This window comes from Fundulus heteroclitus, unplaced genomic scaffold (assembly GCF_011125445.2).
Source record: "Fundulus heteroclitus isolate FHET01 unplaced genomic scaffold, MU-UCD_Fhet_4.1 scaffold_39, whole genome shotgun sequence".
In the NCBI taxonomy this organism is placed as follows: Eukaryota; Metazoa; Chordata; class Actinopteri; order Cyprinodontiformes; family Fundulidae; genus Fundulus; species Fundulus heteroclitus.
Genome location: NW_023396803.1, coordinates 667,327 through 739,415, shown reverse-complemented (window position 1 = coordinate 739,415; position 72,089 = coordinate 667,327). Strand labels below are relative to the sequence as shown.

General features: G+C 42.5%; 1 protein-coding gene across 1 annotated transcript; it reads left to right on the top strand.

Annotated features, from left to right (window-relative positions):
• Positions 1–33,310: 33,310 nt before the first annotated feature.
• Positions 33,311–59,866, top strand: si:dkey-234i14.3 (fibulin-7-like). The gene is made up of 7 exons (XM_012857767.3): positions 33,311–33,497; positions 34,895–35,054; positions 51,272–51,442; positions 51,529–51,759; positions 51,873–52,010; positions 52,513–52,648; positions 57,929–59,866. The coding sequence occupies exons 1-7, from the start codon at positions 33,402–33,404 to the stop codon at positions 58,287–58,289; spliced, it is 1,293 nt and encodes a 430-aa protein (XP_012713221.3). The 5' UTR covers positions 33,311–33,401; the 3' UTR covers positions 58,290–59,866.
• The last annotated feature ends 12,223 nt before the right edge of the window (positions 59,867–72,089 follow it).

Sequence of the window (72,089 nt, the reverse complement as noted above, 5' to 3'; positions counted from 1 at the left end):
TTCATGTTGATTAGTTCAGAGGGGTAACATAGCGACCGCTTACAGCAAAACATGACACTTCCTGTTGTCAGGGGGCGTGGCCTAAGTTATGTCATCATTTGACCATTGGATATTAAAGAAGACCCGATGATGATCAATCACAGAAAGTTTGGTGCCTCTGTGTGTTTCTGTGTAGGAGATATAACAATTTTATTTTTTGTGGCGAGTAGGTGAACTTTGACCCCTGCTAATGCCCCTTCAGCATGCTCAAAAACTCACCGTTTTGATAACTTTTAATTGTCCATGCCTTATGATCAGACTGACAGAGTTTCAGGCCGCTCGCTCAAAATCTCTAGGAGGAGTTCGATCAAATACCAATGCTGTAAACGTCAAAAATGGGGTCAAAATCAGACCTTCAATCTAAAATGGCCGACTTCCTGTGATATTTGCACTATGACATTAATTGTAAATTCTGAGCGTCTTGGTAAGCTCTACCACTGTACCAAATCTCATGTCTCTACGATGAAGTAAGTGAATAGCAAAGGGTCCTTTGAAAATTGCTAGGTGGCGCCGTTGAGGCATTTTTCTTTTGATTTTTGTGACGACCTTAAAATACAAAATTTTTAAACAGTCTTCATGCATCCGCCAAGTTTGGTGAGTTTTTGAATATGATAAAGCCCTCAAAAAGGCCCCTCTTTGGGGTGGCAGATTAATAATAATAATAATTAAACACTACAGATACAATAGGCCTTCGCAGCGCTTAGCTGCTCGGGCCTAATAATAATAATAAGAAACAACACAACAAACAACACAGAAACAATAGGCCTTCGCAGCGCTTCGCTGCTCGGGCCTAACAAGCGGTGATGAGCGGCCCTCGCAGCAAAGCGCCGCTCCGGCCTTGGCCACCGCTGGGATTTGCGCACCGCCGGCCGCCCGCCACCGCAGATGCTGTCACGCATTTTGCCCGCCCGTCCACTGGGCGATTTACACGAACGTGTTCGGCAGCGCTCCCCCACGACTCACAAAAAATCTGGTGCAGATTCACCACAACGGACCGGTATAGCGCCCGCTTCACAGCAGACGCCGCACCAATCCGCCTGTCGATCTCCCGCTCCATCTTCCCCTCATTCGTGAACAAGACCCCAAGATACTTGAACTTCTCCACTAGAAGCTGGACTTTCCTTTTTTAAAAAGCTTATAGTTAGAGTGGCTCATGTTACCCTGAGCTACCTCTATAGTTATGCTGCTATAGGTTTAGGCTACTGCAGGACATCAGGGTCTATTGTTCTTCAATTTTGAATGACTGTTGTAATTTCAGCTTTTAACTTTTTGATTTTTCTTTTTTCTTCATAGTAGGCACACCTGGTCTGGCGTTCTGTTAGCTGTGGCTTCATCCAGGGAAGACAGATCACCCGCTACTACCATCTAATGTAGAACTTCTGTGCTTTTTTTGTCTCTCTTGTTGTGTCTCTGCTCTGTCTTCTGTAACCCCCAGTCTGTCGAGGCAGATGACCGTTCATACTGAGCCCGGTTCTGCTGGAGGTTTTTCCTTCCCGTTAATGGGGAGTTTTTTTTCCTGCTGTCGCTTCATGCTTGCTCAGTAGGTAGGATTGCTGCAAAGCCATGGACAATGCAGACGACTCTCCCTGTGGCTCTACGCTTCTTCAAGAGAGAATGCTACTTGTCAAGACTTTGATGCAATGAACTGGTTCCCTTATATAGGAATTTTTGTGTATAATCTGACCCAATCTGTATAATCTGATTGATTTTGACGTTGTAAAGTGCCTTGAGATGACATATTTCATGAATTGTCGCTATATAAATAACATTGAATTGCATCATCTCTTCAGACCAAATAAACTATCACATTTTTTGAGACAGTTATCTCATTTTAAAGATATAATCATCTAACAGTATTACTCTTAGCAAGTTAAAGCTCCATAATAATTTTAGACCAGGTTTTAGTTCCACTCTTTTATTATGCACATCTAGGCTACCTATAAATATAAAGTATTGTATGCCAAAAAACATTTTCAACAAAAGGCAATTTTAGTAATGGCCTTGCGATTTTATATCTAAGCATTAAAAATGATAATATTTCACCAATTTTCACAGCAAGATGGAAATTACAAATATCCAACATTTTAAGATTTTGTAAAAACTTTTTTCCTTTTTTACCTACCTTTTGAAATTAATACTTGTTTCTACTTCTCCAAAATTAAACTTCAAGAAAACTATTGTGCTGTCCTGGGGCCATATGCAGCTAGACAGCTAGGACAAAAGTTCCCCACAAAAGCTTCCTTTTCTTGCATTCTCTGAATAACCTTTGTTCCCAAATCTGGCTTTAAACATTCTTTTTGTAAAAAGACGAATATTTTTCCAAGGCAGAAGCGTGTAGAACAAATTCAACTTCAACATTAGCAGTTTCCCTAGCTTCATCGCTGAAAAGCAGCTTTTAACCGGAGCAAAATACGTCAAAGATCTGCAGTTACAATAGGCCTTCGCAGCGCTTAGCTGCTCGGGCCTAATAATAATAATAATAATAATAAAATCTGCAGTTACAATAGGCCTTCGCAGCGCTTAGCTGCTCGGGCCTAATAATAATTAAAGCCGCAAGCGGCGATGAGCGGCCCTCGCAGCCAACAACGCTGGGGTACGCGCACCGCCTCCCTCCAGCCACCGCAGAAGCTGTCACGCATTTTCCCTGCCCGTCCACCGGGCAATTTACACGAACCCGTACGGCAGCGCTCCCCCCCCCCCCCCCCCCCCCCCCCACCCGACTCACAAAAAATCAGGTGCAGATCGGTCGATGCAGCGAGGAGATACAATTGTTCGGCGGGCCGTACGTTTGACACCCCTGGTTTAAACATTATTTTACTGGATGAAATGCAGTTAAAAGTCTTCAGCTGAAAGGTTGTACACAAAAAAGGTTTTGCACACAAATAAAACTTGTTTTGCACACAAAAAGATATGTTTCACACAAAAAAAAATTGTTTTGCAAACTGTCCGCCTACCTTGCGCTCAAAATATCATTTATAAGTTTTCCTCCAGTACAAAATGGTCTCTGCTCGCACAAAACAGCCTCTGCTCGACTACGATACAATCCCACCCACGCTGCGGTAAATTTGTGCCAAAAGTCACGTGATGCATTAAGAGTTGTTGTTGTTCAGACTTCCCGACATTGAGAAGAATTCAGTTATCTCTAAACTATTGGGCTAATTTACAGGGTCATAGTGAAGATCATCCAGCACAGAGCACTTTAACATCTTGTTGGGAAATGGAGAACAGGGAGAGAAGAAGCTTTGGGTAGACAGTTCGCAGCGCTTAGCTGCTCGGGCCTAATAATAATAATAATAATAATAATAAAATCTGCAGTTACAATAGGCCTTCGCAGCGCTTAGCTGCTCGGGCCTAATAATAATAAAATCTGCAGTTACAATAGGCCTTCGCAGCGCTTAGCTGCTCGGGCCTAATAATAATAATAATAATAATAAAATCTGCAGTTACAATAGGCCTTCGCAGCGCTTAGCTGCTCGGGCCTAATAATAATTAAAGCCGCAAGCGGCGATGAGCGGCCCTCGCAGCCAACAACGCTGGGGTACGCGCACCGCCTCCCTCCAGCCACCGCAGAAGCTGTCACGCATTTTCCCTGCCCGTCCACCGGGCAATTTACACGAACCCGTACGGCAGCGCTCCCCCACCCGACTCACAAAAAATCAGGTGCAGATCGGTCGATGCAGCGAGGAGATACAATTGTTCGGCGGGCCGTACGTTTGACACCCCTGGTTTAAACATTATTTTACTGGATGAAATGCAGTTAAAAGTCTTCAGCTGAAAGGTTGTACACAAAAAAGGTTTTGCACACAAATAAAACTTGTTTTGCACACAAAAAGATATGTTTCACACAAAAAAAAATTGTTTTGCAAACTGTCCGCCTACCTTGCGCTCAAAATATCATTTATAAGTTTTCCTCCAGTACAAAATGGTCTCTGCTCGCACAAAACAGCCTCTGCTCGACTACGATACAATCCCACCCACGCTGCGGTAAATTTGTGCCAAAAGTCACGTGATGCATTAAGAGTTGTTGTTGTTCAGACTTCCCGACATTGAGAAGAATTCAGTTATCTCTAAACTATTGGGCTAATTTACAGGGTCATAGTGAAGATCATCCAGCACAGAGCACTTTAACATCTTGTTGGGAAATGGAGAACAGGGAGAGAAGAAGCTTTGGGTAGACAGTTAGACAAAAAGCAATGGAATTAGAATTAACTGATTTAATGTTCAGTTCAACAGTACCACTGACAGCAGTACAACCTTGGATACTACCTGAAGCTAAAGTAGATCTAACACTATTACGAAAGGGAAATAAGGTCAGGGTTTTTTTTTTTATTCAAATACAATACAGGAATATATTAATATTTACTAGTTTCATTCAGATCTACACAGATGCATCAAAAAAGTTTAGATAACAAGATAGGAGTATCTTTTATTGTTCCAGAGATTCATATTACAGTAGGAAAGAGGACAAGTAATAATATATCAGTATACACAAGAGAAATGTTAGCAATTTTGTTTGCAATGCAATGGGTAGAAGAAATAAGACCTCTGAGAGTGATTATTTGTTCAGATTCACCTTCATCACTAATCAGTTTACCGATAAAACACTCAGACAGTAGACCAGATATTTTGATAGAAATCCAGCAAACATTATACAGAATTCAAATGATGGACATTACAGTCATATTTTTGTGGGTACCAGCACACATGGGGGTTAAAGGAAATGAAATGGCAGATAAGGCTGCAAAGGAGGCTACAACAAGAAAAGACATTGATGTGTCAGTTAAAATTAGTAAGATGGAAATAAAGAGCATAATTAAACAGAAGATGAAGGAAAGGTGGCAAAAGCAATGGGAGGAAGAGAGGAACAGAAGATGGTTTTACATGATCCAGAGGAGAGTGGGAAAAATGAGATGGGCAGGGAAGAACATAGGAGAAGAAACAATTATATCAGGACTTAGATTTGGGCACACAGGATTAAATAATACATTATTCTAAATAGGTAAACATAACAATGGCAGATGTGAATATTGTGAGCAACAAGAGACAGTTGAACACGTTATGGTATACTGTAGGAAGTATGAAAGAGAAAGGAGAGAAATGGTCCAAAATCTAAAAAGGAAAAGAATACAATTTGATTTAATAGAAATACTTAGAAAAAACTCAAGAGATAATTGTTATGTGATTATTTTTCATTATCTTAGATTAATAAATGTAATTGAGAGGATTTGAAATCTTATTTAGGTTTTGTTTATATTGTTTTGTTAATTTGATTGTGACTTGTTTTGTTTAGTATAAATAAGAAGTGGCCATTCTGATCCACACTCCATACCAGTTGGTGGCGGTAATGCACCATTTGGTTGCGTGCCAACCGGCAAAAAAATTCTATAAAGAAGAAGTTTTTTTTATTATTATTATTACAAAAATTAGAAAGTTACAGTTCATGTTTGCATGAAGGAAAAACAAAAACAGTAAAAATAAAATACATAAAAGACACTTTTCAACAACAACAATTAAAGTACATAGCCAGAGTAACAAAAAATAAATATCAGTTAAATTAATTATAAAGTTAAAGTAGATAAATGTTGTAAACATTTTGGTGCTGATTTACCCTTAAGTTTGTGAGGCTGCGCCGCTGCCATGCCAAACGGTGGCAAAAAACACTTATTTTTAGGAGTCCCTGACTAAGGCCTCATTAAGGTCAAAAAACAGCTGCTGGGAGACAAAAGAAAGAACTAAATGGGCTCGAGTGGGCTTGTTTCGATCGTCTCAATTTACTCTTTCCTTTGGTACCAAGTTTGTGAGGCTGCGCCGCTGCCATGCCAAACGGTGGCAAAAAACACTTATTTTTAGGAGTCCCTGATTAAGGCCTCATTAAGGTCAAAAACCAGCTGCTGGCAGACAAAAGAAAGAGCTAGATGGGCTCGAGAGGGCTTGTTTCGATCGTCTCGATTTACTCTTTCGTTTGGTACCAAGTTTGTGAGGCTACGTTGCTCCTATGCCGAACAGTGGCACAAAACACTGCTTTCTAGGAGTCCCTGATTAAGGCCTCATTAAGGTCAAAAACCAGCTGCTGGGAGACAAAAGAAAGAGCTATATGGGCTCGAGTGGGCTTGTTTTGATCGTCTCAATTTACTCTTTGCTTCTTAGAAGCAGTGTGTTTTGTGCATCTCTTTTTCATATTTCAAACGTGTGCCATTCTTAGATGCAAGCGCCCAGAGGCACAAAAATCACAGACGGCGGTTGAGGGGTGAGCTAGAACTCATATCTGAATTTTGGCATCGCTGCGCATAAATAAACCTTTCTGCCTCAGCTTTTGAGACTCAAATACTGTCTTGAGCCCTAAGGAAGTTGGCTGATTTTTTTGGGGCAATCAGCTTTTGTTGTTTTTTTCACAGGAGGCTGATTTTAACATATTTTGTAGGTGACCTTATGAGGAGCAGAACCTGTGATTTTGAACTCCCTGGGTGGTTCCACGTGGACACAGTAGGGGTCAAAAGGTGAAAATGTGCAACCTTTGATGGCACACATCTCACACACGGTTTGTGTGTTCCAGCTCCAACTCGGCATACAGGAGCCCCTTTTGAGGCATTTACCAACAGGGCAAAGCTCATACCTGTATCCCCTTCCTATAGCTACTTCCTTTTAGCAATAAGATAAGAAGATGTGGTTAGTGGCATGTTGTAGAGCACTTCGAGGAAATGAGCATTTATAAGGTTGGTCCAAATGCATGAGCTGCAAAGGCCTCAATAATCACAAATCAAATATTGCTTGGCTGGTGGCATAGCTCCAGAAACAAAACGGGCCCAGATATCCACTCTTGGCCATATGCTGCAGTACCATTTCCCACCACCATTGGTGCTATTGATATTTGGACAGGCCTGTACACCATCCCTCCTTCTGTATACCTTGGCCCCTCCTAAACGCGCATAATTAAATAAGCCACGGTCTCGGCCAATAGCAAAAGCTTGCCCACTTTTCCCCTCCCGCCTGTAGTTGCGTTCGTGCAGTGTACTTTCCGAAACGTTGGTGGCGCTACCCTGGGTGATAAGCCATTGTAACCAGGCCCGTACAACTATCCTTCCTTTCGTACCCCCCCTCCCCCGATTTGCCAAATCGAGAAGAGAGCGCCATCACATGGTGCACGGAAGGCAGCACGCCCGTACGAAAGGTCGACTTGGACCAAGTGGGCGAATCGTAGGAGTTTGTATTGCGTACACTACCGAGTAACGGACACACGCAACCAGTTTGTATGTGTCGATCAGTACGTACACTATTCAAAAGCATTGCAGCTGTACAGCCGAAGGCAAAGTTTTGTACGATTTTCCCTGAACCTTACTAATTTACAAGAGCAGCTTTGTCAGCAACCCACTCTTCTCAGCCACCTTATCTATCACTGTATCTGTGCCCAGTGCCATGAGGATGTATTTTTCAGTGGCCATCAACATAAATGCCTCCTGCTTGCTTGCAGACAGTCCTTGCTCCTAAGTCTGGACTTGATGAACTTGAGCGTGGAGAAGGTTCTTTCACAGGCCACTTGGGTAAAGGAAAGGGTCAGCAAGAAATTATAAGCAAGCCCAGGAGATGATAAGCATCTGAGAACATGTTAAGCCGCTGTAGAATCTGGTAGCAGAACAGTGGGCAATTTTTCAACCTAATCCCAATTTTTTGGGGGGGTTATGTTATTTTATCATATTCATCAAGGGGTTGGTTGGTTTATCCTACCATCATTACATAGTTTGGGGCTCTGAAAACTGTCTGGCTTACCGGAGGTTCTGATACTGCAGCAGCCGCACTGACATGTTCACTGTTCCGTTTGCCGTCGCCTCCACTACAACCACCACCACCACCACCACCACCACCACCATAGTTTACATCAGACACCGGAGCAGATGAAGAGCATGCTGTTGGGAACATGTCAGTTAGTTTGACACATTTCCCAGCGTCCGTTTGAAGAACTTGTTCCTTTTTTTGTGCAGTTTCTCTGCGCCTCCCTTGAGTTTCTTATCCATTACTACGGTGAACACCGCTGCACAAACTTCCACATGGAGCGTGAAGGTGTTTTTCTACTTTATGATTGGCCTAGCCCTTTAGACTGTCAGGGATGATAACCAATGGGATGCAGTAGCCTGTGGTAAGGGCCGGATGATCGGAACAGACTCTTGCGCTGCTGATTTTATTTTTCTTCATGTATTATGCAAATATAACGAGGCCGATATATAATAATAATAATAATAATAATAATAATAATAATAATAATAATAATAATAATAATAATAATACATATTATTAATATACATGTCGGCCCACCGGGCAAATGCCCGGTATGCCCGATTACCAGTCCATGCCTGGACTCGATCGTTATGCAAGATGGTCCAAATTTGGGGATGAACAAGAGAGCAGCTTTCACCTCTAATTCCAGAGAGTTACACCTGATGGGACCGCTTCACGCAGATATTTTCTTCTGCGAAACACTCCTCTTGAATTCTGTTGACATGAAGGTTAAACTAACCAGAGCCAGCGACGCCTTCTCTCTCACAGGACCTCGTGAATCAACCTTCCGACTCAAAATTCTGGGGGCTTCGCTTTTTGTGAAAAAAGTTTCAGTCTCCCCGGCTATCCGACTCGGGCACGCCTCAGCATTAATGAGAGGAAATGCCCTCAATCCTCTTTTGCACGTGAATGTGAAAACATATTATATCCCTGAAAATTCCAGGATATGTACTCAGGAGAATCTCTTTTTGGGGACCATGCCGAAATATGTTGTTTTAGGTAAACCATGAGGTATTCACTGGAAGGAGAAGCATGTCGCCATTCAACTTTAAGCATATGGATGTGGAATATTTAGTGCTCCGCAAAGACGGCAGACAGGTCCCCGCCAAGGCGTTTCAACCCCAATTCAACAACGATATTTTAGTCAGGGAATATTACAACATGTTCACCACTACAGGTCGTCATTTAATAGACCTTCCTTTAAATATCGCTCGTAAGGAATTTAACGACGGTTATTCCCTGTTTGTCTTTAATCTCAATCCGAGCGAGGACTCAGATGCTTTGTCACCGGTGTGTAATGGAAATTTGAGAATGGGAATGAGATTCAGAGTTCCGTTGCCTCACACGACCACCCTGATTGTGTACGCGTGTTACGACTCAATTTTGGAAATCGTCTCAAAAAGTCTTGGTGGATTTTTATTAAAACATGAATAAGCACGAGATCGAGAGTCTGATGCATCACCTACTGGGGGACCTATTTTTCAGTGTTTGGGCGTGTGATCAGCTTCCGTTACTTAAACGCACATACAGAGGCCCCGCCTATTTTATTGTCAACACTCATCCTTCACACATGCCTGGAGAACACTAGCTAGCTCTGACTTTGGAAGAGAATGATCGAGCCACCTTTTTTGACTCTTTCCTCCGGATTTCCAATTTTATCCCTCAAGCCTAGTATCATTTTTGAAAGACAGATCATCGAAAATATTGTACCATGATCGTCAACTTCAAGACACTCTACCCATCGTGTGCGTTCATCATTCTGTTTATTATCTTTGTCATAAAGCCTGCGGGCTATCGATGCATGAAATATTGGCTACCTACGACGACGATGTTTATAAAAATGATGTCATGGTATTTGATTTTCTGAAAAAATATCAGCAATGTATCAAAAAGTGGGCCTCATGTTCATTTAATCATGGAACATGCTATTTACAAATGTTTAAAGATTGTTACAAACTGTAATTAGTCTAGAAGAAAAACACTGTACGCATGAATATTGAAACAATAAAAGTATCTTTATAACAAATTCTTTTTTTCGAGTTTTCATTTCACAAAATTTTAAGGAGAAAATTTCAACCATGCTGGGTTCTTGACTCTTTTGCTCCTGACTCGTTCGTTGTCGGGGGTTGGATGATCAAACTCTAATCCCGAGAATTTAGGGGACAACACGATCTTCCCTTTACTTTTCGCAACAGGTTTAGCTCCCTTCTTCAGTCCCTCCAATACAGCCGTTTCCGTTAAGTGTCTGTATTGCTCCCGGGCCTGCGGATTACTGACTGACGACACAGGGATGTTTAGTTCCTTCAGGGCGGTCATGAAATGGTTCCATCCTACAGGTTCCTGGGTCTGTGTTTTCCTCTTAAATGGCAGCAGAAGATTTTTCAGCAAATCGACCAAATGTGAGGCTCCCATCACACGATCCCGATAAACAAATTTGCCCTTGGAGGTCCAACTGCCGCCACGTTCGGATTACTTTTTCAAAATATATTTTGCGTTTTTGTTATCTCTGTCAGGCAGGGCTTTTAGAACTTTGTTCACGGTTTCGTCCAATTCAACAGGAGAGGGCGTAGAAGCAAAAGAATCAGAGCCAGAGTCCGCCTCACTGTCATTATTTTCCGGAGTAGGGTTACGCTGCGAAGTTAAAGTCTCTCGGGGTTCCTCCAGCTGACCTTGTTTCATTAGAGTCAGATGATGCAGCAGAGCGTTGTACCTTTTAATTTTTTCACAAGAACTCAGTCCCGGTTCATTCAGTATCTCCCTCATTTTAGAATCCAAATCCTCTTCAGCCGTCTGTCTGATAGAAGGCTCTGACGGAGTCAAATGTTTGAACTGATGAGGTGAAACGAGATACATCTTTTGCGCCGTCCTAAGAGACATTTTCATATCTCCTGATGAGATCCCCCGCCACAACACTCAGCAACGGAAGAATAAAGCCACCCATTTTATTTTTCAGAACCAACTGCTTGCGTTTTAAACCCATTCTTTTATCAGCAAGCAGTCTGATAATCTTTTTCTGCTTCTCCAGTTTTTTATGTTGAGCAGGAGATACTTTAACGTTACCTTTTAAGATATTCAGAGGTATTTCACACAAGTGAGTGAGAATGTCTTTCCGTTTCTGCGGGGTAGCGTGATACAGAGCTATGAATGAGGGTGCGTTCCTTTTTATGCATGCCGACATTGTGAATTAATTTAGCTTGGGTACATACACAGCGGCCCACTGACCGGGGAGCATTCCCGTTCTCAGTCTGAAATGATCAGGGCCATTTGGAGTCAGATTGACGATTAAATAGCCGTTAGGTTCTCTGGTGGCGTCTTGAAAACTGTCAGGATATTTTTCTGGGATGAACCCGGACACAGCACGCACACACAGAGTCAGTTCTTATGGGTGAGTTTATTGAAGGGTGTAGCAGGTGAATGACGTGGAACCAGAGTCTTACAGCTGACGAGGGTGTAGAGCACAGAAGCTGGCCGGCAGGAGGCGCGTAACGTAACTGGCCGGGAGGAACTCGGGAGCCGAAGACTTGCAGCCAGAGCTTCAGAGACGTGGACTTGAGAACAGGATATCAGAGGCGTGAGCTTGAGATCAGAACATCGAAGGCGTTGAGCTTGAGACCAGAACTTGAGCGGCGTGGACTTGAAAGCAGATCATCGGCGGCGTGGAACTGAGACCAGAACATCAGTGGCGTGGAACTGAGACCAGAACGTCAGCGGCGTGGGCTTGAGACCAGAACCACAGCGGCGTGGGCTTGAAAGCAGAACATCAGCGGCGTGGAACTGAGACCAGAACATCAGCGGCGTGGAACTGAGACCAGAACCGCAGCGGTGTGGGCTTGAAAGCAGAACATCAGCGGCGTGGAACTGAGACCAGAACCGCAGTGGCGTGAACTTGAGATCAGAACTTCAGAGGCGCGGACTTGAGAGCTGAGCTGGAGCTGGGCAGTGACTGAAACAAAACACAGTTGGAAAGAAAAACCTCTGACAGGAACTGAACGGGAGTGAACGCTATGGACCGGCGACGGGAACAGAAAGAGGTGAGTCTTATAAAGCGGTGGAACCAGGTGGAAGCAATTGTGGGTTAATTGCAGCCTGTCAGGTGGAACCGATCAGGCTGCGCAGGAACGAGAGAGAAGGAGAGAGGCTCAGCATGCAGCTTTCAAGCTGCATCCTGACAGTACCCCCCCCCCCCCCCAAGGCCGGACACCGGATGGCCCAGAATCTCCACGCTGGGTGGGTGGAGGGGGCCTAGGAAGGCGGGCAAGAGTCAAAACTGAGAGACCAAAGAGCCAGCAAACACCAAAGGGGCTAGAGAACACAGGGAACCGAAGGGACCAGAGAACACGGGGAACCAAAGGGGCTAGAGAACACTAGGGGACCTAGGAGCTAGAGAACACTAGGGGACCTAGGAGCTAGAGAACACTGGGGGACCTAGGAGCTAGAGAACACTGGGGAACCAAGGAACTAGAGAACATGGGGAACCAAGGAACTAGAGAACATGGGGGAACCAAGGAGCTAAAGAACACTGACGTGCCAGAGCACAACCAGGGCGCGGCACGTCAGGGAAAGGTACGAGCGCTTGACAGCGCTGGGGGAAAGAGCGAGCGATTGACAGCACCAAAGGGAAGGAACGGGCGCAACACAGCGCCAAAGGGAAGGAACGGGCGCAACACAGCGCCAAAAGGGAAGGAACGAGCGTACGGAAACGCCAAAAGGGAAGGATCGGGCGTACGGAAACGCCAAAAGGGAAGGATCGGGCGTACGGAAACGCCAAAAGGGAAGGAACGGGCGTACGGAAACGCCAAGGGGAAGGAACGGGCGTACGAAAACGCCAAGGGGAAGGAACGGGCGTACGAAAACGCCAAGGGGAAGGAACGGGCGTACGGAAACGCCAAGGGGAAGGAACGGGCGTACGGAAACGCCAAAAGGGAAGGAACGGGCGTACGGAAACGCCAAGGGGAAGGAACGGGCGTAAGGAAACGCCAAAAGGGAAGGAACGGGCGTACGGAAACGCCAAAAGGGAAGGAACGGGCGTACGGAAACGCCAAAAGGGAAGGAACGGGCGTACGGAAACGCCAAAAGGGAATACAACGCCGGAGCGTGAGGGAAGCGCCGGGGCCCAAGGGACGAGATCGCTGGGGCGTGAGGGTACCGCCAGGGCGCAAGGGAAAGATCGCCAGGGCGTGAGGGAAACGCCGGGGCGCAAGGGAAGTAACTCGCCGGGGCGTGAGGGAAACGCCCGGGCGCAAAGGAGAGACTCGCCGGGGCGTGAGGGAAACGCCGGGGCGCTAGGGAAAGATCGCCGGGGCGTGAGGGAAACGCCGGGGCATGAGGAAAGGATAGGCGTGCGACAACGCCAGGGGAAAGCACTAGCGTTCTGACAACACCAGGGTTCTACAGCACCCGCTGGAACACACCTGGCATGCAGAAGCGCCAGGAATCTGCCGGGGCATGAGGGAAGGGAACGCTGGGGCGCGCAGGAGAACGGGGACATTAAAACTCGGGGAACTAGAAGGCGTCCTACCACGCCAGGGAACCGAACGGAGGGCGTCCCAACACGCCAGAGAACCGAGGAAAACGTAAACGCCAGGAACCAGAGGGTGAGCTAGACAGCAACCGGCCAGGCGTGCCAGAGAGCTCTGGCAGTAACCTGCGGCACCAGCAACGACACACAGACACTCAAGGGTAAAGCAACAAAACTTAATTTAACAAATACAGAACTAAGACTAGAGCGGCAGGGCCAGACAGAGACTACGGGGTCAAGACAGGGACTACAGGGACGAGACAGGGACGAGACAGGGACGAGACAGGGACTACAGGGACGAGACAGGGACTACAGGGTCTAAACCTGAAAAACTAGAAGACCCTGAAGGGAACAAAACACTAAAATAAAACTATAAGACTAGCAAAGAGGGAGATGAGGGCAAGTACAGCTAAACTAGAGAAAAAAAAATAGATAACTAAAGCTAGAAATAAGAGCGCAGGGAAATTCCAGAAGTCTAAGGTAAGAACTGAAAGCAAAACTCGGAAGATTTAAAGCCAACACTACGACCAAGCTGGAAAAACCAGGCTAAAAAAAACCTCAAAACTCAAAACCCCAAAAAATCCTAAGTAACCTAAACCAAGGTTAAACCCAAACAAAGATAAGGCAGAAACCATTCTTCTAAAACTGTAAAATATACAGGGCTAGAGAGGAAATTAAGCCGAACCAGAACACAACAATACAAACCTAAAAAACTCTAAGAAATCAAAAAAAGAACACTGAAGTATTCTACAACTAAGGAACCTTACGTAACTCAAAACCGAAACCGAAACTAGAAGGCGCTGGGCAGCAACGTCTGTATATGCTGGGCAGCGTCAGAGGCGGGTCTCACGGAGAGCGTAACGTGGAACAGAGTCATTGGCCGGGCGTCGCAGCACGGCGACCCAAGCGAGACAACCAGAGGCCGGGCGTCGCAACACAGCGACCCAAGCGAGACAACCAGAGGCCGGGCGTCGCAACACAGCGACCCCGGCGAGACAACCAGAGGCCGGGCGTCACAGCCCCTGCCAACTTCTGTGTATGGCTCTGTGCGTGCTCGGGTCCATCCCTTGGCCGGTCCATAAAGTCAGGATATTTTTCTGGGATGAACCCGGACACAGCACGCACACACAGAGTCAGTTCTTATGGGTGAGTTTATTGAAGGGTGTAGCAGGTGAATGACGTGGAACCAGAGTCTTACAGCTGACGAGGGTGTAGAGCACAGAAGCTGGCCGGCAGGAGGCGCGTAACGTAACTGGCCGGGAGGAACTCGGGAGCCGAAGACTTGCAGCCAGAGCTTCAGAGACGTGGACTTGAGAACAGGACATCAGAGGCGTGAGCTTGAGATCAGAACATCGGAGGCGTTGAGCTTGAGACCAGAACTTGAGCGGCGTGGACTTGAAAGCAGATCATCGGCGGCGTGGAACTGAGACCAGAACATCAGTGGCGTGGAACTGAGACCAGAACGTCAGCGGCGTGGGCTTGAGACCAGAACCGCAGCGGCGTGGGCTTGAGACCAGAACCGCAGCGGCGTGGGCTTGAAAGCAGAACATCAGCGGCGTGGAACTGAGACAAGAACATCAGCGGCGTGGAACTGAGACCAGAACCGCAGCGGCGTGGGCTTGAAAGCAGAACATCAGCGGCGTGGAACTGAGACCAGAACCGCAGTGGTGTGAACTTGAGATCAGAACTTCAGAGGCGCGGACTTGAGAGCTGAGCTGGAGCTGGGCAGTGACTGAAACAAAACACAGTTGGAAAGAAAAACCTCTGACAGGAACTGAACGGGAGTGAACGCTATGGACCGGCGACGGGAACAGAAAGAGGTGAGTCTTATAAAGCGGTGGAACCAGGTGGAAGCAATTGTGGGTTAATTGCAGCCTGTCAGGTGGAACCGATCAGGCTGCGCAGGAACGAGAGAGAAGGAGAGAGGCTCAGCATGCAGCCTTCAAGCTGCATCCTGACAAAAACTGTCCATAAAGAATGTTTTCTCTCACGGGCTAGTATATTCAGCTGCAGTTTATCTTTGGGGTTCTTAAACAACACCATATAATTAGTGTTTAGGCTGATGGTGCGGCTGTACTTGCCTTGATGAAACACATTCTGAGTCAGCATCATCACGCTCATATTTCTGTGATGTCTGTATTGCGTAAAAATCTTGACCACTTCTGGATGCTCCGAAGCGTGGAAAATTACATTGTCCAATATAACCAAATGATTCTGATCAGGAGGAAACAAATTTTTATCATCAAAAGAATGAGGTAGTCCTTCGATTAATTTAATCTTTTTATTCATTCTCTGCAATTCAGCATACATGGCTTGAAAATCCACACAATATTTAAAGGTACAGCATCCATAACATGGTTACAATTCAGCAAAACACTTTTAACAAAAAAATTATTTTCCACACCCGCTCGGACCAACTATCAGACATGAGAAAGGGGTATTGAATCTAGGGTCAGATTCAATCTCCTGTGTTTCACTGGAGAGCGACATTGTTCTCGGTTAACCTTTTTAGTAGCCAAAAGGGAGAGATGTTCCGTCAGGAAAAGGCCTTATCTTGTCATACACCACGCAGAACATTTTCTAAAATGTGGCACTTTGAAGCTGGAAGCTTCTTTTATCCCTCCTGATGGTATGCTGTGGAGCTTCTAACACGTCCCCTGTAGAACCTTGCAAATAACCTTCTACCAGGTCTTTCACACTGTCAAAATTCACCCTCTCACTGCATTCCTGAGTTTGAGTGATGCCTTTACACCGCATCATAATTTTTTTTTTCTGGTTTCTTGTCTGGTAAGCATAGCTTTTGGGGCCTGTTGAAACAACTTCCTGAATGGTATCACCTCCCAGCTCATCCGTTAAATCCCCCAAATAGACAACCTCGTCTACCTGCTCCCCCACTACATTCCATTGGTGAGGAGACAAACGGCACAGAAGAAGTCAGTGAAAGTTTGGTCAGGCGAAGCCAGTGAGAAGCTAAGGGATTGTTTCAGAACCACAGACTGGAGCATGTTCCAAAGCTCTCATGGAGACGACATCAACAGCCTGACTGAATGCATCACTGACTACATGAACTTCTGTGTGGAGAGCATCGTGCCATCACGACGGCTACGATGCTTTCCAAACAACCTCCGCTGGGTGACCCCTGAGCTGAAAGTCCTCCTGAACCAGAAGAAGAGGGCTTTCTACTCAGGGGACAGAGACTACTCAGGGGACAGGGAGGAGCAGTGTAGAGTCCAGCGGGAACTCCAGTAGAGGATCAGGGCGGCAAAGAAGGACTATGGGAAGAAGATGGAGGAGCAGCTGGCGCAGAACAACGTCAGAGATGTGTGGAGAGGTCTAAAGAACATCTCCGGCTTCGGGCAGAGGACCAGCAGGGCTGCAGACGGTGACACCAAGTCTGCAAATGAGTTGAACACATTCTTCACCCGGTTTGACTCCCCCCACACTGGCCCCCTTCCTGCCGTCAACTCTCCACACGTCTCTAACCACCACCCATCCAGAGACCTACCATCCCCCCACCGCTACTCCTATCAACGACCGAAACATCCACACCTTCGGTCCTGCCTTCCTCCCCCCTCACAGTCACACCAATGCAGGTGAGAGGTCAGCTGACGAGGCTGAAACCGAAGAAAGCCCCTGGTCCGGACGGCATCCCCCCCAGGCTGCTGAGGACCTGTGCAGATGAGCTCTGTGAGGTCCTCAGCCACACATACAACCTGAGCCTCAGCCTGGGGGTGGTGCCCACCCTGTGAAAGACCTCTTGTGTGGTACCGGTTCCCAAAACACCGCACGCCAGGGAACCGGCCCACTTCAGACCAGTTACTCTGACCTCCCACCTGATGAAGACCATGGAGCACCTCATCCTAACTCACCTGCGCACCGTGGTGAGCCCCACTCTGGACCCGCTGCAGTTTGCCTACCGGCCCAACATCGGAGTAGAGGATGCCATCATCTACCTGCTGCAGCGGGCGCTCACCCACCTGGAGAATACCGGGAGCGCTGTGAGAGTCATGTTCTTTGACTTTTCCAGCGCTTTCAGCACCGGGGCCCCCCAGGGCACCGTTCTATCGCCGTTTCTTTTCACCCTTTACACCTCGGACTTCACCTACAACACGGACAGCTGGCACCTTCAGAAGTTCTCAGATGACTCGGCCATTGTGGGCTGTGTGTCTGAGGGGAACAAGCTGGAGTACCAGTCGGTCATCATGGACTTTGTGGACTGGTGTGAGAGAAACCATCTGTGCTTAAACACCAGTAAAACCAAGGAGATGGTGATCGACTTTGGGAGAGGACCCCCACCTCACTCACCTGTGAACATCCAGGGGCAGGACATAGAAACTGTGGAGAGTTTCAAATACCTGGGTGTTCACGTCAACAATAAACTGGAGTGGACTCACAACACCGACGCCCTGTATAAGAAGGGCCAGAGCCGCCTCCACCTCCTGAGGAGGCTGAGGTCCTTTGGAGTGAGCAGGCCTCTGCTTAAGACTTTTTATGACTCTGTGGTGGCCTCAGCCCTCCTCTACGCGGTCGTCTGCTGGGCTCCAGGCAGTGCAGAGTGGGACAGAACGAGGCTGAATAAGCTGGTGAGGAAGGCCTCTTCTGTCCTAGGCTGCACTCTGGACTCAGTGGAGGAAGTGGCTGAGAGGAGGGTGTTGTCCAAGCTCACATCCATCATGGACAACACCTTCCACCCGCTGCAGCAGACTGTAGAGAAGCTGAGCAGCTCCTTTAGTGCCAGACTTAGACATCCTGTCTGTAAAAAGGAGCGCTACCGCAGGTCATTCATTCCTGCTGCTATCAGACTTTACAATGCTGCACTGTAACTGTGACCATAACTGTAATAAGTAATGTGCAATAACTGATGTGCAATTATCTATTTAATACACTGTCCTACAACCCGTGCAATAATCCTGATGTAGTGACTTCTGCCGCTATCAACACCTGAACATAAGTCAGTACACATGTATGTATGTATGTACAAATGCATACACAAATGTATATGCACAGATATACGTGTAGGTACATATGTATGTAGGCGTATAGATATATGTGTATATATATATAAGTATATATATATGTTTATTTATATATAGACCACTATGAATGTAAATAAGACATCATATGCCCATTCCTATTTCTTTTAGTATTTTTTTGGTATTCTTTTTGATCCATTGTATATATGAAGATTTACTGTATATAACTGAATGCACCTTCCCTACTCTGCACCTTCTTGTATGAGCCGATGTGACGAGTGAATTTCTCCATTGTGAGATCAATAAAGACTAGCTCAAGGGAGCTCTCGCCCGTCTTAACCACATAGATCAAGCTGTCCGTGTCAATATACAAAATGCACTCTGGAAGTTGTTTGAGACAGGTGAACAGTTTCAACCGCGCGTGTGAATACAGAGATAAACACATTATTCACCTTGCTGGGCAGAAAGATGCATCGCTTGTTGTATTTTCACTGAATCATGTCATCGTTCAGAAAGTGAAAGTAGCTCACAGCCTGTTTACCTGAAAACAGGGAGTTAAAAAACTCATCGGACTTTCACACAATGGTAGTTTGAGCCAGATCATTTCTCTGTGCAAATTTGCCCCAAAAACTGTTCAAACACAGTTTAGCCACTTGCCTTTTAGCAGGATTCACTTCGATTTTCTCCATATCCAGCTGGATGCCTTGGTTTAGTTTGTAGTCTGCCACATATTTTAACCTGCTCTCCCCACCCGTCGCTTCAGCCGGGAAACCTGAGGCTTCCTGCCTACCCTCGAAAAAAAGTGTGGATATACGGTTTAAAGATTGAACTGCTTTGTTTTTCAAAATGCCAAACCTCGGTGATTTCAGCGACCCAAACACCCGTCAACGCTCTCTCTTGATCAGAGTGGGTACAGGGGCCTGCATGGTAGTTAACGGCAGAGAGTAAACACCAGTTTACCGGCAAATGTCCTGTACGGCAAAACAGGGAAAAAGGGACCGCGGCGTGGAAACACTGTCACCTTGATGAAGCCGAAATAGTTACGCGGATTGTCAAAATCTTTGCAAATGATTTTGGGGTGGCCAAGAGGATAGGGACAGTTTGCATTCACGTACGGGTACAGCAAGGTGAAATCAACATACCGCACCGATTCTTCCTCCCTCACCGTGTAGAGGAGTCTGAGAGCACATGTTCTGCCCCCGAACAGAGCTTCTCACGGAGAGAGAGGCTCCAGTGCCTTGAAACGCTCCAGAAACCTTTGGAGACCCGAGTGCGATGCCTCCATCAGAATCCAATCGTGTTCCCACATAACTTCTAATTGCAGGCAGTAAACAGATTGCAATAACCTGGCTCTCTCCATGGTAGCAGAGTGAAACGCTTCAAAGTAAATGACCCTGAGAGGACAGGTCTGGTCGGGTGAAAAGCAAGTTGGGTAACCATAGTAGAAACATCCGTTAAACTAAAACGCGATTTTCAATGTCCTACACTGTCGTTGGTAATCCACCGGTGAGGGGATCGCGAGCGTGTTAGCGTGATTTGGTTTAAAGCATTTGTAACTGGCTGTTGAAACTGTAATGAATCATTTCCAGGGGAGAGTGGTTGAGAGAGAATCATTTAATCGTTCGACGGCTCGTTCTACAGTAAACGTTCAAGATCCCAATCCGGACCCGTCTGAGTTCTGACGGGGGAATTTGGGGCTAGATTGTGAAATTCGGTTACAGGCTGTACAGGGAGATTACGGAGTTCATTCACAGCTTCAACAATTTCATTCAAAGCATCTCTCATTTGCTGACTATCCTTTTTTTTATTTTTTTACAAAGGTCACACCTTAAAAGGTTAACTCTACTGTAACGTTGAGGCTTTGGAAACTTCATCCAGGAGAAACTTGCAGGTTCTCAGAAGCTCATCAGATTTCCAGCGGTAGTAGGTTGCATTGCGACCATAGTGTGGAATTTGTTGAATAATTGATGCGGATTCTGTAATAGAAGAGAACAACTGTAATCTAATTTAACTTATTATATTACAAGCTAATTGTAGAAAAAGGTAGTTTCATCTATAAGAACAGGTGAAAATACAATGTTTATTATGTCATAAACTAATTGTAAATACAGATATTTAATATAGTATGAAAGGGTATTTATTATACGACAGCCTAATTGTAGAAAAAAGGCAATTTCATATATAGAAATAGGTGAAATACATTGATTCATTATGATATAATAAAGAAAAGAAGGACGCAGGGGTTTATTCATTTTATTATACGGCAACCTAATTGTAGAAAAGGGTGGTTTCATATATAAGAAGAGGTGAAAATACAATGATTCATTATGATATCATAAAGTAATTGTGAATACAGACATTTAATAAAGAAGGACACAGGGATTTATTCATTTTATTATTTATTGTACGGCAAATTAAAAAAATTAAGATTTACGCCTTCGAAGCCTGACCACTTTCGTGACGATGCTCAGAATTACTCGTTGGAATCTCTCAAGTGTAGAACGTAGTATAATGAGAGAGAGAGAGAGAGAGAGAGAGAGAGAGAGAGAGAGAGAGAGAGAGAGAGATAGAGAGAGATTGATTGATTTAAAACGGAGCCTGTACCAACCTTGTAGTGGGGTCTGGCTTAACTCCCTCTTCGCTGACAACGTCTCCCTTAAATGTACAGGGGTTGGACAATGAAACTGAAACACCTGGTTTTAGACCACAATCATTTATTAGTATGGTGTAGGGCCTCCTTTTGCGGCCAATACAGCGTCAATTCGTCTTGGGAATGACATATACAAGTCCTGCACAGTGGTCAGAGGGATTTTAAGCCATTCTTCTTCAGGATAGTGGCCAGGTCACGACGTGATGCTGGTGGAGGAAAATGTTTCCTGACTCGCTCCTCCAAAACACCCCAAAGTGGCTCAATAATATTTAGATCTGGTGACTGTGCAGGCCATGGGAGATGTTCAACTTCACTTTCATGTTCATCAAACCAATCTTTCACCAGTCTTGCTGTGTGTATTGGTGCATTGTCATTCTGATACACGGCACCTCCTTCAGGATACAATGTTTGAACCATTGGATGCACATGGTCCTCCAGAATGGTTCGGTAGTCATTGGCAGTGACGTGCCCATCTAGCACAAGTATGGGGCCAAGGGAATGCCATGATATGGCAGCCCAAACCATCACTGATCCACCCCCATGCTTCACTCTGGGCATGCAACAGTCTGGGTGGTACGCTTCTTTGGGGCTTCTCCACACCGTAACTCTCCCGGATGTGGGAAAAACAGTAAAGGTGGACTCATCAGAGAACAATACATGTTTCAAATTGTCCACAGCCCAAGATTTGCGCTCCTTGCACCATTGAAACCGATGTTTGGCATTGGCACGAGTGACCAAAGGTTTGGCTATAGCAGCCCGGCCGTGGATATTGACCCTGTGGAGCTCCTGACGGACAGTTTTGGTGGAAACAGGAGAGTTGAGGTGCACATTTAATTCTGCCGTGATTTGGGGAGCCGTTGTTTTATGTTTTTTGGATACAATCCGTGTTAGCACCCGAACATCCCTTTCAGACAGCTTCCTCTTGCGTCCACAGGTAATCCTGTTGGATGTGATTCGTCCTTCTTGGTGTTATGCTGACATTACCCTGGATACCGTGGCTCTTGATACATCACAAAGACTTGCTGTCTTGGTCATAGATGCGCCAGCAAGACGTGCACCAACAATTTGTCCTCTTTTGAACTCTGGTATGTCACCCATAATGTTGTGTGCATTGCAATATTTTGAGCAAAACTGTGCACTTACCCTGCTAATTGGACCTTCACACTCTGCTCTTATTGGTTCAATGTGCAATTAATGAAGATTGGCCACCAGGCGGGTCCACTTTAGCCATGAAACCTCCCACACTAAAATGACAGGTGTTTCAGGTTCATTGTCCAACCCCTGTAAGTGATTTCACTCCAAACTCACATTTGTCTTTGTTTAGCTTCAGATTCACTTCCCTTGTCTTGTCTAGTACTTGTCTCAGTCTTTCATCGTGTTCTGCTCGAGTAGACCCCCATACTATGTCATCCATCATTGTCTCTACCCCTGGCCTGGTATGTGCTCTAAAATGATGTGAATAGTCTTGTGGTAGACTTCAGGTCCTGACAAGATACCATCAGAGGCGCACCTTGTCAACAAGCAAACCAAGCAACTGCTTGGAGCCCCGAGCCACTGGGGGGCCCCCAAGAGCCAGCTACTGTACACCCGGTGGATAAACAGCAACAGGCGAGCATGAAGTGGCAACGCTATAGTGACTGAGGAGATGCACAACTGCATATGAAAATTCCGATTGGATGGAATGTTGATTGACATTGGCTTTGCCCAGTCAAAATCCAGCCCAGCCCAGCCCAGGTGGATAACTTCCCTTAATGAAAATGAACGTAGCCTAGCGAATGGGTGACATTGTAGGCCTATCGTTCAGTAAATTGGAAAGCAATTAAGTAACTAAGCTGAAGGAAAATGAAAAGGAGCTATCCATCTGGTAGCGAGAAGAAGAAGAAGAAAAAAGAAGAAGAAGCAAAAGAAAAGAAAGAAAGACAGTGGTAAGTGGAGCAGATAATGATTTAAGCATAACATTAACAGTAAATGACTGCTGTCATTGAAATGATGCTACTTTGTCTTCTAACGGGGAGACAGCAGCTATAGCATTAAGTGAATGCTATGATAGCAATGAATATTGAAAGCTATGGCCAAGGAGAACAATTAAACATTTTTAACAAAATCTTTCATATCTCTCCTCAGGATCATTGCTTAAATTTATAACAAAACAGACAGATAAAGTGTCCCTACCAAATGCTGATGATGAAAACCGTAAGTCCAGTGTTCCACTTGAATTGTTAACTGTGGCTTCTGTCTCTGTCTCTCTCCGAGGTCGGTCGTGTCTTTGCTCTCTCTGCAGCTTTTACCCCCCCCCCTCTCCTGCTTTGCTATGTCTTGTCTTCTGAGCGCTTTCTTCATATCAACCGAACTCTGAAAAACATGGATCTGGTAAGCTGGTCTCTCAATACTATTGATACATTTTTTTCGACGGGTATGCAACGAAAGGGGGACCCGTCTGGTCCTGATTTGACTTATGTTGTGAGATACACCCTAAATTCCTGGAGGAAAACGGTGTGTCTTTCGACCTTGTCATTCCTGGACGTTTGAAATTTTCACATTTGGATTAAGGATACTGGGATCTCTACTTATTGGTTTTTGTGGATTTTTGAAGTATCGGCAAATACAGCGGATGTCGGAGCCATTTGGCCTTGATCAGGCTGCCGGCTGCATGACGCGCTCACTATGGCTGTGAACGGACAAACCTGACACCTGTGGACGCTTCTCTGAACTGTGGGCCGGCTGATAACATCAAGGACAATGGCCTCTGGAGAGTGTTCACGGAGATAAAACACTTTCGCCCATACACACACGCATAACTGATACTCATAAAACTGATGAATTACGCACACGCGACAGGTCTCAAATGTTTACCTTCTGCATACATGTTGTATTGTGTTATTTGTGCTTTTGTGCTATGAGGTTTTTTTGTGTCGGTTGTTTGTCTCTTTATTGGTGAGAGCATAAATAGGCAAACATCTTTCTCTTCCTCTCCCCCCCCCCCCTTTCCCCCATGTTGTTGCTCTTCCTTCGACAGTTTCAAGGGCAGTGCCTCGTGAACTCCGTGTAGGCAGGGTTCGGGGCTGTTTGGAGGAATGCGGCCTTGACGGCTGCGCTATCTGCTAGCAGCGGCTGACTGGCTGCGTTCCTTGGCAACGCAAGGCCTCAGTCAATCGTTCCCCCAAATGTTTGTTTAAGTGTATGTGATGGACGGTTGTACTGGAACTGATTTTTCAATTGCAATGCAAATTGTAATTGACAATAAAATTTGATTGATTGATTGAACTGTTTAATTGCTAATTGTAAAGATTATTTATGGCACAATTTTTTTTGTCATATTATAGTTCCAGCAACATCCACCTGCAGTGGGATAGTGGCCACTCACCCTGTTGGTTGTCATGAGCAGGAACAGACACCAGAGGCACATCGAGCACCCATCCATGTTATGACACTGATAACTGTGAATTTAATAATTCAATACATTTTACTTTAATTGATAACAGATAGCATGCCCTGTAAATTCTTTATGACAATGTATACCCTGTTTTTGTTTTTGTTATCAGTTCCGGCAATGTCCACCACCAACAGGACAGGAATTCCTACCCCTCATCATGTCACGTCAGTTGCTACTACAACAGGTTTGACTACATCAGAAGACCCTGCAGAATGGCCAAGTGTTCTTAGCCATACTGAAGTGTGTGCATTAGTCACAATAGGGCCTATACAGATCAAAGATGTAGTATTTCCACAGAATCCTGAGAAAAATCCACGTAGATTCAAAAAGGAAAACTACCAAATAGTAATGAAAAATGGGGAGACGATACATCGAACATGGCTTCTTTATTTAGTTAGCAAAGACTCTGTATTCTGTTTTGCGTGCAAACTTTTTGGTAAACAAGACAAAGCACTTACAGTAGGAGGTTTTAGAAATTGGAGGAATCTGGCTGGACATCTAAAGGAACATGAATATTCCAAAACACACATTACCTGTATGACAACTTGGCATGAACTCCAGATGAGGCTCAAAACTAAAACAGCCATTGATCAGATTAACCAGGATTTAATGCACCTTGAGATGCATCACTGGAGAGGAGTCATACTCGGAGTGATTGCAATAATATGCCACCTAGCTGAAAGGAACCTCGCTTTGAGAGGGCATACAAATGTGCTATATGACCCACATAATGGGAATTTCTTGTCACAGGTGGAATTAATGGCACAATTCGATCCAATCATGAGTGAACACTTGAGGAGGATCCAAAACAAGGAAACAATGGTACACTACCTTAGCAGTCAAATCCAAAATGAAATCATAGCACTAATTGGTGACAAAGTAGTTGAGGAGACAGTCAAAAGGGTGAAAAAAGCAAAGTACTTTTCTGTCATAATGGACTGTACGCCTGATATTAGTCATACTGAGCAACTTTCTGTTTTGAGAGTGGTGAACTGTGAGCCATCAGTTGGTGCATCTATCTCTGAACATTTCGTAGGATTTGTTAATGTTCAAGACATCACTGGCAAAGGTCTGTGTGACACACTACTTGAGAAGCTGGACAAGTTCAGCTTGAGCATTGCAGATTGTCGTGGACAATCCTACGATAATGGTAGCAACATGATGGGACATCAACAAGGGGTTCAAGCAAGAATATTGCAAATGAATGAGAAGGCACTGTGTGTCCCATGCAGTAGTCACACTCTTAATCTGGTTGTAGCAGATGCTCCAAAATCTTCAGTAGTCTCCATCACCTTCTTTGGTGTTCTCCAGAGTTTGTACAATCTTTTTAGCTCCTCTGTGCAACGCTGGGCACTTTTAGAGGAGCATGTCAAACAGTTAACCATAAAATCTTTGTCAGTGACCAGATGGGAGGCTAGGATTGAAAGTGTGAAAGTGGTGCGTTACCACCTGCCAGAGATCATACAAGCTTTGTCTGCTCTCGAAACTCTTTCAGTGCAGAAGAAGGACTCAGAGACATTGTCCAAGGCAACCAGCATTAAGAATGAACTCATGAAATGGAGTTTTGTAATGTGCACTGTAATCTGGTACAACATATTGTACCAGATCAACCGAGTCAGCAAAATTATCCAGAGCCCCACTGTTTCTCTTGAAACACTTGAAAGAGAAACAAGCACAGTGAGAGTGTATCTGGAGAATTGTAGGGAAATGGACTTGCTGCCCCTCAGATTGGTGCTAGGGAGATAGGAGAAAACCTTGAGATTGATTTGACATTTCCTGAAAAAAGAAATCGGAAAACAACCAGGCAGTTCCTGTATGAGGGTAGAGAAGAAACACAGTCCACTCCAGAGCAACACTTTAACAGAGAGTTTTTTCTGCCCCTAGTGGACACAGCCCTCACAAGTTTGAATGAAAGATTTTCAAAAATGAAGGATTTTTATGCCATTTATGGTTTTATCTTCTCCAAAGAAAATATGTCAAAGACCATTCAGAGTGGCAAACTTGAAGACAGCTGCAAAAAAGTGGAAAAGACACTACATGACATTGATTCTGAGGATTTGGTTTTGGAAATCAGGGCTGCTGTCCATGCCTTTCCTGATCATGTATCTGCCTCTCCAAGAGAGATGCTTGATTACATTTACAAGGAACGGATTCTGGATCTTTATGGAAATCTCAGCATTGCCCTCCGTCTACTGTTAACTCTCCCGGTCACTGTTGCCTCTGGAGAGAGAAGTTTCTCCTCTTTAAAGCTGATAAAAACCTATCTGAGGTCAACCATGTCTCAAGAGAGACTTTCAGGACTGGCGCTTATTTCCATAGAGTATAGTGTGCGAAAGTCTTTGGATCTGGAGGACTTGGTGTCTGCATTTGCACAAGCCAAGGCCCGTAAGCAGCAATTCTGAAAGCAGTATAGGACCCCGATAATTGCACCACACTTACTATACTTTATATTTTGTACAAAGTTTATATTGGGTTTTTAAAGTAATTTACAGATTTTTATTTTTATACTGTTTACTATTTTTTTTTATTTTATTATATATTTATTTTAATGTATTAATTTATTCTTTACTTTTATTCTTTTATGTCTTCCAAAATAACAAGGTTGTTCATGTTTAGAACATTTGGAATAGAAAAAAATTTTCTTTAATAAATTTTTTGTTGGTGTCAGATTATTTATAGCCTAACATAATGGTGATGAACACTGGTCGGTAGGGCCCCCTAGGATTTTTTGCTTGGGGCCCCCACAGACTCTAAAATCGCCTCTGGATACCATATGGCAGACGAAGAAACCTGTATCTGCCCTCAGGTGTATTGAACGTGCACAGCTTTGAACGCTCCTCATCTAGCCGAAGCTGCCAGAAACCTGATGAAGCGTCTAGTTTACTGAACCATTTAGCTCCAGCAAACTGTGCCATGATTTCTTCTTTGGATGGTAACTTAAAATGTTCTCTTTTGATTGCTTTTTTCAAGTCTCTTGGGTCCAAGCAAGTTCTCAGAGCACCTGTTTTCTTTTGCACAACAACCAGTGAGCTTACCCATTCAGTTGTCTCATCTATTTTCTTGATGACTCTTAGCTTTTCCATGCGCACCAGTTCCTCTTTCAGTTTATTCCACAGTGCGAATGGGATCTTCCTGCAAGGATGTACAACACAAGACACGTTTGTTATCCACACATATTTTGTGTTCTCCAGGTAAACATCCACATCCTTCAAAACAGTCTTTATACTCCTCCATGGGTGAGTCATCATCATTTGCAGTGTCTGGCGACTTCACTACAAACACTCTTTTAACAAGGTTGAGCTTTGTACATGCCTTAAGTCCCAGGATTTGTCATGATTTGGGTTTGGTTATAGTTTTTGTTTGTATTGGATCAATTACTTCACTCTCCTGCCTTAAGTTCAGTTTCTATTTTTGGTTCTGTCTTAGTGTTTGTTTTTGCCATGTCCATGGGTGAGTTTTGCCAGCATTCCCTGCCTTCTCTGATTGCCTGTTTTTTTTTTGCCTTGGACTGTTTTTTACCACAAGCTTTGTTTTAATTCAATTCAATTTTATTTATATAGCGCCAAATCATGAAACATGTCATCTCAAGGCACTTTACAAAATCAAGTTCAATCATATTATACAGATTTGGTCAGATTATACAGATTGGTCAAAAATGTCCTATATAAGGAAACCAGTTGATTGCATCAAAGTCCCGACAAGCAGCATTCACTCCTGGGGAAGCGTAGAGCCACAAGGAGAGTCGTCTGCATTGTACATGGCTTTGCTGCAATCCCTCATACTGAGCAAGCATGAAGCGACAGTGGGAAGAAAAACTCCCCATTAACGGGAAGGAAAACCTCCGGCAGAACCGGGCTCAGTATGAACGGTCATCTGCCTCGACCGACTGGGGTTACGGAAGACAGAGCAGAGACACAACAAGAGAGACAAAAAAGCACAGAAGCACACATTGATCTAGTAATCTGTTCTACATTTGATGGTAGTAGCGGGTGAGTCGTCTTCTCTGGATGATGTCACAGTTAACAGAACGCCAGACCAGGTGTACGAAAAAGAGAGAGAGCAAAAAGTTAAAAGCTGAAATGACGACAGTCATTTCAATGTAATACAATGCAAAACTGGAGAACAGTAGACTGAAGAACAGTAGAAATCAGTAGAGTGAGAAAATTAGACCCTGATGTCCTCCAGCAGCCTAGGCCTATCACAGCACAACTATAGAGATAGCTCAGGGTATGAGCCACTCTAACTATAAGCTTTGTCAAAAAGGAAAGTTTTAACATTAGTCTTAAAAATAGATAGGGTGTCTGCCTCATGGACCAAAACTGGGAGTTGGTTCCACAGGAGAGGAGCCTGATAGCTAAAGGATCTGCCTCCCATTCTACTTTTAGAGACTCTAGGAACCACCAGCAGACCTGCAGTCTGAGAGAGAAGTGCTCTGTTAGGAACATACGGGGTAATCAGAGCTCTAATATATGATGGAGCTTGATTATTAAGGGCTTTATACGTTAGAAGGAGAATTTTAAATTCTATTCTTGATTTAACAGGAAGCCAATGAAGGGAAGCTAAAATTGGAGAAATATGATCCCTGTTGTTGATTTTCATCAGAACTCTTGCCGCAGCATTTTGAATCAGCTGAAGACTTCGAACTGCATTTTGTGGACTTCCTGATAGTAAAGAATTACAATAGTCCAGCCTTGAAGTAACAAATGCATGGACTAGTTTTTCAGCATCACTCCTGGACAGAATGTTTCTAATTTTGGCGATATTCCGGAGGTGAAAAAAGGAAACTCTGGAAACCTGTTTAATATGGGATTTAAATGACATGTCTTGGTCGAAAACAACACCAAGATTTTTAACTTTATTACCAGAGGCCAAGTTAATGCCATCCAGATTAAGTGATTGATTAAGAACTTTATTTTTTGAAGACTCTGGCCCAAAGATTACAACTTCTGTCTTGTCAGAATTTAAATGCAGGAAATTTAAAGTCATCCAGCTTTTGATGTCATCAAGACATGACTGCAGTCGAAGTAACTGATTGGATTCATCAGGATTTATGGATAAATATAGCTGAGTGTCATCAGCATAACAGTGGAAATTAATCCCATGCTGTCTGATAATTTTGCCAATCGGAAGCATATATATAGTAAATAGAATTGGTCCAAGGACTGAACCCTGTGGTACTCCACAAGTGACCCTAGAGTTTGAGGAAGATTTATTATTAACATGAACAAACTGGAATCTGTCCGACAGATAAGATTTAAACCAGCCTAATGCTTTCCCCTTAATCCCTACAGTATGCTCAAGTCTTTGTAGGAGAATATTGTGATCAACTGTATCAAATGCAGCACTGAGATCTAACAGGACAAGTATAGACACAAGTCCATTATCTGAGGCCATGAGAATATCATTGGCGACCTTCACCAGAGCTGTTTCAGTGCTATGATGAGCTCTGAAGCCTGACTGAAACTCCTCAAGTAGGTCATTACTTTGTAAATGTTCACATAGTTGATTAGCAACTACTTTCTCAAGAATTTTAGATAAGAAAAGAAGATTAGATATAGGTCTGTAATTTACTAACTCATCTTGATCAAGAGATGCTTTCTTAAGTAAAGGTTTAATAACAGCTACTTTAAAAGCCTGTGGTACATATCCATTTACCAAGGATAGATTAATCATGTCTAAAATAGGACCACTGATCAGAGGGAATACCTCCTTAAACAACTTGGTTGGGATTGGGTCTAACATACAGGTAGAAGGTTTAGATGAAGCTAAAATTTTAGATAGCTCAGAAAGCTCTACTGCTTTAAAACAGTTCAGACACTGCGCAGGTTCTAAGGATTCCTCCAATGCAGCCTCACTTACTGAGGACAAGGTAATCATGTTTGGGAGGATGCCAATTATTTTATTTTTAATGGAATCAATTTTATTTATGAAGAATCCCATAAAATCATTACTGCTAAGAACTAAGGGAATGGATGGATCAACAGAGCTGTGGCTCTGGGTAAGTTTGGCAACTGTACTGAAGAGAAATCTAGGATTATTCTTATTCTCCTCAATTAATGATGAAAAATATGCTGCTCTAACTCTGCGAAGGGTCTTGTTATACAACAATAGACTGTTCTTCCAGATTAGGTAGGATTCCTCTTGGTGTGTAGAGCGCCATATTCTCTCCAATTTCCTAACACTGTGCTTCAAGGAACGCAGCTCTGAATTAAACCAAGGAGCCAGCTTCCTGTGAATAATCACCTTCTTTTTCAAGGGAGCTACATTGTCTAATGCAGAACGCAATGACGAAGTCATACCGTTTACAAAGACATCTATTTGTGAATTGGAAGAAACAACATTGCTGCCGTCTACAGGGCATTTCTGCAATACGGAGGATATTAAAAAGGGGACAGACTCTTTAAGTTTTGATACAGCATTATCCGATAAAGATCTACTATAATGGAACCCTCTTTTGGGGGTGGAGAACTCAGTTAGATTAAACTCAAATGTTATTAAAAAATGATCAGATAGGACAGGGTTGTGAGGAAATACTGTTAATTCTTCACAATCAATGCCATATGTCAGCACAAGGTCTAAAGTATGGAGCCAAGAGTGCGTCGGTTTATGCACATTTTGAGCAAAACCAATTGAATCTAGGATAGTTTTAAAGGCTACACTAAGGTTATCACATTCTGTGTCAACATGGATGTTAAAATCACCCACTATAATAGCCTTATCAGTATTTAACACCAAATCAGATAAGAAATCTGACAACTCATCCAAAAACTGAGTGTAAGGGCCTGGTGGACGATACAAAACAACAAACAGAAGAGGTTTTATTGCTTTGCAGTTTGGATGAGGGAAACTGAGGGTTAAATGTTCAAAAGAACTGTAGTTATTAATTAGCCTAGGACTAATTAATAAATCAGACTGAAAGATGGTTGCCACTCCTCCTCCTCTTCCCACAGATCTGGGAATGTGGAAATTTGAATAATTGGAGGGAGTTGACTCATTTATACTAACGTAGTCCTCTTGTAGCCAGGTTTCTGTGAGACAAAACAAATCAATCTGTTTATCAGAAATCAATTTGTTAACTAACAAAGTCTTTGGAGGGAGAGACCTTATATTTAATAGACCACATTTAATTGTTTTATTTTTAGGTTCAAGGTGAACCGTATTGATTTTTATTAGGTTTTTATGATTTGTTCCTTTTAGATAAGTTTTTGATCTGTTAAGTTTTGGCCGTGGGAAAGACACCGTCTCAATAGGATAATGGATGGGTAACAGTACAGAAGCTGCAGAGAGGTGTGTTAAACTACGGCTCTGCTTCCTGGTCTGGACCCTGGGTTGTCAGCATTTAGGAGGACTAATAAATCCGGCCAGTTTTTGTCCTGCCCTTCATTTTTGCCTGCCTGTCTTGGTTTCAGCTCACATCTGTTTTTGAAAAATAAACCTTCTTAAAACGTACCTCTGCTTGTCTGGTTTAATACTGGGTCCATCTGTCTCTGGTTCATGACAGGATTGGTTGTGCACTTGCATCTACAATCAGTAGCTGAGCTTGTATCTGCTGACCTTTGTGTTTGAAGGTTGCGATGCACCCACCTTTAACAGGGAACTTGGTGTTAGCTGTCCTCCAATTCGGGCACCAGATCCTCTTCTACTCGTTCGATCTGTTCCTTGTCCCCTGATTCACTTCCATCACCGCTTGCAGCGACCACATGCCCTCGTAAACTCCGGTAGCCTGTTGCGTCGCTAGCTCGCTTTATACTCCCACCACCGGAGACTTTTTTTCTGTTGTAAAAAAAGTCTCCGAAAAAAAGAGTTTGTTTGGGTTTGTTTGGCCAGAGTGTTCTTCTGTCATGTTTGGCTTGATGTGTTTCGCCCACATGCAGAATACACTCCGGGAACAGGTAGATTTGAAAAAGGTTTATTTGAACTCAAAACTCGGGGGGAGATCTGTTTCAGCAGAACTGAGCTCGGACAGGAACCAGGAGGATGGGAGACCGGGTTGATCAGTTACTTCAGTTACTTCTGTTGTAATAAAAAGACTGTTGAAAGATAAACTATACTTTGACATATTTAGTCTAACAAGGCAGAGCGTGTCAAAAACTTGGTTACGTCAGTTCATATAGAGCAGCGAAGACATGCTCAGAATTGGTTGATGCTCCCCATGTTGTTTTCCGATACACACGTCACCATAAGACTGAAAGAGGTTCGCTCATGGGATATCCACATGTCCATTCTTCTTCGAGATAACTGTTCATTTGTTTATGCATGCAAGTCCTTGGCATCGTGAGTTATCTGCTATTTCCCTCCTGACTGCTTTTGCAGCTCCAGGCTCTGTTTTCTCATAATCCTAAACATTAGGCTATGTTTGATGTGGTACATTCTGGTCTCATGCTTTAGTGGTTAGTTCTTGCTGTTGTGCCCTGAATCATTATTATTATATTCAGTCTAGCCTTCTTCAGCCACTAGCAGGACTTCTGAAATACAGCCCTTTTTGTGTGTGCAAAATCTGTAAAACTACATTTCTGTGACTGCATCCTAACTTTGGCACAACTCTCAAACTTGGGCAATAGGGTTGTTTGGGGGCAGTAACTTCTGCCTGACATTTGCTGTTAATGGCCTGTCATTAGAAAGGCAGAATTTGAAAGTGAAGCTTTATAGCCACTGTGATTAAAGCATAAAACAAGTTCCTGAGCTGGACAGTGAAACTGAAATAGTATGCTAAATGTAACTGCTTTGTTTGACTGGTGGTGAATAAACGGCACAACAAGCACACAACTTTCCCCCCTAACTTAGGCGTCTAATTGTGGGAACAATGCTGGTTCAAAAATAGCAGCCAAGATGTTGGTGTCTCAATCCTCTTTTTCTCCTCCCAGCTTAGAAACGCCTGACACAGAGGAGGGTGGAGGGTTGTGAGACAAGGGAAAATAAATTTGCCATGATGACTAGAACAAAGATCAGCAGTTGGAGAGAAGCAGTGCAGGAGCTGGACACGACGAGCAGATTTCTGAGTTCATCTAGAGCTGGTATATGAATGTGATGATGGAGCTTTTGTTCACTTTGAAAACCATTTGGATTATGGTTATAACGATGAGTCTTCAACAGTTTGTGCTAGTTTCCGTCCAGGTGAGTTAATACTTCCCAGCATGCAATAGTTTATTTGTTTTCTCATTTAACCTATTCAGAGATCTATTAACCACATAACATCTTTGAAGAGGTGTGTAAATGAAAAAAACAAAAACAAAAAAACAAAGGATAAAACTAGTTATCTTAACTGAAAGTGTTTTGATTCTAGTTTCCTGTTCCTGTTGATGTGCCCTAAACAGATCTGCGTGTCAGTATATGTATGTGTTGATGTTCATAAGTGCATTTTGGGGGTATGTGTGCTTTGAGTGATCTAGTATGACTAGAAAATTGCAATATCAATTCAGTCCATTGACCAATAAGCTATTTTAAGATCAGACTATTCTTTTTTTGAGAAAGTTTTTACTTAAAACACATTCAGAGAGATAAAACATCACATTCTCAAAAATCTAATGGGATTACCATTTTACTTTTATGCAGAGAAACATGAGTAAAGTATATTTGTTTTAATGAACCTCTGTCATTTATGTAGTGAAAAGTAAAAGCAATAGGAAGTCATTTGAATTTAGAGCAGACCACCAAGCTTGAATTTTAAATGTATAATTAACAGGCACTTTTAAAATTATATATTTTTAGGATTTTTTTGGTGGCACAGGTGGAAGAAGACATGGAGCAAAGGACCACAGGCCGGAATTGAACCTGGGTCAACAAAGCCAAGGAGTGGACTGAGGTTTCCATGCAGAGGCTGTGTGCTACCCTTGCACCACCAGCAGGCCCTAATTGTTCATATTAAAAACATTTATTATGAGTATGACTAGTGCCATAACTATACTTTTTGAAATTATAAGTTATGTATTTAAAAGTAACAGTGCAGGGGTAGCACACTTGCCCTAATGTTTGGAACCCTCAGTCCACGGCTGACCAAGGTTCAACTCTGGCCTGCAGTCCTTTGCTACAGTTCGTTACCCTTCCCGTCAGCCTACTTTCAATAAAAAGGGTCACTTGTGCCACAGAAATATAATTTTAAAAAGTAGCAGTTAAATATACATGTAAAGATAAGAAGCAGTCCACAGTTGTATGATGTACAATATACTGGTGGTTATGTAAACTGGTTTAAATTTTCACTGTAAAATATACAGGTGGTTTAGGAAAGTGGTTTACATTTTGTGCTTTTCCTGAAGACTTCTGGTAACCACAGCGGCCAAATCTTTTCAGTAAAACAGAATTTCTTTTTACAGTGTCATACTGACTCAAGACAGAGCTAGAACTACAATCGTCCAGCATCATTCACAAATGTGCACATAGACAGGCAGCTTGGCGATAGGTTGTGCCAGAATCACATCAACATGTGCCAAAGATTTCTCTTGTGGAACCCCATGAGACTATGAGTGCAGAAGCAGTATAATTTGTCCTCTAAAGTGTCTTCATCCTGCTCACAGGAGTGTCCATCCACTCATGATCTACTGAACTCACTGCGGCAGGTAGAGAAGATGTTAGCACTGCATGAGACATCATACCAACAAGGCGTACGGTCCCTCAGAAAGAAGATAAGTGCCCTCCACAACAGCACCATGGTCATCTTTAAAATGGGTAAAAATGGTGAGGAGAGATGCTTGTTGATGCAGAAAAGAAAGGAAACAGTCTCTTTTAGTATCTGTTGATATTGTCCTTACCACAAAACCTAGTATTAGAAAAATGTGAATGTAATCATTTTATTTTTATCAAGTTACAGGCATTTGGTTTGTTTTAAGAGTTTGCTTTCAGGAAGGTTCTGTTGTTTTTAACGTTAGATAAGGGAGAGCAAATGGTTTTCCCAGATAAGGAATGTCTCCCTTATCCAACTATGCATGGGGCTGGTGACTAATCATCACCCGCAATGAAACTTGCTCCCTTCTTTGTTTTTCAAACCCCATGTTGTGGACTCCTAAATCCTCCTTACCCTTCTTTGATGTGTGATAATAAAGACAAGGGGATAGAGGCAGCCCAGGGCAGACAAACTCAAGACTGTGATTAAACAGGTCTCTCGCTCCTAGCTCTTCCGCCCTTTTCCTGTTGGAAGAGTCAAAACTTGTGTCTGTTTGGTGTTCATTCCAGGATAAAAGGGTTATTAAACTTAACTCTATCACCTAGACAGTAACACAAAATCCCCGACAGCCTCCAACAGTATGAAACTGTTAAAATATTACATTTTTGCAGTTAAAATATTAATTTTTTGCAGTTAATTGTGTCATTTATTTTAAAAAGAATCGTACTTGCGGTTTAACTCTCATCACCCACTGGAGCACAAGTTGAGAGTCATCAGGACTCTATCACAGACCAGACAATGTCTCCACATTCCCATGAGCCAGAGAGAAGGTGTCAGGTATGCTTGTCTGTGCTTAGGCTGTTGGTGGTTGTGTGTTGCATTTCTACCTTTCTCCAGCACAGAGTGACAGGTGGACAGCCGTGCATAGGGCTGTGCATGAAAATGTATACAAAGACTAATATTGATTTAAAAAAAAAAAATCATATTCTGGCTTTCAATGTCGATACACCCCCAACCCTTAGGGGTGTTATTACAGCACACCATTCCTGTCCACAGCGAGAAACTGCAAATGACTTATTTGGCTTTGGTTTTAAAGCCAATGAAAAAAGCCAAGGAATGGACAAAACGAATGCAATATTCAGATATTGTAATGGTGCAATATGCTATTCTGGAAACATAACCAACTTGCGGGTTTACCTACAAAGGCACCACGGTGACAAGCAAGAAGCACCAAAGACACAACTGAAACCTGTAGACCCGAAGCAAACTACTGTGTATAACACCACGTGTAAAGTATCTATCCACCTCACCCTGTGCAATCAAGATTACTGACTCACTGGTGCATTTTATCTGCTTGAATTTGCGTTCTTACTGCATGGTTGAAAATAGAGGCTTTCACTACATGATAAATACGCTGGAGCCACATTATGTTATCCCAACCTGTTGTTATATTACTGAGATAGCTGTGCCCAAGAAGTATCTTCAGAATGAGACCACACGTTTCCGCACATTTGTAGCAAACAGAGTTTCTGCTATTTTGAAGAACTCTGATGTGGAGCAGTGGAGACATGTCAGCACTGACATGAATCAAGCCGACTGCGCCTCTAGAGGGCAATGAGTGAATCAATTCCTGAGAAACACCACTTGGGTGTATGGACCTGAGTTTCTGCATGGTCCTGATAACAGTTGGCCCAACACTCCATTGAGCCACACACAACTTACGTCAGACAATCCAGAGATCAAAAAGGTCACAGTGAATCGAGTGGAAGTGGAAAAGAATGTCACTCCATTAAAAAGACTACTCAACCACTTCTCATCCTGGATCAAATTGAAAAGAACAATACCGTGGTTACTGCGAAGCCTCTTTCAAAAACGCAAAGAGCTGTGTGCAGCTGACACCGGGAACAGTGCAGTTCATAGTGAACAGCTGATCGAAACACAGATTGACAGCTTCAAGGTGAGTATTAGACCTTCTCAACTTTGAGTAAAAGACCTGGAGCAAGCAGAACTCGACATAATCAAATTCTGTCAGAAAGAGAAATACTCAGAGGAGATTGCGGCTTTGCACAAGGCACAGAGTGTGAAGCGTAGTAGTCACTTGTACAAGCTAAACCCAGTACAAAGCTCCAACCTATGACGGATTTAACTGAGACTTTTGAAATACCCTACAGCGGTTTTCCATTCATCTCCTTCGCGGATCCTGACTAGGTGGTAGGCGTTACGGAGATCCAGTTTAGTGAAAACTGTGGCTCCCCAAACCGTGTCAAAGGCTGATGCCAGGAGGAGAAGGGAGTATTTATTTTTGACAGTTATCTGGTTTAACCCCTAGTAATCTATGCAAGGGCGTAATGTTTTATCCATTTTTCTCTATGTAGCGACACTGGGTGAAAATTTTGGAATAGTATATAAAATAAATGTTCAACAACGCCACCCTGGGAATTTCACCCACAGAATATTACTTTCCTTTTTAAAAGGCACACAGGTTTAGTTTATGTGTGATTTGAAACATCTGAGACAGCTTCAAGGTTTACCACAATAACTATTTATTACATGCAGTTAAAACACTTTAAAACCGTTAAAACACTCTTTAAAACCAATTCTTTATAATGAGCAAACAAAAGTAGAAGAAAAACAAAAGAAACTACAGCTGAGGTCACTATCAGAAGAGCCATTATAAGGACAGCGTCACAGCAAACAAAAACCCTTTAAAACACCAAACAGTGAGACAACCCAAACTCAGAAATCACAGCACACGAAAAAAAGAAGATGCCGTGGCCACACCAGCACCACCGCCGGACCTCAGCACTGCCAACAAAACAAACAAAACAATTAATCAATACAACATGAAAGTTTACTGATCACTGAAACAAACTACAGCAACTGGAGCTTAGAATGAATGTTACTTCTTTACCTGCCAATCCACACAAACCCGCACAGACACACACTCGTAGCACGAGGGAGAGGAGGAGGGCAGCACAGTGGCGTTTCAGCACCAAGGAATAAAAGTAACGTGCACCACGCCACACTCAGTTTGTTGACATTCACTGCTAGAATCCACGAGACGCAGCCAGACAATCGGCGCACCAGGAAGTCATGTCTCCAGCTGGGCGCAGCTTCGTCTTATATGCCCTGACCCCTTTGATCCACCGGTACTTCTCAGCTGAAAACTATTTGTTTAGAAATATCTAGATATTTCTAAACAATTCATTAATTAAAGTTTCCATAGCCCCCTGCTCGGACTGAGACAATTTATAAGGGCGAGCAGACGGCAAAGGAGCTCCAGGGAGAAGATCTATGTGACAGTCGTATGGAAAAGGGGAAGGGTAAGGGTAAGGCTAAGGGCCAGATTTTTACTAAAAACCCGCTGGAGGTCGTGATACTCGGGTGGAACGTGGGACAAATCTGGGGTAACCTTGGAGGTGACCGGACCAGCAGAGGAAGGTGGAAGAGCTTAGTGTAGTGTAGACAACTGGAGCTCCAGGATTCAATGCGGGAATTTCTCCAATTAATATGAGGATTGTGGGCAGTTAACCGAGGGTAACCTAAAACAACGAGTAAATGTTTGGTGAGAAAAACAAAAAAACAAATGGATTTGTGATGATTACCGGAAACAATCAACTGAAAAGGATGGGTCTGATGAGTAATTGTAGCAAGTGGACTCCCATCTAAGGCAATAACAGAAACTGGGGATGGCAAAGTTCGAACTGGGACCTGAAAACGATCAATAAGAACGGGATCAATGAGGTTCTGCTCAGAGCTAGAACCTAACAAGGCTAAAACAGAGTGCTGAGATTCCTGTAGGCAAATAACATCCTGTAATAGGAGTCTGGGTCTGGGGTTCTCAGTGCACGCGCCCGCCAGTATCCCATGAGTTACTGGTGGGCCGGATCTTTTGGGCGAAGAGGGAAAAATAAACGGAAATGCCCGGTGGCTCCGCAATAAAGACACAGCCGATCCTTCATACGTTTATCTCTTTCTTCTACTGACAGGCGGGCTCTACCTATTTGCATTGGTTCTTCGGCGGAATGGTTACTGGCTGGAGCTGAACGGGATTGGTGTGCTACTACTGAAGCAGAAGGAGCCGAAGGGATTGGATGCTGAGCTGAAGGAGGATCATAACCACGCCTTTCGCGAGTTCTTTCTTGGAGTCGGTCGTCAATTCGAATAGCGAGACTGATTAAGTCTTCAAGATTGTTGGATTTATCACGACAAGCAAGCTCATCCTTCAGCTTATCAGATAGGGCATTAAGGAACACCGCCTTAAAAGCGCAAGAGTTTCACCCAGTCTGGGCCACTATAGTGCGGAAATCGACTATGAAGTCAGCAATGGATCTACTTCCCTATTTAAGGACCATTAATCTCTTAGACGCCTCCTCCTCACTCATGGAGGACGAGAACATTCTTTTAAAAAGCAACGTTATGGGAATTCTAAACAATAATAACTGAGTTCCCATCTTTACTAAATGAAGAGAGGGAGGTGATGAAGTTCCAGCACTTTTATTGAGAAAAAGAGCAGAGATCACATAGATGGAAAGTAGTCGCACCCCACGGTCCCGCTGCAGTCTGCATCTGCCCTGACTCTGCCTGTCTCGCTTTTCCGGCTCCCCCTAATACTACACAGTGGCCTTGGCATGAGACAAAACAAAGACATTTTATCGTATCCCCCAATCAGTATCCCCCAGCAGCTGCAGCATTTGGCCTTGCAATCAGCAAACAGCGGATCTTACACACAGCCATTATGTCTGCAGGCCTCCTATGTCCGAGTGGTGTGAGGCCATAGTGACTTCAGAATAATATTTTTTATAACATTCCTCTCTTTTTTTTCTTTTTTTGATGATGCTGTTGTCGGCAGGATCTGTGTGACCATACACAAAACAAGATGACCCATCACATTAAAATGTGAACAAATACACAAAGGACCCATTTCTGTAAGCTCATAATGTGGGACACAAAAGGTTCCCGTGTTGGAACCGGGCAGTGCTGGAACTTTTAGTACAGATCAACATGAATGCTTAATAGAGTTTCAACACACAAGATCAAACATTTAGCTTTTATCTACAATTTAGGGTTCATCTAATTAAGTAAGGCCTGTTTTAGGTCCCTATGCACACATTATTTTAATTTTACATGAGACTAGGTAAGCTAAACCTGTTTAGTAACCAAGGTCGAATCCGTCTACTCTTCCCCCACCCTGTAAAACCCCTTACTTGGTTCTCCATTCTCTATTCTCATGGATAAACATCCATCACTTTCATACCTTACAAACCCAGGAGTACCAGTATGGGGCATCAGAGGTCAGGCTGGGCCTTTACTCACCAGAAAAACTCATCCTTTCTAAAAGATGATAAAAACTGATGTGACCCAAGGTGAAATCCCGCTCTCGGCCAATCCTGAGCAAGAAGTCCCTGTAACTAGGAGTTACCATTAACAGCTAATATTAAATAATCTTTAGAACCAATCAGATCCTGGTTCTTCCTATATCAAAGCAACCGTATTGCATAAACCGTAGGTCTTTGTGTGTCTGAAGCAAACACTTTTCATTCTTTACCATAAAACCATATTGATCAACATGATGCAACATCACAGTGTAGATGTCATAACACAAACAAACATGTAAGTCAGTGGAATAGAGCAGTTAAACAAACAGTAACACAATATGAGAAGAGTCCGAAACGTTAAGAACGCAAAGTTAAGACAGCCTTCAGGCCATTCAGTGCACAAGGCAGAAATTAATCTAATCGCGCTTAGGGTTCTTCAGGCAACTCCTCCAATTGAACAATAAGTAATCAGAGTTCTCTGGCTTTTTCATCCCTAGTCTTCTTCTTGTTTCCCCCTCGCAGGCTGGACGATTGAGGTGGATGGTAATGAATGTTCAGTTCTGGATTGGGCAATGAGCATGTTATTTAGCATTTCTCCCTAATAAAACACTTTGTGAAGATGGTCGGTAGACACGAGCCCTTGTTTCTTTTGGGTAACAGAAACAAGGTGTAATTAGTGTTCTTATCAGAACCCCCATTCATGTGTAATTTATTAAAAACATCCTCCAAGCACTTTCACATTCAAGATATTTCTGTGCACAATTATTTAGCTCCCAGAATTCTGTAATTTAACTATTAATTAAAAGATTAATCTTTAAGATCAAATGTATTTGCAGTAGTTTTCCAGTAATTCTTAACACAATGCATCCAATGTGTGTCTTAACTTTTATTGTCTGACAGTTGGAAGCTCTTTGCAACATAATTTCATCAACATATTCGTTTCATCTCATTTTCTATTTTATTTTGAAAACCCAGCTGAGAAAAAGGAAACCTTTCCATGAGGAAGCCTTTTCCAACTTCAGCTTGCCTTGGATCAAACTTTTTCCCCTCTCTTTTTTTTAAATGAAAGAGGGGTGCTGTTGCTTAAGAAACGAGGGGCAAATCTGCACAGAGAAGACAAAATATTTACACCATGCTGGTATCCGTTAAAGGATGCCAAGGTTATTCACAACATAGGAGCGAGCAGGAGATGTAGAGAACAGGAGCTCTTTTGAAAACGTTCTAACATTGTTGAATCAGAATCAGAATTACTTTAATAATCCCAGAGGGAAATTGCTGTCTCAGTACAATCGCCATAACATAACAAACATCACAAATATTTCAGAGGGAGACAATTTACTGAGGCCTTGCTGCCGAGGAACTGCCTTACACGGTGCCCACAGGGGGCTGCCATTGATCTGTGAAAAGATAGAGGCAACAAAAAGGAAGGTGGGAAGGAAAAAACATAACTCATACTTTATCCTATAACAGGATACATTTTGAGATATCAAAAACCCAAAGCTACTTAAGCAAATCAGAATTAGTTTCCAATTTAATCCTAAAATAAAGTAAACCTTACATGTCATTATTTGCCATTTTTAACTGAGGATTAAGGACTTCTTTAAAGAAGTTCTTGGATGAACGCATCTCTGCGTTCCTATTTGTCTAGGCCTCGGTAATCTGATCTATATGTTTTGAGTGCCTGGTCAGGAAAGGTTGAAGGTTCTCTGAAGCTTTCTGTTTTCAGCAACCTTGAAAACCCAAAACCCTTTACAGTCACTGTTAGGTGTCAGGTAACCTGTGGGACCACGTCATCGTCTCCCTTGGTCCAGCCTGGTTCCACCAGCTGTGACAAGTTTACAACAGCTCCAAACCACAGCAGCTTGTCCCTGGGTGCTGTGCCCCAGGGGTCTCCACCTACCCCTGTGTGAAACGTCTCTCGTTGTAAGGACCTCACCTTATGTCCCATATTCAAGATGTTCTTTGCACAACAGGAGTTCCAATGTGGGGTGTCTTTGCTGCTTTGATATTCCTCAGAGAAAACCTTCATTCATTGATATCACCCTCAAGCTGTTACCCTTTTATCGTCACAGCCCCCCCCCCCAGCCATCCTGACCAGCACAGCCCCCCCAGCCATCCTGACCAGATCCAAAATGTCCCCATAATTTAATCTAATTAAATTAATCTAATTTATTTTCTGTATGTAAGAGGTTAACCATTAAATTATCCTGATCTAAAAGCCCTTTTGGTTAACAGTTAGCTAAACTCAGATTTATGTGTTTTTTCCCTCAGGATGTTTTAACATCTGGTTAAAAAGAACTATTGAGTTATTTGTGTTCTAGTTGAGAGATATTAAATCTCTCAGCTCTCTCAAATATTGTAACTGTCAGGGTTCTCGGTGTTGTCCTGCTCTAACTCTGCTCCTCAGGTGTGTCTAGTTGGCTAAGGGGGCATGGTCCACACCTGCAGCTTGTCGCAGGCAGCTTCCTCTGGCTTCTTAAGCAGGGCACTGACAGATGGAAAACGCCAGAGCCTTAAACCAGTTGTGTTTTGGTGCTGGTAGCACTCACCCGCCTTAACGTCCCGTCCGAAGAATCACCTCCAGAATCTCAAGGCTTAGATTTTGCTCTGGCGCTCCCCTTCTTGCTCCCTGGAAGTTACCCAGCCGGGTTTGAGGTCCCCTTCCCGGATTCTGGTGGTCCCGCTTCAACTCTGGTCAATCCATCTGTCACTCAACCCAGTGGTGGCTCGCTCCGGATCCCTCGTCAGCCGCTGCTGCCGCCCTCCAGCCTCTAGCCACCTATTCCATCTTGAGCAGGCTCACAGGGTTCCCTCGGCACTCCTTTCCCCCCCCCGGTTAGCTCCGCCCTGGCTAATGGTAAGCAGAGCACGTTCTGACCTTTTTAAGGGTTCTAGCCATCAATCTAATTATCCCGTTCTCTTGCAGTCTCTACCGTTTCGACGTTCAGACCTCTCTGCAGAAATCCCTTGTTTCGCCCTTGTGATTTACACATCTCCTAAATATAAGGTGACCAGATTTCTGAAATCAAATCTGGGGACATTTCTTGCTCGTGGATAAAAATCAATACATCTAATCAAGATGAAATTAGGAAACGGGGACAGTAATGGTTTTGTTTATTTTTACATGTTTATTAATATTTAAACAATAAAAATCAAGTGTAAAAGACAGGAATGTGCCTCTCCAGACCTTTAGTGCATCCTAAGATGAATAAAATCAATAAATAGTGTTATTAATAGAAACTAGAACTGTGTCTCTGGGTTGGGGCAAAGTGGTGGGAGTGGGAGTGGAGGGGTCCAGAGTGGTTAGCAGGGTTTTTCAATTTTGTGGGGCTCAAAGAGCTCTGCCACCCCCTAAGGGGAAAGTGACATGAGGAAAAGAAAAACCAGTAAATACAAACATTTAGCCTGTGGCTGTCTGTGGAGACAGAGTTCCTCAACCTTTTAAAAAAGTGCAACAAATACTAATTCTGTTCACGTCTACATACCTATGAGAAATAGGTTTTTCTGCGTTAACATCAAAAAGTAGTAGTCAAGCCCGCTGGTAAAGGATGATATATGTTTCTTACTGTCAACTGACCACATAAGGGTTCTGTGCATCACAAAGCAGATTAATTTCTCCCATAATGGGCTATAAGCACATAGAGCACATAGTGCATAGAGCCTGTTTGGAACAAGACATTGTCCAATGGATTGTGGTGATGTGAGGTAAAACAAGGGCACAGACTTGGAAAACCCCTTGACATGAATGCAAGTGATTTTGTGTGTAGTGCAGCATGAGCATGTATAAACTTACATAAAGTGTGTATAACTACATTATGTGTATGTGTATGGTAGTAGCTGATGTGTGAGTATATTGTTTGCTCCTTTAAGGTGAGTTAACTCTGGTCAGTGAGTCAGCTAACATGAGATCATCTCTGGTTTCTTCAAGGCGTTCTGTGTCTGAAAAGCCATCAGCCACGATATCCAGAGGTCTGGATAAAATAAGAGGAGAAGAGGATATATTATGTGCAGAACTGAAATTTTTAAAACACAAGAAAAAAAAAACTAAACTGCCTCTTTATTGTGCCACAGCTAGGGAAGTGCAGTGAAACTCATGTTCAGTGCAGAGACTCAGAAAGAGGTTATATCCTCAGACAATTGGGCTTCTCAGCTCAAACCTGAGTATATCATGTCAGAGCTTTATCACTTGAACTTTATTAATACTCTAAGTAAATATTTCTCCCTTCTTGTCAATCATTCTTTACATCAATATTCATATTTTCCTCCACTCTCATTTAATCTCCTTACTGTCTTCCTATTCTCTTCCTTTCACCTCTTGTATCAATCTTACATTATTCTAAAACAGAGACATTATATATTTAAAATCACTTCCAAAAACATTAGATTGTACAACATGAAAATGTCCAATTATTATTATTATTATTATTATTTCCTCTGATTAAATAGAAAAAATGCTAATTACCACAATACTAGGAGATACAAGCAAAAACAACATAATAAATGAACCTTGAACAGGCAGTTATCTCTTCCTCCATCGTTCTCAGATCATGTAGATCTTTTCTCATTCAGTTCTCCTGTTACTGACTCCTATTTTTTCATGAGGAACTTTCATAAATCCAAACTGAGCAGTAGAAAAGCTAAACCTAAGCCTGGAAGTCTATGCTCATAAATCACAACCATAAATCAGCAAACCAACTTGTAATAACTCTACTAATAACTAACTATCTGAAATATAAACTAAAGGTCACCAATCAGTTCTAAAACATCTTTAGACGAACCCTTGTTGATCCCTGGAGAACCAGCGTACCAGATTAGCGCCTTACAAAGAGTTTTCAATCATTCTGTTACATTTTATCTGAGTGTCTTTTACTCATGTGAGCTGCAACTCGTGGTCTTGTCTTACTTTTGATTATTTTTTAACCTGAAAAAAAAAAAACATTTCTCACAGGATCAGCTTGATCCAAATAAAATGAATCGATTAAAACACCATAACACAGCAGCTCCCCATCAGTTGCCCCCAGTTGACGACTTTTCACTTCTTCTTCTTCTGTTTTAAAAGTGGTGCGCTCGTCTTCTTCTTCTTCCTCTTCGTGTTTTAATGGCATCTGACATCCAAAAGGATCATTACCGCCATCTAGTGGTGCGCTCTGTTCCTCGTCCTTATATTATCAGCAGCGCAACCAGCTACCGCAACACATTTTCCCCCTCGGTAAAATCGGGGACATTTCCGGGGACAGCTTTAGCCGGGGACAGGTGGTCCAAAACGGGGACAGTCCCCGGAAAACGGGGATGTCTGGTCACCCTACCTAAATAAACCACTTAAAGCTATCTGTTCGCCTGTTCGTATATGCATGTGGGCAAAACATCTGAAAACCATGACAGTGACAATTGTACACTGATGCTTTAATCCCAAATTTACCCATGTTAGTTAGTAGAATGTGTCATTATGCTAATTTTGCAGCCTTATTCATTACTTTAAGATGTTCTTTAAATGCGGTGTTCACAATTTCCTTCGCATCAGCAGGTAGTTTAAAGGTTCAGGTTACTCTGCTTATTTTATAGTGAAAACTAATTAATTCATTTATTTATTCAACTGTTGATACAATACCCACTTAATTTATTAGGTTGATCTATGATTCCATCAAGTTGCTTCTTTAAAAGTTTTCACCTTTACATAATCTTAATGTGTTTCGTAATGTGTGTTTTGCTTTAATTGTGTACAAGAAAACCTGAAGTGAAATGCATGAAGTCATGTCTGCCAAACTCATCTGTGTTTTTTGTTGAAGGTTGTCTGATGCCTCAGTCATAGTCCTTGCCATTGTCCATTTTCAGTCCAAAGTCTGAGTTCAGCAGCACAACATTCTCCTTCCCTTCAAGGGCCCCTCCTCTAGTTCTCGCTCCTGAAAACAGAATGAATTCTGCCAGCATTGTTTGCCAAAGAAACACTCCATAGGTTGAAAAGAAATTAAAGCAAAGCATTTTAAAAAAGAGCAAAGAGATAGAACTGTTAGTAGCGGAAAGCAACAAACATTTTTAAGACACCACATTTCTCCGCTGGAAGATCTCCTGGCATAAATTGGTTAAAACTTAGCATAATTTAATGTCCAAATCTGATTATCACTCCTTACCGTACTGCTAGCACTGTCTTGTCAGAGTCTTCTGTTGGCAGAAAGGTGGCGTCTCCTTTAATCTGAAAGCAATAACTCAGAGAAAACAAAAGTGTTAGTAGCATGCAGTCAAAACCCTGGTCCTCTTAGTGTCATTTTAACGTGATGCTTTTGACTGATCCTGGGAAGGTTCCTTCCTTTCCTTTGAAACTCTGTTCAAAGCATCTCCAAAAGAAAGATACAAAAAATAACCAAAAAACAAAAACAAAATTGTCTCCCAAGGAGCACAATTATGTATTTTCCAATATGACATAGGTTTTTGACTTATCACAAACTTTTTGATATCCTTCTGGTCCTTTGACCATGTGTGTTTACTGTTGGTAATACTTTTATTAATACATAACTTCCCAATCTCAATTGGTCAAGGGTGAAACTTTAAAGCAATGATTTTCTCTTTTAGTTTTCTGAGCTTCTAGTGTTTCTCTATAAATAAGAGTTTCCCCATAAGCACATTGAGAAGACTGCCCAAAACAAACCGAGATTAGAATTAAAATTTAACCCTTCAGAAGCTGGCTTTATTTTATTTTTTTCCCCTTCTGACATACATTTCGTGCCCCCAGGCCAGAACACACTGACCCATCCTCGCCATAAACATTCAGATGTTTACATCATGGTCAGATTTGTTTATCATATCTTTTGTCCTGTTTCAGGTTAAACTGTCTCTCTGAGGTTCGCCTCAGCTCAGCATAACTGGATAACATAAGATGATTTTGTAACTGATGACGCGTTTAATGTGGCCTTCTGATATTTTGACGCTCCTCAAAATTTCTTAGTAAAAAATAAAATTAAATAAATTAATAGAAAACCCTTAGAAAAGCAACCATATTTAGCTCCATACAGTTTTGTTCAAAGCCAAAGCACAGTTTTACATCTATTTAAATCAAAGATCGTGTATATCTAAACTTCTTTCAAAGGGACTGGTTTGTGATGAATCATTATTGTTACAAGCAATAAAATCTCAGTAATTTTATATTACTTTAGAGCTAAAAAAACAAATGAAAGGATCTCTGCCGAATTTTGTAAAACAGTAAACTCAACAAGCTTTATGTACGGCTTATTACCAGTTCCAATTTTTTAACAATGCTGAAATTATTCCGTTGAAGCCATGTTAATCTCTCCGTGTATCAATTTAATTTGGGCTGGATATTTAATGTGGGAAAAAGAACAAACTTTGTTATTGAAGTTTCTCTTTTACTTCTTTAGCTTTTTAGTTAACCTATTTCATGCTTAAAAATACATTTGAATTAGGGAGCTGCAGTTCTCCCTAAACAAATGAACATTTTGAAACCATGATATTTATCATTTTGAACATTACTTCACACAGACGAACGTTTAGTTACATACGATACATACATACATACATATATACATACAGTTACATACAAACAATGACATTCAGACAAACAAACACACGCAGGCCTGTTTTTTCACTATCTTACACAGATCTGTGTTTTTCATATTTTTTAAACGTCTGTGACTAATGCCGAAAGATATATTTTCAACGTGTTAAGTTCCCGCTTAGTTTAAAAAGGGAGGGCGTGCGCTGGCTACGACCGCCAAATGTTTCGTCCACACACGGTTTTATGCTTCAGCCCCGCAAGGATACAAATCTTTGTTTCGCAGACACCTGGACGCTTACCCATTTACGTCGCTATTAGCAGTTCAGAACACTTTTATCCATAACGGAAGTGCCTCTAGTCGGTCCCCATGTAAACGCTTCCCCGGTGCAACGCCCTTTTAGCTCCATTTCCTTTTTTTATTAATTTTATTCAATTTTCGCTTTTCTTTTTTAATTTTTATTATTTAGTAGCAGTACTGCAATATGAAATTAACCGATATGTGAGGAATCTGCATGTTTAATCCAATCATTTATGCATGTCATGCTTTCGGGCCCATACTTTTCCAGCATGAAATCGAACGTCTCACCCTGGGCAAGGCTTGACCCTGGTAACTGCCTTTTGACCCATTATACTGACCACACTGCTTCCAGACTTTTTTTATTATTATTATTATTATTATTTGTCCTCCGCGAGATCGACCAACTAAAATGAAAGGCCTCACATCTGATGGTCGTTTAGGTATAATGATCGAGATCTCCTTTCAAATCTACATACGTCCACATAGAAGTCAGGAACTTAAACATCCCTGCCGCTTTCACCCACTACACTAGTGGGCAGTGTAGATATTAGTACTGGCCTGCTCCTGCATATCTCTGAAGGCCCATCTTACCCCGGCTTAAAATTTGACAGTAAAGGTGAAACAATCATCAGAGACAAACATTTAAATATGCATATTTAATTCATTAGGAATTCCCAACGGAGACAAACGTTACATTACCATTGTTACCTACGTGCTTCTCCCAGGCATTGCAGCTTTTGTTTGATCTAAGTTTCGCAAAGACATCCTTTTAATAAACTGACTGCTCCTCCTGCTTAGTTCGGGAGGGGGTGGTCACAGATTTGGGGGCTATCTGTTCTCAAACAAAGAGGCTGTTCTTCTCGGTTAGGGGTCAAGCCAAGTTACCTATCCCGGCCATAAACCAAATCTGCATGTTTACAGTTTTATTTTGAAATTTCTTGCGGTATTCTTTAAATGGGTTTTAAAATTTTAAAGCTTGCAAGCATTTTTGAGCAATTGCGTTTTGTTTTTTTTATAAAAGAGCTGGAAAATAATCCCCTTACTGTCTCATGAAAGAAAGGTTTGGATCTTTGCGCCGACGTCCCAGAGACGCTCCGAAACCAGGAGCTTCTCCACATCCCTCAACCTTTGGGGTACTAGATGCAGGATAACCTCTCTGGGCTGGCCAAAGCTGCTCCTGTCCACGGACTCCCTGTCTCCTCGGTCGGAGATTCTGTTTGTTGATGCCTATGCCCATCTTTACTAAATTAAGAGATGGCGGTGATGAAGTTCCAGCACTTTTATTGAGAAACAGAGCAGAGATCACATAGATAGAAAGTAATCGCACCCACAGTCCCGCTGCAGTCTGCATCTGCCCTGTCTCGCTTTTCCGGCTCCCCCTAATACTGCACAGTGGCCTTGGCATGAGACAAAACAAAGACATTCTATCGTAGACAATCAGTATCCCCCAGCAGCTGCAGCATTTGGCCTTGCAATCAGCAAACAGCGGATCTTACACACAGCCATCATGTATGCAGGCCTCCTATGTCCGAGTGGTGTGAGGCCATAGTGACTTCAGAATAATATTTTTATAACAGTGTGCTACTACTGAAGTGGAAGGAACGGTGCATGGAGCCGAAGGGATTGGATGATGAGCTGAAGGAGGATCATGACCACGCCTTTTGCCAGTTCTTTCTTGCAGTCGGTCGTCAACCCGAATAGCGAAACTGATTAAGTCTTCGAGATTATTGGGTTTATCACGACAAGCTAACTCATCCTTCAGCTTATCAGATAGGGCATTAAGGAACACCGCCCTTTAAAGCACAAGAGTTCCACCCAGTCTGGGCCGCTATAGTGCGGAAATCGCCCACGAAGTCGGCAACGGATCTACTTCCCTATTTAAGGACCATTAATCTCTTAGACGCCTCCTCCTCGCTCATGGAGGAGGAGAACGTTCTTTTAAAAAGAGACAGAAACTCGGCGTAGCTGACCGCATTGATGTTGGACTCATCAATAAAAGATATGGCCCATCTTAGGGCTCGGTCCCGGAGAAGACCAACAATATAAGAGATCTTGCGAGCGTCGTCAAGAAAAAACTGAGGAGAATGATTAAAAACTAAGGCGCATTGTAAGAGGAACCCCCTGGACTTACTCAGATCTCCTCTGAACGGCTCGGGGACCGGAGTAGAAACCCTGACATCAGGTGTGGATGATGCCATGGGGATTACGAGGGAACTGGCTGCAGGAGGAGAAGCAGAGATAGGTGGTGTGGCATTCAATAAGGTTTTAACCTCCTGGAGTTCGTGGGTTACAGAATTCTGCATAACCTGAGTCTGCTGTTGAACCATGGTTTGAATTAGGGCTTCATGCTGGCCTAGCAGTAACCCTTGGTGGAAGACGGCACTCCGTAATTGCGCTCCAGAGTCAGCTTGGTCAGTTCGTTCATCATGTTTAGCAAAGGATGACTCTGAATGAGCACAATCACGGAGGCAAAAATCAGGTAAAGGGTTTTATTGAAAATAAGGGGTAACAAGGAACAGAAGTCAGTCGGCTGGTATCCAGGTTCTGCTGAGAGAGGGGAGGTGAGAAGTGAGCATCTGGAAGAAGCGGGTCTGAATGATGTGAATCTGAAACGAGTTCAGGCACTCACTGAGCAGGTGGATTGTTAGAGCTTGTTAGAGCTTGTCCAGGGTCAGAGCAAGTATTCACTCTGACGTGCTGCTGGTCCTGCTTGCCAGTTCCTGCCAACTCCATTGTCCAGCTCCGATCCAGTACAGACTGTTGGTTTTTCATCCTCCACTACCCACTACCTTCAATAAACTCTCTAAATTAAGCTTGGTTCTTTTCAGGTTCATATAACAAATCATGACAGATGGACATCAATCATGTTGAACATATTGTGCAAAATGCAACCACCAAACAAGTCAATTTATTAAAAAGTTTGACCACTACGTGGTAAAATTCCAGGTTTGTGGTAAATATATATTGATTATATAAACTCTACAACAAGTAATAAAATTACATTATCTCACTACTGCATCTCTCTTCCCTTCCATGTGGAGGCAAACCCACTTTAAACATACTACTGACATCTAAAGGACATGTCTTATCCATTAATTGTTACATAGCCAAATTTTTTATTGAAAGAGCGATTAATTGTCCAGCCCTACTCTCCCTGTTTCTTTTCAGCATCCTGCCCTAAGCCTGACCCTCCAGCTAATGGCCGCAGACTGGGCCGAGTGTTTGGCATGGGACACGAAGTCCATTTCCTCTGCAAGCCCGGGTATGAGTTGATAGGCCCACGTACTCGAGTGTGTATGGATTCTCTGAAGTGGAGTGGCCAACAGCCCATGTGCAGACGTGAGGCATACACACACATAAAACTGAAGAACAGTATTGAAGAACAGTATTGTGTAATTTTTCTGTTTTTTATTATTTCTTTTTAGGACTTAACACCACTAACTCCTTGGCTTCCTTCTCTTCAGCCTTGTTTGCCACCTCTGCTACTTTATCAGCTTCCTCCACAGCATCCTCACCTTCTACAGCTTCACCTCCAACATCCTCCTCTGTTTCTTCCTCCATAAGACCTTCTAACTGCAAACATTTCCTGGGCTCAACTCACTGTACCTGTGATGTTGGTTTCACCATATCAGGCCATGACAATAACCTCTGCACAGGTAGAGCCATTCCTCAGAAGAATTTTTCCTTTTTGAAAAACCAATGTAATCTTGATGACCAGTTAGTCTACGGAATCTCCAAATACATGCTGCTACACTTCTGTGTGTTTCAGATATCGATGAGTGCCATCTTTTTCCCCTCGCACAGCCTGGCCGACTCTGCATCCATCAGTGCATAAACACACCTGGAAGCTTCCACTGTGTTTGTCCAACCGGCTATACCTTGGCCAGAGATGGCCGCAGCTGCACAGGTTAGAGATCAAAGGCCATCAAACCTGTTGAAAAAGAGCAGCATTTCGTACGAGCCTCTTGCATGTTTGAGAGGATTCTATGCTTAACACACCCAATGTCAATAATCGGTAGGAAAAAGGTTATTTAAGGTTGGCATTACGAGAAGGGGATTTTTCCCATAAGCCAGGGAAGACCATCTGCAGTCCTCAAGAACTATTGTTCTGCAACTTTTAACCTCATCCAAAAAGCATGAATAAAAGTGGCTGAATTTCCAAGTCAGTGAAGGATTCAGCTCTGCAGAGGACTGGTAACGAGTAATTCACTTGTTAAAGGTGTGTCAGAGTATCTCAAAGATGAAGGATAGCAGCTCTCAGGTCATGGAGTTGGTTAGCTCTACATTATATTTAGAGGTGTGACATCTGAAATATGCTGGACAGTGCGACCAAGAATGAGGTCTGGTAACCAATGATTTTATGGCTCAAAATATATGGCTGTGTCTCTACTTTGACCTTTCACTTTCAGACACTGACGAGTGTGAGAACCATTCACATAACTGCACAACAAACCAGCTTTGTGTAAACACCTTTGGAGGTTTCCAATGTGCAACAGTGGAGTGTCCAAAGATGAAAAATGCCACGTACATCAGGACATCTCCCATGTAAGAGCGCATATTGCTTACATTCAACCACTTTTCCCTGATATTGCTTTGTTTATGTTATTTGAAGCAAGTAACCAACATGCATGCTTCAGCTTTTTAGCTCAAGTGATAATCAGAGATGGTTGAATAGTCAAAAATTGTTCTTTAGTAGAAGTAGCATACCATTGTTATATTTTTACTCAGGTAGAAGTAAATTTATTTATTGAATTTAAAAGTAAAAATGTATTTGCTAAAAAGCTTACCAAGGACTGAGTTTGAATCAATTTTATTATTTACATGTTAGATGAAGCCACTTTACAAAGTCAAATCTATCAAATCACAAATAAAGATTGGTAGAAAGTTTTCAATCTAAGGAAATACAGCAATTTGCTTCAGGTTATTGACTTGCAGCAGTCACTCCTCCTGTATGAGCACATAGCTACAGTGGACAGTCACTTGCATTTAGCCCTTTCCCGTTACATGTGAAAAGCCCAGGGCTTTCAAAAGCCCAGCATGCATGTCGATACGAATTTACACAGGGCATTTCCTATTTCCGGGGCTGTAGTTTGGTTGAAAAATGTCCTGGTCTGTGGGTAATGATAATAATAATAATACATTTTATTTCAAGTGCTTTTCAAAACATTCAAGGACACTGTACAGGTAAAAGCAATAAGTGGTAAAAGCAACATAGTCATAATTAAAGGAAACAACACAAACTACACACAGGAAAGTAACAGAAAATCATAATGAAAAGGCAATGATGTCAGGGGGAAGTGAATTCCAGTGTGTGGGCGCAGACCAGGAAAAAGCTCTGCTCCCCATGGTCTGAGTTTAAGCTCCTTGCCAGGTCTCATTTAGGGGTCCAGCCTGCCAAATCCTGGCCATTCATGAGTCACCAAGAGCCCTGCTCTGTTGCCGATGGCTGCCTAGATTCCTGCTCCACCACCATCTTTCTTCAGAGATACGCTGCTGACAGTCTCCTGTGATACTGCTATGTCGGAGTAAGCCTTGGAGCCACCCACTTAAGATTCTGCGTTGCAGAGGTTGACCTCCAGAGACTCAGCTACGTCGGAGAAGTCCTCTGAGCCACCCAGCAGAGATTCTGCTATGCCGAGGTCTGCCTCCAGGCTGTCCGGTAGACACTCTGCTATGGTGGGGATGGCCTCCAGAGACCCTGGTGCACCAGGGACAGTCTCTGGGTCGCCTGCCTTATCTTCTGTTCCATCTGGGATGGCCTCCAAGATGCCCGGCGGTTTTTCTGCTTCATCTGGGATCGATTCCACGTCACCAGTCTGAACTTTTGAGTCACCCTGTTTGGGTTTTTGTTTTGTTTTGGACTGGCGATATTCAGGACAGATCTGTTCACTATTTGACTCATACTAGTAAACTATTCAAGTTTTACCACTCTACATTTGTCCGAATCTGACATGGCCATGGCCATGAAGGGTGCCTATCTCCAGTATTCAATGGGCAAGAGGCAGGGTACACCCTGGACAGGTCGCCAGCCTGTCACAGAGCAACACAGAGACAGTCAGGACAAAAAAACCATTCACGCACACACTCACACCAAAGGAGAATATAGAGAGGTGACCAATTACTCCACTCACACCAAGCAATAGCCTCCAACACCCGAGGAGAGTGAGGCGTTTCCTTTTTTGTGTGTGTGTCCTGCCTGGCAATGTAGTATTAAGTATTGTTGTCTTAATGCCAAAGAAAGCCCAATTTAATTTCAATTAAATGTTATTTATATTGTGCCAATTCATGATACATGTCATCTCAAGGCACTTTCCAAAGTCAAATTCAAAAGTTTCCTATATGGGCGCGCTCGTGGTGTAGCGGGTAGCGCAACCCATGTTTGGAGGCCTTCAGTCCTCCACGCAGACGACCCAGGTTTGAACCTGACCCGTGGTCCTTTGAGCATTAAACTGTAAGATTAGAATCAGACAATAACAAATTTAAAGACAGGACTTGTGCACTGCTTAAGTCATCACAGCTTCATAATTACAAAACTTTTCTACATTTTGCTAATTATTTTAACTTTTTTATTTATAAAATATAGCTGCGTCTAGTTCATGTTAAAATTTCATTTAATGCATTTTCTAGACCCAAATAATTATGTTTTTGAGTTTTTGGCTGTATATTTTCTCAATCATCATAATCAAAACAATGCTTGAATTCTAATGAGATGCTAACAAACTGTCTTGAAATAAACAAGAATATCATATCTTAACAAGCACAATGAAACATCCATCAGCTGAAAAGGAATGAAAATAAGGGACAAGAAACAAAGAAAAGCCCAAACCCTGACCTCAGGGGACAGTAATTTTGAAAACAATGTGCTCAACCTGCTTATTAGCTTCTTCCTCTTTACACCCATCATTATGCTGCCCATGGGAGGCTGAGGCTGAGGTTTGGCCCTGCATAGTCTGTAGAGTTTCAGGCTCCAGTCAGCTTGACTGGAGGCATCAAGCTATCTTTATGACACTAGAGACTTTCAAAGTATTTATACATACCTACAGCTTGCGGTAGTAAGAAAAGTGTTGTGGTGTACCCACCAGAGATTGTTTCTAAAAATAACAGGTAATTGGTAGGATATTTCAGAAAAAAAACATTGTTTACAGATTCATTCTGGAATTTCAGCTGATTAGTTTAGACTAGCACAAAGTACCACGTCATTCCCTTTTGTTCCCTTTTCCCTTTTATATCACTTTGGGGGGAAATACAAAATAATATCTCTGAACTGTGAGATAAACGGTACATAATTTCCAGCCAGGTCCATCCCAGAAAACACAGCTCAATAAAGAATCAATGCAACAGTTCAATAAACAGTGTACTCAGAAGCAGTGTTCCCTCTAAGCTGCACGCGTGTGCAATTGCGCACGACATCTGGGTTCAGCACGCACAGCAAATCTATGCTGCGCAGAAAATAAAATCCAAGCTGAACTGTAAACAAAATAATAATAGACCAAGTAGTTTTATACTATTTTGCAACTCTCTTGAGACGGTGTTCCGTGGCCCGCTCTGTGAGCGCAGGTGCTGATCGAAGCGCACCACTGATTGGTGGGTGGGGCATAAGCCTTTATAGTTGGGCAGGTTGCAGTGTGCGTCTTTGTTCTGGACTCCGTTAAAGAAAAAATTACCGAGCTACGCTGATTAGAAAGCTGATGCTCTGAGTAGTTCTTCCTCCCTCAGTCATACTCGGGTTTTCGGTTTCAGAACAGGTGATATCAGTCACGTAACTAGACAACCATGACTTCAACGCGAGCACGAGCATGAAAAAAGCCCTGATCAATGGAACGCAGATGACGTGCTTCAACATGGCAACGACAGGAAATAAGCCTTAAAGTGCGCATTTCCAGCGAGTGGAATTAGAAAATTTTAATAAAGGCATATGGTGAATATTTAACCATAAGAAATAATGCTGTTGCTGCTGAAAAAGTGAGTTGACTTGATATGAGAGTTATTTGATGGAGAATTAAAGCTGTTTTCTCCCACTTCACTAATTCAACACAAAAGGGGGAAGTGGGGAGGGTGCATTGACTACAAAAAGCATTGAAAGGACATGGCAGCCGATCTTGATGAAGTTTAATCAGGTATGGTTAAGTTCAAAGTTTTCCTATGTTTAAAGATACTCAACTAAATCATTAATTGGCTGTATTCAACATATGCAATTAATATTGGGATGGAGTGATTTATTGAAAAACTGATATGTTCATCTTTTTGCAAGCATTGGTCACCCATCCTTCTAAAAATGAGTTGACATTGTCTTGTAAGTGTTTAATTTGTTCCAACCTCACTTTATATTAATCAAATAGGGTATATGGATATTTCCAGCTGAAGTAAAGGTAGTGTTATTTAAGTGAAGAAATGTGCAGCAGACCTAACAGTGTTGGGGGAAAAATAGGTGAATGAAACTAAAATATATAAATAGAAAAGTAGAAATGGAAGTGCCAAATATTGACACAGAATAAATTAGTGCTTTCATTCTGTAAAGTTCTGTTAATAATCTTGTGGGTCTCTGACTATGGAACACCTTTAAACTATAACTGAGTGCAACTGTAACATTTCTGACAGTACGACATACAGTTGCCTCTGAAAGATTTTCTGCATCTCCTATGTTATTAAAAAGCTGTCGTTGGTATATACAAAAAAGGAGCAGCACAAAGAACTGAGAGCGTTCCCTTGTTGTGTTAGACAAGCGATGTGCGGCTGAGAATATTGAAATAAATCATCTGACGACCCTAAAGTGCTTTACATTGGTCAATCATTCACCCATTCACACCCTGACAGTGGTGAGCTATGTTAGTAGCCACAGCTGCCCTGGAGCAGACTGACAGAAGAGAGGCTGCACAACACCACATGCTTCAGCTAAATCTCACTGCAGAAAATGTAAATAATTTAATGGAAATAAGAGTGGAACTCTGAAAGATGTGCACATCTCTCAGTTCTTCCTTAATAGGACCCCTACTCTGAAATAAAAATAAGCTATACAGCTATACAGCTCTTTAAAAAAATCCAATATTTTGTCTTTTTCTTGTAATCAGGCTAAATCAGATTTATCTAAACTAAATAACCTAAAAGAAATTATTGCTGTAACTTGATTCTTTTATTAAACCATGTAGCTTGATATAACCTCAGGTTTTGGACAGGCGTAATGTACCCTCAGTGTGCTCATGTGATGTTGCTCACAGAGGTCAAGTGAACGCTCAGGGAGTTTGTGTGTTTGCTCAGACACATGAAAAATTAGGGGGAACATTGCTCAGAAGTACAGCAAACAGATAAGTGAAACAGCGATCTTCTTTGAGCTTGTTCGAGCAGCAACCGGATGGCTTATTTATGCTGGCGGAGTTTGCAGTACATACTCTCATGTGAATACTTGATCTTACAAATCCAGTGGTCCATAGCCTTTAGTTTTGTCTGACTAAAGCATGGTTCCCATTAGAGTAAAGTAAACTTTATCTTTACTCTTGTAATTGCAGAACTGAAACAGCTTCTCCCTAGCATGTCTCTGCCTCAGTCAGTATTTGCAGTGAATTCTAGCCAGTAAACTTTACCTTGTGATAATATTTTACTCAGGGACATACAACTCATTGTTTGGAGGATTTCTGTTTGACGGAATTTGACTCTTTGAATATGAAGACATACCTGCTTGTTTTCATACCCTTGAAAAATCTTGAGATGACTTTTTATTTAGTTTTGCATCCAGAAATAAAAAGGAAAGTCTAAGTAATTAAAATTAATATTTTAACTGAAAGTGCCATAAATGAGCAGTACTAATGTGGTAATTATCTGTTCCTTCAGGCGCTGTGAGAGGAATCCATGTATGTTGGGGGACAAAGAATGCAGCCAAGCTCCAAACTCCATCTCTTTTCACTTTCTCGCTGTGGTTTCCAATATGTCTGCCCCTCGTGTCCTCTTGAGGGTATCTGCAGCACGTGTACTGGGAGATACACTGCGATTTGGCCTAGCTGGTAGCCATGGCCGTGGTTACTTCAGTGTGCAACGCTCAGCTCGGCAAACTGGGACCCTGCTCCTTGTAATGCCTATCAAAGGCCCAACCACGCTCGAGGCAGAGGTGGAAATGAGTGAGATGGAGCACAACACCTTGCTAGGCCGATACCTCACCAAAGTTACCCTATTTGTGTCCCAATACATGTTCTAACAGGAAAGGCAAGTAAGAGTAGTCCATGAACCAATAACCAGGATTTGTTATACCCTCCATTGGATGGCACAGTCTCCAATGGATCTTAGTGTGATGCTGAGACCTAAATAATCAGACATTAAGTATCTTGTTTAAATTTTTCATGTTTGTTCATTTCCCTTAAAAACTAGATGCAACAGCTTCACTGAAAACATCTCAGCACTCAGGATTTATCCCTAAAACACCAAAAATCTGTATTTGTTTATTTGTAATTTATCATTTTAACCATAATTTACTGTATTTGGAGTTCTTTTTTAGACATTATGACCATTCAAAGTGGTTTACACTAGAGCACCATTCACCCTTTTGCATTCACAAACAGGCACACATTCATAGTTCCAGTTGCCCTTAAAATTTTAACGGGAAGAAACTGGAATTGTACATAAAATTTTTATGTAAGATGACTATTCTTCTCACTGTTCCACAGTCACCCACTGTAGCAGCCTAGTAGGGTGTCCCTTGTCTACCGCTGATACAAACATGTGAGTTTAAAACATGGTTATCATGGTTTGAGCATCATATTTGTATACCAATATCATGAAAAAGTAAATATTCCTCAGTAATTCCATTCAAAAAATCAAACTTGTATATTACATTCATTCGTTATGAACAGACTGACATATTTCAAGTGCTTATTTCTTTTAATTTTGATGATTATAACTGATAACTAATGAAAACCTCAAATTCAGTATCTCAGATACTTAGAATATTATGAAAAGGTCCAATGTTAAAGTACTTCTTGATTCTGAGATCATACAAGTTGCTAAATGTTAGAAAGTTCACATATTATTTTGACCCGAGGAAAAAAAATAAAACAATTTGATGAAAAAGTGGATTTTTAAGGCCTTTAAGCTCAAGGCTCATAAAAAAATGTTGGGTGACCGATGACGTAATTCGTAATTCCTCTGTCAAAATCTGTTCCCCTCTGTGTCGGGAGTGCTGCAGGCAGAGAGGCGGGGTTTCACAGCGCTTCTGATCAGTTTCTCTGTAAAGCAACTCATATAATCATGTCAAGATTGTAACATTCAGTTTAATCGGCAGCTGTTGTTTACAAAACTGTAAAATAAAAATAAATAAACGCTGTCTTCAGGCAGCTGAAATATCCACCGAGATCTGTCGCCACAGCAGCCTGCTGTGAAGCGACGTGTTCTTCACACTACCTCTCAGCACGGCGCTGCTACCCCGCAGAACCCTGAGGCGTGGTGGGGATAGACCCACAGCCCTTTCGGTTCGGAACCACCATGCCATTTCGTTTATTTTCCGAAAATGTTTTTGTCAGACGCTTGCGCTGTCTTTCGTGTTAAAATCATCACTTTGTGAATCGCCATCTGAACTTGTCGTGGAGTAGTTCATTGAACTCTATGTAGCGTAGCCTGGGCCACACCTACGGACTACGTCATCGTACCACGTGACCAAATTGTGGATTTTCAGCCTAGCGGTCGCAGAGGGACAATTTTAAGTCCTTAAAAAACTTTTAACGCCGCAATCACGATCTTAATGCCACATTTTTTGAAAATATGGTCATTAATGCATGTATTTCCGAGTTGGGCGATCTCAGAATCAAGAAGTACTTTAAAGACACGTGGTGCCACACTCTAATCAGCTAATCAACTCAGAATACCTGCAAAGGCCTTTAGATGGTCTCTCAGTATAGTTCTGCAGGCTACACAATCATGGGAAAGACTGTTGACTTGACTGTTGTCCAAAAGACGACCATTGATACCTCGCAAAAGGAGAGCAAGACACAACAGGTCATTGCTAAAGAAGCTGGATGTTCACAGGGCTCTGTGTCAAAGCAAATTAATAGAGATGAAAAGGGAAGGATAATATGAGAAAAAAGTTCTTAATTGGCCAGCAAACTTGACTGACATTAATCCCATAGAGAATCTATGGGGTGTTGTGAAGAAGAAAATGTGATACGCCAGACCTAACAATGCAGAAGAGCTGAAGGCCACTATCAGAGCAAGCTGATACTGCCACAGACTGATCGACTACATGCCACGCTGCATTGCTGCAGTAATCCAGGCAAAAGGAGCCCCAACTAAGTATTGAGTGCTGTACATGCCCATTATTCATGTTAGCCAACATTTCTGGAAATCCTTTTTTTATTGGTCTTAAGTACACAATATTAAAATTTTCTGAGACACTGAATTATCTCTTTTTGCGTCTCTGCTATTAGCGATGACGTGGTCCTATTGGCTTCATCAGGGCGTGATCTACAGCTCTCACTAGAACGGTTCGCAGCTGAGTGTGAAGCAGCCGGGATGAGAATCAGTGCCTCCAAATCTAAGACCACGGTCTTGAGCCGGAATAGGATAGAGTGCCTTCTCCAGGTTGGGGAGGATGTGCTGCCCCTAGTGGAGGAGTTTAAGTATCTTGAGGTCTTGTTCTGGAATGAGGGGAAGATGGAGCATGAGATTGACAGGTGGATTGGTGCGGCGTCTGGTGTGAAGCGGGCGTTGTACCGGTCCGTTGTGGTGAAGAGAGAGCTGAGCCAAAAGGCAAAGCTCTCAATTTACCGGACGATCTACGTTCCTACCCTCATCTATGGTCATGAGCTTTGGGTTGGAAAGGACGAGATCCTGGATACAAGCGGCCGAAATGAGTTTTCTCTTTAGTGTTTCTGGGCTCTCCCTTAGAGATAGGGTGAGGAGCTCAGTTATCCGGGGAGGACTCAGAGTAGAGCCGCTGCTCCTCCACGTCGAGCGGAGCCAGTTGAGATGGCATCTGGTTAGGATGCCTCCTGGACACCTCCCTGGTGAGGTGTTCTGGGCACGTCCCACTGGGAGGAGACCCAGGGGGAGACCCAGGTCACGCTGGTGGAACTATGTCTCTCGGCTGGCCTGGGAACGCCTTGGGATCCCCCCGGAGGAGCTGGCCCAAGTGGCTGGGGAGAGGGACGTCTGGGCCTCCCTACTGAAGCTGCTACCCCCACGACCCGACCCTGGATAAGTGGAAGAGAATGGAATGAATGGATACTGAATGTGGGGTTTTCATTAGTTCTCAGTTATAGTTATCAACATTAAAAGAAATAGACACTTGAAGCATAGTCTATGTGTAATGAATGAACGTTTCACTTTATGAATGGAATTATTGAATAAATCAACTTTTTCAGATTCTAATTATATGACTAGCACCTACATAGGCAAAACATCCAAAGATCTCAGTTTAGTGTGGCTTTTTGAAACAGGCAATTTTTACCTGTAATTTTTAAAATGATTTGCCTATTATTAAACCCATTTAGTGTTGGTATAGTTATTTCTGGTACAATAGTATGTACTCTATATTGCCAAACATTTTTGCTCACCTGCATTAACTCGCATATGAATTTAAGTGACATTCCATTCAATACGATGTTGGTCCACGCTTTGTAGCTTTAACAGCTTTAACAGCTTCAACCCTTCCGCGAAGGCTTTCCAACAGTTTCTGGGGTTAGTTTATGGTAACTTTTACCATTCTTCCAAAAGCCTATTTATGAGGTCCGTTGTCAGACTGGAACTAAACCCCCTTCTTCATCCTTCTCTGTTTTGGGTTAAAGCTCAAACTAGCTAGGGTTCTAAAGACCTCTGAGCCTAACAAGTATTACCATGCTTAGAGTTCCCATGAAACCTTTTCACCTAGATAAGTAGGACACGTCTGATCGACTAACCACCTCCCTCCTAAGGCCACACCCTTTTCCAGTAGACAAGTTGGGCAACCTAGTAACCTGAGGCCACCTATTTCCTGTCCACCACCTTAGTTAACGGCAATTGTAATTGGATCGGTTACATTTTAGTGACTGAAAAGTCCGAAGGGTGTTGTTTATTAAGTTTGGTTACAGGCAACCTTTAAAGACCTCCTAGATATTTCTAGAACCATGTACCATGTCTGTTTTACAATCATTAGAGAACTCAATAAAAATCTACTCCATAAATCGAATGTCCACAACTTCTAAGTGAATTTTATATGCTTCTTTAATTAGTAAACTTCAGCAGGGAGTGCCTCTTAATGGCAATGCTCTGATGTCCAGATCATGTCCTGCTCACAAAGGCTCACAGCTTGAGTATCCATCCTGACAGCATGGGCTGAGGTTCATCTCTTTCACTTGACAAGTTTTTTCAGCTTAAGCTCTGACATCCGGTGGATGAGGCTCCCATCTCTGGAACATTCAGACTGCTTTCATCGACCAGTTCAAAGCCACAGCGGCACTTCCAGTAGAATCTGTGGATCACTGGCACTGAATTGTCGAAGAGACACGGAGAGGGCATTGGGTGCAGCCTTGCTGGTTCTCAGAGACAAGGGGTCCGTAGTCCTTATTTGGGCAGTTAATCTTCTTTCTTGTGTCTTCTTTCTTCTGCTCCGTTTGACTTGTCTTTTGTGATGACAACTGAGCACAAACCCTCTCCTTGTTATGTGCTTGAGAACCATTGGTGAGGGTTGAAAAACTCTTTCCTCCAGCCAGAGTCCTTGTTGATTTTGCAAAAGGGTGCGGCCAGCTCCAGTCAACCAGGCTCTTCCTCATTCAGTTTCCGTTCGAGCCATCTATGGCCTTTCTTTGACCAGCCTTTACTGGACATGTACAGACATGCCTCTCCTTTCAGCCTGTTTATGCAAAAATTGTCCCAGATTTACTGTATCAAAAACAATCATACTTAAATTATGTAATTTGATTTTAATAAAAATAAAAAGAAAGACAGTTAATCAACAACACAGTTTTAAGTGTTTTTTGTCACTTTTTTGTAATGTCTCGTAATGTCCAAATTATTACAAGGAATATGGACGAGCTCAACACACCACAGCCTGTGGTAACTTGACAGGTCATATACTGATTTTTGGTAATTCATCCCAAAGGTGTTCGATTGGGTTGAGGTCAGGTCTCAGATCTGGTGTGCAGGCCAGTTAAGGTCATCCACACTAAACTCTCTCATCCATAGCTTTCTGGACCTTGCTTTGTGCTCTGGTGCATAGTCATGTTGAAAGTGGAAGAGGCCAATCTCCAAACTGTTCCCACAAAGTTGGGAGCATGGAATTGGCCAGAGTCTCTTGGTATGCTGAAGCAGTTCCTTTCACTTAAACTAAGAGGCCAATCCTGGCTCATGAAAAATCAACTCAATACCTCAATCCACCTTCCACCAAACTTTACACTTGGCATAATACAGTTGTAAACCACCAAACCTAGAGACATCCATCAGATTACGAAATAGAGAAACACAATTTATCTTTCCAGACAACACGCCTCCACTGCTCTAAAGTCATTGATGTCATGCTTTGCACCACTGCATCTGATTTGGTGTAGCCCAGGGCTACACCAAACAGGAGTGATTTTAGAGTGGAGTACCCAATTGGACTTGGATCAAGCGAGGATTGCATCATCGCACAATAATAGTGTAATATTAGGGTTTAAATAAAATGAAAATTAAAATTGTCTTCCATGGAGTCAAGTATCAAGTGAGATCTGCTGGTGGATTGGTGCTAGAGCTGCATATACTGACATATTGATGTTTCACTGTACAATGTCATCCAAAGTCTGCAAATGTAGTCTCTATTTGTAAACTTACTGGATTAACGTCGCTTTTTTATCAACTGACTTCCTGCCTGAATGACCAGCTCTGCTCTACGTTGACATGGAGTTGGCACAGCGAGTGTCAAAAGTAGAACAGCCGCATAGTTTAGAGAAGCGGCAAGCACAGGCGCTTCTGTGTCCTTCAAAAATGTGCAGCTTTGTGCTGTGTGGAACCACTCTGACTAGAGTTGCAGCGATCAGCCGTGTTCAGTAGAACCTCAGGGATAGGATTATACTTGGTGAAGTATAGGTTGGATGCAGCTGCTCAGAATGGAAACCCATTCCATAAATCTCTCTATGCACTGTTGAGCTAATTAGAAGGCCACATGAAGTTTTGTGGTCTGCAGCGAGGTCTCCAGAAAGTTGCCGACCTCAGCATCTACTGCCCCCACTCTGTCAGTTCACTTGGCCCACCGTTTCAGGGATGAGTTGATGTTGTTCCCAGTCACTTCCACTCTGTTATGATACCGCTGACAGTCGACTGTGGAATATTTAGGAGAGAAGAATTTTTGCAATGGAATTCACTGAGCTTATGAGAGTGACCCACACAAATCTTCACAAAGGTTTGTAGAAACAGTCTCCATGCATAGGTGTTAGATTATATACACCTGTGGCCATGGAAGTGATTGGAATACCTCATTTTAATTATTTGGAGAAGTGAGCTAATACTTTTGGCAATATAGTGTATAAAGTATGTATATGATATATAGTATGTATACAGTAAATAATATATAGTTCAGTTGAATTCCATTTTCATATTGTCTCACATTATATTTATTAACTACATAGTGTAATAAAGGTTGATGTTTTAAGCCATTGTTTCTGTTAATTATAATTTCCTGCTTACAGCCAATTAAAGAATATAGTATTACATCATACAAAAACAGTTTTGATACAGAAATGTCGGTTTAAATAAAAATAAGATGAAATGTAAAAGGTTTATCTTAGTAAACTTGATTACATACTGCAGGTATTTCTCTGCTTTTACAGGTATTTCTTTGCTTTTACATTCAGTTGGAAGCACATTTCACAACTGGACATTTTGCACGAATGGTATCCTATCACAGTTCCATGGGTCGTTCCTGAAAGTGACCAATCCTTTCACAAATGTTTATTGAAACAGTCTGCCTACCTATATGATATTTTTCTAAAGACATGTGATCTCTAAGATTGATTAGAAATATTTAATAAAGCACAACATTCATGACTGGATTTATTGCACATGTGACAACCTGTCATAGTTCCACAAGTCATTCCTGAGAGTGACTCATTCAATAAATAAATCAAAACAACACTAAAAAGCAACCAAAGTGCTGCACAGGTGAATAGATATACAAGATAGAATCATAATAAAAACAGTAAGCAAAATCAAAGGTTTATTACCTGATTACATGTCTACACAGAGACATAATACCTATTCTCTAATAGCAAACAAATAACCATTGATGGCTACATTTATAAAAGCAGAAAAGAAAATATAGTTTTTTCTCTCATCCTCATGCTGAAACATTTTATTAAGATTATTACTTGGAGCATTCAGTAGATTTATGCATGTTTTATTTCTTTTGACAACAAAATAAACATTTGTGTCAAACTGAGTCTGTTTCATCTCCAGATTTATTTTCTCACTCTTAGTTCTGAGAGGCCGCCACTCATCTTTTTACATTCTGATAAGCTCTGGATGGTCTAACAGGTGGCACGATAAGCTGTAACATTGTGCCGCGGAAACGGGGACATTTTTGGTCTGTTTGGCTGAAGAAATTTACAGTGGTTCGTCAGCCTGGCTCAGGCCTTCACTGACCAGACAGAACACACACGAAAACAGACAACACAAATGCACTCATAGGGTCACAAATATTTTCTATTTTAGAACTTTGAATACCACAAAGGACCACACTGAGGTCAAACAAGATCCACAATGTGGTCCAGCTGAGGTGAGTTCTATAAGCAAAGATAAACAATTTTTTTCCACATTTTATCATGCTACAACAATTTTATCGGGAAATGGTGTGGAAATCTGAAGAGAGGGGAAATGTGTTTTAAATATTTGCAGCATTTAGTTATCACTGGAAGTGACAGCCTTAGCCTCCCCACAGTCCCATCAGTATCTATTTCCAGCTTTTGGGGAAGGTTTTCAATTGAATTCAATTGTATTTATATAGCAGTATTTCACAACACGTCATCTCAAGGCACTTTACAATGTCAGATTCAATCAAATCATTCGGATTAGTCAAAATGTTTCCTATCTAAGGAAAACAAATGGATTGAGTCTTGACAAGCAGCATTCACTCTTCCTGAAGAAGCGTAGAGCCACAGTGGACAGTCATCTGCATTATTGATGGCTTTGCAGGAATCCCTCATACTGAGGTTGCATGAAGCAAAAGTGAGAAGGAAAACTCCCCTTTAACAGAGAGGAAAACCTCCAGCAGAACCAGGCTCAGTGTGAACGGTCAGTTGCCTGAACCGCCTGGGGGTTAGAGAAGACAAAGCAGAGACACCAGAAGCACAGAAGCACACATTGATCCAGGAATTCTTTCTATGTTATATGGTAAAAGCAGATGATCTGCCTCCCCTGGATGATGTCAAAGCTAACAGAACACCAGACCAGGTATACCTACTTTAAAAAAAAAAAATTTACAAAAAAAAAGTTACAAGTTGAAATAACAACAAACAATGCAAACTGGGGAGATGTTGGAGAACTCAGCAGTGTGAGAAAATTAGACCCTGATGTCCTCCAGCAACCTAAGCCTATAGCAGCATAACTATAGAAGTAGCTCATGGTAACATGAGCCCCTTTAACTATAAGCTTTGTCAAAAAGGAAAGTTTTAAGCAGTCTTAAAAGTAGACAGGGGTGTCTGCTTCATAGACCAAAACTGGGAGTTGGTTCCACAGGAGAGGAGCCTGATAACTAAAGGATCTGCCTCCTATTCTACTTTTAGAGACTCTAGGAACCACCAGCAGACCTGCAGTCTTTTAAGAACATATGGGGTAATCAAAGCTCTGATATATGAAGGACATAGCTCTCAACTCTCACACATTGACCGTGTGACACATGCATTTCACTAACTTCACACGCTCACACGCAACACATGGCATTTCTCACGCATAAAAATCACAAAGCCCATCTAGGCTGCGGACCACAAAACTCCGCCTTCTGCTGAGATGTTTCGGCTTCTTTCACAGCTTGTGGCCATCAGTAATTCCTGCTGCAGTTCGTGTTAACAGAGCAGCAGGAAGAGTGATCAGAGTTATGAATAATTTTAGTCCTAACCGGTGGTGAAAGTGAGCCGGTGTTATGCTCAAAAGTGCATGCCTGCCGAGATATGCATCCCCTGTCGCGGGAGCGCGCCTCGCTCTGTACAAATGAATATCGACGGAAAACGAATTAAAATACGACCAACGGAGCGACTTGTTCTTATATTAATTATATAAAAACGTTTAAATGTACTTCTAGTGTGAAAAACAACTGTGTGTATTTGGCAGATTTGTTTACAAAAGTACGGGTGTTATGAACAACATTAAATCCAAAGTTTTTATCCGAGGTACGGCTGATTTATTTGTTGTGGTCTCTTGTCATTCACACACAACAATAAACCGTGAGAGCCGACGTGAGTTTTGAAACTGAAAAGCTTTTTCTTAAGCGGAAGATCAAACGTGCAGACACAGCGTTCATACATAGACCAGTCTGATGCATTTGTGAGTGTCAGAAAGCTATGGTGCATTCAGGAGCATGGGACATTTCAAACTTACAAGGAAAGAGGCATAAAACGGAATAGAACTTAACTCATACAATAATCTATTTATCCAGAAACAGTGTGGGCTTTGTTACAATACTGAATGCTCTATAATTGTATTTCTGTTATGTTTTGATTCTGCACATCTGATAGCTTTTTACTCTGAAAAATCTATAATATTACAGCAGCAAATTATCAAAGTTTTTCAAAAGCCTGTTTAAAAGCTCCAAATGAGGCTTCAGATCATAGAGCGACAATTGCGCTGTCATTGTTTTACAGGGCAGAATTTGCATTTGCTGACCCTTGTCCTTTAATTACAGATGGATATACAGGAATACAGTCATACAAGTGTCAACTCTTCTGAGATAGCAGGGGATGCGTTTTTTGCCAATGGGTCTGCCAAAAAAAACGCTATTTTTTTTAATCTAAAAATTGTCCCACACACCTGAAATTCACACTAGTAGTTCAGAACACATGTGTAAACACGTAGAAAATGTTACATCAACTACAAGTGTATATTTCTATGAAACAGCAGGGGATGCGTTTTTTGGCAACGGGCTGGTTATAAACTGTAACAGTCTAGAAGTGCATTGAGCTGAAAAGAGGAGACATCAGCAGCTGGATCGTGCATAAAGACGCAGGGGGAACCTCTGTGTGCTTCAGTGTTGCTGCTGAGGGGAAAATGTTGACCATAAAGACTTGATGAAACTCAGCCTGATTCACCAATCAGGTTATAGATCTACAATGATAAACAAACCCATAGATTAATGTGTAACAGTGTAATAATTCGGTGAATAACTTAAAACTACTTAATTTTATTCAGTATTATTTGAACAATTGTGTGTTTTTTATGTTTTAATCCATTACCTGAACAATAAGGTATTAATACGTCTCTTTCTCTTTTTAACAAAAGTGATACATGTCTAAATGAGATGGAGTTGAGACTCCACCGGCTCTTCCAGGGTCCAGTTAGCCCCGCCCCAAACAAGCCCCGCCCCCCAAATTAGCATAATCTCACTCTTAACTTTTGATAAAAGTTGAGAGGTCTGATGAAGGAGGTTGATTAAGGGCTTTATACGTGAGAGGGAGAATTTAAATTCTATTCTTGATTTAATAGGAAGCCAATGAAGGGAAGCTAATATTGGAGAGATATGATCCCTCTTGCTGATTTTCATCAGAACTCTTGCTACAGTATTTTGGATCAGCTGAAGGCTTCAAATTACATTTTGTGGACTTCCTGATAGTAAAGAATTACAATAGTCCAGCCTTGAAGTAAGTATAGCGCCACCTTGCCTACATTACTGGCAAAACATCCAAAAACTTGTGAATCAACTAAATATGGGGCGCCCTGAGTTCCTATCAGTAAAAGGTGATAAAACTGCAGTCGTTATTATCGGATTGGTTATGAGCACCCTTGTAAATATTATGTAGAAAAATATACACCTTTTTAACCCGGTAAGAATATCACAATAAAATAATGAATTGCAAGAGGAAATGTCTTTTTACTTTTTACTAAAAATAAGGGTAAAATGAAATTACAGAATTTAAATAAATGCAGAATACCCTTCGCTGTGTTTCTCAATAAATCAAAATACTCACTCAAAAGAGTGAGATCAAAGCTCAAATAAATTCACAATGCTCTTAAAACAATGCACACTTAAAATTAATGTATCTTAACAGAAATACCCTTTAAACTGAAAAAATACCCTTCAGAGCTACCAATTCAAACACTCAGTGTTCATCAGTCACTTTCAGTGGCATCAACAAACATTCAGTTCAAATACAAAATCAAAGTAACCATTAAATGTCATAAACTATGCCGGCTTTCAATATAACTAAACCCCAGAAAATACCCGTTGCAGGCCTGAACGTCGTTTGGGTGCGTTGGGACCTGAAAATTAAACACTGGCCGCTTCACTGAATGAGCAAATAAAAAGAAACTGAGTTAGGTACCTAACCGTTGCACAGAAAAGTGAAGTAGCAGCGAAAAGTAGCATTCACAACTGTAGCATGGACCTGTCGTGGCTCATCCCTCAGCACACACCTCCTGCATGGACTCCCGCAGCGCAGAATCTCCAAGTTCCCACTGTGTAGTTGGTCTCAGCCGTCTTATCCAAAAAAAAAAAAAAAAAAAACAACTTCTTCGATGTTCAGGATGATTTAAACCTTACAGTTCCCAAGCACAGCCGTCAGGTAGCTCACTAACACTGTAGCCAACTCTCCTCACGGTCTCGGAACCTGGTGCGCTCTCGCGCTGGTCACGTGCAGTTTTCACACAGGTCTAACTTGTTGCTTCTAAAACAGATGGATAAGAAAATGTCCCGGAGCACCTTGATAAAGTCCACTGCAATATAAAGTGTCCTAGCCGAACGCTTGGCTGCAGCTGCTTTCCCATAGCCTGGAAAAGTTTGGATTTAGCTTATGCTACCTGGGAGAAACAACCGAGCTGACTGTCTCCTTAACCATCCTCCAACTAACTCCTCTTCTTCCTTTCTTTCTTCTTCTTCCGCAGCAATTCTGTGGTTGGTATTCTTGACTAATTAGAAATTAGTAAAATAATTCAGCAAGTACTGCAAACAAAAATAAAATACAAAGATGTACAAAACAAAAGCATTAAACATAAGAATATTACTCATGCTTGGAAATTGCTTTTAAAACATTTTTAAACATTTCAGCTTATTTAAACTATTAAATCTTAATGAACTAAAACATTCCCATGTATTAACATTAATCCAAAATATAGCACAGGGCTACATAAGAAATGCACAGACTAGTTTTTAGCATCACTTTTGTCAGGCCAACCCCACCAAGTGGACCTCGAACCTGCCATGGGTGGAGCACGCTATCAACTCCACACCCTCTAGCTCCACTGGACTTTACCCGTTCTATGTCATGTACGGGTTCCAGCTGCCGGTGTTTTCCATCAGGGAGAGAGAATCCAGTGTGCCGTCTGTCAGAGAATGTGTTTTTTGCGACACACCCTTTATGGCAGATATGTTATGACAGTAAGGGGCTGTTTTTATGGCAGCCGATGTTTTGTTCGGACCTGTGTTAAGAGAGCACCTGTTAAATAAAAGCCGGGAGTTGAAACAACAACAAGGAACTCATTATTTTTAGAATAAACGAGCAAGTTTATCACATGGTGTCAGAAGTGGCGGAGCTATGGCGACGTTTCAACCACCGGAAAGTTTTTGTTTCGAGAACCCGCCGGAGTGGCCTGATTGGAAAAAACGTTTTTCCCACTACAGGACGGCGACTAAACTGGATAAGGAGGCTGGTCCGGTTCAGGTGAGCACGCTGGTCTATGCACTTGGTGAGGAAGCGACGTTATCCACGAACGGGCCTACTTCAACCAAAGTGCAGCATGTTGGCGAACGCGCAGAGACATTTATCTGTACTCTGTACGAACTGTCAGAGCACTGTGACTTTGGTGCGAACCGAGATGAACACATTAGGGACTGGATCATGGTTGGCATCTTGGACAAAGAGTTGTCACAGAAGCTGCAGCTCATCCCGAAACTCACTCTGGAGGTGACGGTACAGGAGGTACGGCAGTCCGAGGAGGTGAAGGCACAGGTTAACAAGCAGGGAGAGTGAGTCTGTGTTGTCCAAGAAACCGCGCAGAAACATGGTGGTGCGCGGGTTAAAGACTGGAGACCACGCCAGGACAAGCATAAACACAAAGACAGTGACCGCAGAAAATGTGGACGATGCGGCAAAACACCACATAGCCAATATGATAAGTGTCCAGCAAGACAGTCCACGTGCAACAGATGTGGGAAAAAGGGTCAGTGGGAAAGAGCATGCAGAAGCAGGCTGGTGAGTAAAGTGACAGAGGATGAACAAAATAAACATTATTACCTGGGCTCAGTTAATGATGCATCAGAAAATGATAATGAATGGACAGTAACACTGGATATTGAAAATAAGCCAGTGAAGTTTAAAATTGACTCGGGAGCTGACTGCAGTGTTATGAGTGAGACTGTGTATAAAACACTTGAGCCAAGACAAAGAAACTACTGAGTGGTCCCGGGGGTGGTTTGAACTGTTTGGGGCAGTTTATCACACAGACTGTACAAGGGCAAAACATACATGTTCAGGCTTTATGTTATTCCAGGTAAGAGTGTGAACAACCTGCTCAGCAGGCCAACATCTTTAACAATGGGGCTAATAAAGCGAGTGTATGAGGTCAGTACCAGTGAACAGGAGTTTGGCCTACTGAAAACACAGCCTGTGAAAATTGCACTGCAAGATAATGCTCAGCCCTATGCAGTAGCCACAGCATGCCGGGTCCACATACCCATATTAAAAGAAGTGAAGGAGGAGCTGGACCGAATGGAGACAAATGACATAATCAAGGCTGTAACAGAACCAACGGAGTGGTGTGCACCCATGGTGCCGGTCCCGAAAAAGAATGGAAAGGCACACATCTGTCTAAATAAAGCTGTCAAAAGAGAGAGGTTCATTCTGCCCACAGCGGAAGA

What these genes read in the sequence shown, in the direction of transcription:
- si:dkey-234i14.3 (XM_012857767.3), top strand. Translation starts at nt 33,402, where the DNA reads ATGAATGTGATGATGGAGCTTTTGTTCACTTTGAAAACCATTTGGATT. An exon ending in CTTTAAAATGGGTAAAAATG is followed by an intron (nt 35,055 to 51,271) that starts GTGAGGAGAGAT and finishes GTTTCTTTTCAG; the next exon opens with CATCCTGCCCTAAGCCTGAC. An exon ending in TACATCAGGACATCTCCCAT is followed by an intron (nt 52,649 to 57,928) that starts GTAAGAGCGCAT and finishes CTGTTCCTTCAG; the next exon opens with GCGCTGTGAGAGGAATCCAT.